Here is a 72,089-nt window from a genome sequence, read left to right on the forward strand (position 1 = left end):
TCCAAAACAAGCAAAACCAAAACCAACAAACATACAAGAGCGCAACATACATTCCCAATTTCACATATGCGTAAAAACCCTCTATTTCATAAATCAACCGCAAAAAAAACAGGAACAAGAAAACACTAGTCACAAATAGCAGAAATTTACAATAAAAAACAAACCCACAAAGGGGGCAACGATTGAAATCAAAACAACAACTAAAACGGAGGCATAAATTACTTTTTGGGAGCGTGATTATGGGGAAAAGTGGTGGTTCGAACGCACGCACCTGATGTGAAGAACACAAATGCAACCGGCCCACTGTGATTGTTTTTAAAAATATGTACTGCATTTTAGGCTGCTGGTTTGAGCCCAACAACAACTATTTATCATAGACAAATGGCCACTTAATTTCCCATTTTCAGCCCATGTAGGCCCAAATTGTATCAGGTATAAGGAGTATATACACGTTGATTAAGTTAACTACATTTTTATAACAATAGACTTTTTCTATATAGGATGTTTAAATAAAATTACAAAAATTAACGATTTAAACACTTTGATATATTTTTTATTTGAACGGCCAACAAACTCAATCCCGAGCACTCTCGGGGCACCCACTGGACAAACGGAGTACTCCGAGAGTAACCCGAGTCCACCACCAATTCCGGGGAAAACCCGGTAACCCACCCGCCCGTAGGCACGACAGTGAAATTACCGGTAAAACCCGTTTGGCTCAAGGATCCAACCCAGGTTTCCATGGGTCTCCTATCATTGCCCACCAATGCCTCACTCTCCACCAAGTGAGAGTCGAACTTGCATCTCTAAAGAGAAATGTAAGCCCTCCACCACTTGATCTAGAGATCATTGGCAGATATATTTGTTAGTGTCATAAATGATTATTAATGGAGATTTTAATACCATCGTTACTCTCATTTATATTGAACTATTGGTTGAGCCTATCTGAAATTTTCATTTAATAGAGCAACGTCAATCACCTTACCTGCCTACCTTTGTATATATCATTGTTAACTTATTGAGTCATCTCATGACGTCCAACCGGTCACCGATTTGAGAATATGATTGTCAAAACATGGAGTCAAGCTTTCAACTATCATATCTCACATTGTTAAAACATTGGTAAATCACACATTGTTCAAGCAGTGCTGCTTTGTTTCCTAGTGGGCATTGGCCTTTCAAATTGGTTACTTTTGTATAACTATACTATTGTGTCCGTTTACATTAAATTAAAGAATGGTCAAGTTTTCTAGTCATACAAACTTCATATTAGTTTATTTCCATTCAAGCTCAATAAACAATTTCTTTCATCGGACCATGGGTGTGACACAGCAATAAACGATTTCTTTCTGTGTTTTGTAGCATCTCCGTATTAGTTTCTTGTTAACTGTGGTTGGCCTCTTTGGTTCGTTTTAATGAAAGTTGCCGTTTAAAAAAAAAAACGATTTCTTTAACCATTGACAACTTGACTTTAATTATAAATATAATCCATGAAATTTAATAAAAAAGTACAAACCAATTGTTGTTATGTAGCTAGCTGACAATATATACCTACACTTTACCTACTCCCAAACAAAAGAATTGTTAAAATATGTTGACCAAAAGGACCAAGAACATCAATAAACAAATATGAAATTTATTATCAACATCCCTATCATTCTTTCAATATTACACAAACTAAATACTGCAATAATTACCTAAATGCGAATGCAACAATCATTCAGAGGCGATAAGTTACTGGTTTACATTAGTTTGGGCAAATTTACAACAAATAAGGGTGTAAATTAAGTTAACTTATAGAAGGAATACAGAACACATATCTCCACAAGAACTAGGAGCGAGAGAGAGGTAACCTAAATTAAGTTGAAGACAAGACCAGGTAGTATTAATGGATTTGCATCCATTGCTTTAACTTTTTTTAACCTAGAAAAAAAATGTGAAAGTGATTATCAGGCGTCAGAAAAAAAAAATTTGTTTGGATGGTTAGTGATGTGGATGATCACTGACTATTGACCACTCACCAATTGGTTGATGATGTGGAATGCCACATTAACGAATAATTTGAATGTCACTAAGGCTATGAGGAGTGGATGAAGCCCCATGGGGCTTTATCAAGTCCACGCAGGATCCACGTCAACAATGGAGCCCCTCTTTAATTTGTAGGGTGTGGATGAAGCCCCTTATTAAACAGAATTAAAAAAAAAATCCGATTGGTTTAAAACTAGTGGGCCCCACCTGAATATGTGCATATGGGCGCTACCACTAGTTGCCATGATGGAGCCCCACATGGAGGGTGTGGTGATGGATGGTAACGTGGCGGGGATGGAGCCCCATAGAGCCCCCACACCTCATAGCCTAATGTGGTTCCAACAATTAACTGTTGGACAAAGAAAATAGATGGCAGAAAAAAATTAGAAAGGATTCTTGAACTCAGTTTTCTGCATATTCATTAATAAACTCAAACTTCCTTTTTAAAAGGATCACAACGTAACAAGAAGCCCCATAAAACTAGGACCATTACTTGAAAATGTAAACAAACATAAACATAATAAGAAAGTAAACTAATTAATAAAAACATCCAGTGCAGAACTCGTTGACTACATGCATGGCACTTCACGGTTCACCAATAAAGGCACACATCATTCATGTACACAAAGTGACTAAATAACGTAAGTTGTATATACATGATCAAGATGAGTTATGATCTAACCCTATAAGATCAACAGGGGTTACTTTAAATTTACTAAAACAAGCTTCTAATCTTACTAATCTTGTAGAATGTTTTTTGGATTGCATCCTCATGTATAAGTCAGAGAACTTAAAACAAAAGCAGAGCGAAATGAAGATACGGGATCAAGAAATATGCCTTGACAATAAGAAGTTTATTTTTTTCAAAGAAAACATAGCAACCACCATATTCAACGGGATCTGCAAATGCTGTTTAACGCGGAACCATGTAACAACCAGTATTGTTAATTGAAAATCGACAAATCTCTGGATGTTAGAACCATATGACAACCACTATTGTTCGACAATTGTCAACTCCATACAGGGATTTAAGTCAAGAATTATATACTAATACAATTACCAACTTGAGTCACACCCCTTAGTTTAAACATTATGTCTTTACATACCAAAATCAATTGATATTTTTACGTATGCAACACTAGCGTTTCAAGAAGGAAAAAAAAGGGACGGTTCAAAAGTCAAATCGTTAATTGGACTTTATCCCACCGTTTCAACATCTACATTACATATAAAAAAACAACGCAACGCTAACAGAATTCCGTCACCGCAATATGTTTACACCTTCACGCCTTCCTACAAGATTCACCACCGCCATCTTCTTCGTATGTTCACCAATATCTCAAATTTCACCATTGCCATCTACGTTTATTCACCGTATCCTTTAATCTCTCAAATCCGATCACTCGATCATTGACATAATCTTCTGGCGATTAATTCCGGTATGTATTTCTACACCAGTGGTTATGGATTGCAACTATGAAATTACTAAATGTTCTTGATAACTAAATTATTCTTCAATCATTTTTACATATCCTTCATCCGTAAGTGGTAATCTGTATATAGTGAAATTAGGTTCCGATTCTGTTAATTTGTTATTATAAGCGTTACATTGTCGGAATGATGGTTGTTTGAAATCATGATTGTGTTGATGAGGGAAAACTTTTGCATAATTTGTTAATTGTCACCATAAGTGTTTCGTTGTAGAAGTGACAGTTATTTGGAATCCTACATGATCTATGAAAATGCATGATACAACAATCAATGAAATTACGCTCCGATTTCATTAACTTATTTGCGGATGTGTTCCATTATAACACTTATGGTTATTTGGAATCATGAATATGCTCATGATCGAAAAAATAGTGAAATTAGATTTCTATTATCATCTGCATTTAATTTTGAATTAACGATTATTTTCATTCATTTTTATAAAAAGTTTATTGAAAATATGCTGAATGCCCCTGACCCTTTATGCTAATTGAAATTTATGTTGCTTCAGTATTCTAATTTATGCACTCTAATTAGTTTATTTTGATACATTAAGTAACCCAATTTTCTTACTGCTGCTGCGAAGAGATACAAAAACCTTACTCTTAAAAGAAATTCAGATTAAAAAAATAGTAAAATGTACATTAAGTGCAACACAAGTGGTAATTAGTAAATTTAATATCTGCAGATTCACAGGTTATATCGTTCCCCGTTGATGCGGTGACAAATACATATGGAACATTTCTACCTGATGGAACAGCTTTACAGTTTCAGCAGATTCTGAGCTTAAGTGTTTTAGCGGTGCCAAAATGGGTTGGTTGGACATTTGAATAACAGGTCAAAGTGAGTAAACTTTGTACTGGTCAAACATGTCGTGTACTGGGTTGACCCAAAAATACTTTATGTCAAAACATTTTAAATATGTTTATAAACCATTAGTTGTTTTCAAGTCTCAAACCTGATTACAAAAACTATATTAGTTGGATAGACAACTTTTGACCCGTTCCAGCCATTTGACCTTTTCGAAAATAAAACATAGCCCCAGTCTACATGTTGTTAAGTAGTGCATTGGAATTGTCATCTCTACCTTAACCCATCAAATTCTAATCTTGGTTTGTTACCACCAATTTTTTGTTAAAAGATTCTCATGTCAATCATACCATTTTGCATGATCCAGGATTCCCGAATCACCTCTTGTGACACAAGCAGTCCAAGTGGTGATAGCTACGGTGCCGCATCCCAAAGCCAGTACACCAAAGAAGATGTTCTTACCATAGCCTAGAAAAGACGCAATATCTTCATGCAGCTTTAAAAGAACAGTTCCAATGGTATGCAATTTCAGATATCAAAATCTCTCATACTTTGTCTTAACCGGACCTTTGATTAATCAACATGGTTACTTAGGCTAAAGGTTGTGGTCATGACCCTCATGACCATCATGACCATCCTGTAAAATGGTATGGATCTAAATCAATCACAGCAGAAATACACCAAACACCAGAAATAGTGACAAAACCAGTGACAAAAACTTTATTGATTATCCAACCCAGAAATAACCCAACCAGAACCCTAGATCTCAAAAGTCTGAGATCTTAAACAATACAAAGTATAAGTTCAACAGATTGAATAAATCTGTTGAACATAAATGGAAATACAAATACAAAATACAAAGGATATAAACGAAGAGATTAACACAGTCTCTAAGACTACAACAATCTCAACACTGAGCCATAAACCACCAACAGATGATCAACAGCAGATGAAGATCTTCAACAACAGATGTTCGTGTACGAACAAATACAGAGAGAAAGTGAAGAAACCCTAGAAAATATCTTGAACAACTGAGCTCTCATTCTCTCTCATCCATTATATAGCTAGAAAGAACAAAACTTCACAAACCACCCTTGAACTTCTCAAATGTTACCGTTTAGTCCTTGGCCCATAACAACTTAAACAACCTAAACCACCACTTGTAACAAGACGTAACAAACAAGCCCAATAGAATAGCCCAAGAGATTAACATGTTTACATAATATGGCCCAATAAGATGTTTGCATAATGAATTATAACCTTTTAACATCCCCCCATAATTCAAACTGCAAACATATCATATAACTCTACCTTTTCACACAACAAACTATGTTGAACAAGGTTTAACCCTTTTGTAAAAATGTGTGCTAACTGTTCATCAGTAGCAATTTTATATGGTTCAATAATGCCACTTGCAATTTTTTCTGGCAAAAAATGCAAGTCTAATTCAAAGTGTTTTGTCCTTTCATGGAAAACAGGATTTAAAGAAATGGATATAGCAGATTTGCTATCACAAAACAATTTTATAGTCAAAGTACAGTTCACTTTCAACTCCTGCAAGACATTCTTTATCCACATTACCTCACACGTGGCTGAGCACATTGCTCTGTACTCAGCCTCTGCAGTGGATCTAGAAACAATTCCTTGTTTCTTGCTTTTCCAAGATACAAGAGTATCTCCAAGAAACACTCCAAATCCTGTAACAGATTTTCTAGTTTTGGTACACTTTGCCCAATCTGAATCAACATAACATGAAAGATCATAACTATCTGTTTTCCTGAACATAACACCCTTACCTGGACATTGTTTTAAGTACCTCAACAGTCTTAAAGCAATATCCAAGTGTGATTGACATGGTTTATGCATGTATTGACTCAAAAACTGAACTGCATAACTTATGTCTGGACGAGTTAATGACAAGTATATCAACTTGCCTATTAACTTTTGAAACCCAGTCACATTTTCAAGAAAATTTTCATCTTTATCAGTTCTAGCTGTAACAACATGTGACTGTTCAATGCGGGTTCCAACAGGTTTACAACCTAAATATCCAAACTCAGCTAGAAGCTCAAGACAGTACTTTCTTTGGGACAAGCAAATAGACTCACCTGAGTATAAAACCTCAATACCAAAAAAAGTATTTTAACAAACCTAAGTCTTTAATTTGAAAATTATCACTTAAACATTTCTTAACAATCATAATTTCAGAAGAACTATTTCCTGTAATTACAATGTCATCAACATACACTAACAGAATTACCACAACATCATTCTTATTCAAAATAAACAAAGAATGATCACACAAACTTTGAACAAACCCCATATTTATTATCACAGAGGTTAATTTTTCATTCCACTTTCTTGGGGCTTGTTTAAGTCCATAAAGGGACTTGACAAGCTTACAAACCTTATTCTTATCATTATCATAATACCCTTGTGGCAAAGTCATATAGACCTCCTCAGACAATGACCCATACAAAAATGCATTATTTATATCGAGTTGATATAATGGCCAACAACTATTCACAGCAAGTTTTAACACAATTCTGACAGTAACCATTTTAACAACCGGCGAGAAGGTTTCACCAAAGTCAATACCTTCTCTTTGGTTAAAACCTTTAGCTACTAACCTAGCTTTATATCTCTCAATTTCACCATTAGCCTTATACTTTATTTTATACACCCATTTACAGCCAATAGGTTTTCTACCCTTTGGTAAATCTACAATTTCCCAGGTTTTATTCCTAAGAAGAGCCTCCATTTCATTATTCATAGCTTCTATCTACCTAGAATCTTTAACAGCCTCACTATATGAACAAGGCTCAACAGACTTATTTAAAGAAGTAAATAAACAATTTCTTTCATCGGACCATGGGTGTGACACAACAATAAAACGATTTCTTTCTGTGTTTTGTAGCATCTCCGTGTTAGTTTCTTGTTAACTGTGGTTGGCCTCTTTGATTCGTTTTTAATGAAAGTTGCCATTCAAAAAGAAAAAAAAAAGATTTCTTTTGACCATTGACAACTTAACATTAATTATAATAGAATTTATGAAATTTTATAAAAAAAAAGTACAAACCAATTCATTGTTATCTAGCTAGCTGACGCCAACCGTGGGGTATGGTGGGGCTTGGGTTGGGGCATTTGTTGACAAGTGGCTTGGGGGGCAGACATGGGGCGACCCACATTTAAACAGGGTATGGTGGGGCGGGGGTTTGGGGCGTGGGTTTGGTGGGCTTCGCTGGGCTGACCCGGTGGGCTGTTTGTTAAACAACAAATTTATTTTTTTTTAATATTTTTAATTAAAGAAAATTACATAAAAAATTTTCTAATGTTTATATTTGTTTTTTTTATCTCTTCTCTCATCTCCAAGACTAGTTGTAATTCGTCACCCTGTAGGTGATCAATCGGCTGGGATGGAATTTTCAAATCATCACGTCTTTGTCTCAGGGCATCTCTAGCGGCATCTCTAGCTTCTTTGCTCCTTCGTTGTTCGACCCTTTGTTGTTGGATGACGTTGAATGTATCTAACTTGGATGAAATGTCATCCAACTGCTCGCTGTATATTCTCCTACGCAAGCCCGAACTCCCAGCTGAAGGCGATGCCGTACCAGATCTTGATTTTTGAGCACGGCTTTTTGTGGGCTAGGATTATTTTCTTGGAATGCATACGGATGGTTCGGGTCAAAAGAACGGTTATGAGGATGCATTTTTTCGTTTTGTAGAAGGAGAATTGAAGATGATTATAGAAGATGTGGTTGAATGTGGTAAAAATGGAAGAAAAATTTGAGTTTTATAGTGGAAAAATAAATTTTTTTTAAGATAGCCGTTGGCCAACGGCTAGCCCAACGGTTACCTTGGTTTGTCCAGTGAGAGCCCGCCATGTCAGCTTGGCCAGACCGCCCCACGCCTGGCTTGAAACCCAAGCCCCAAGGGCCACGCCCCAACCCAAGCCCACCCGGGGTGGTGGCTTGGGCGTTTTCCCCCAACCCACGCCCAAACCCCCGCCCCATACCCCACGGTCTTAGTGGGAGGTCTTGGGTTCAATCCCGAGCAAGGGTGAGTTATTTGTAAATATAGTAGTTTGGGAGAGTAACGTTAGCCATTTAAAAAAAAAAAAAAACCTAGCTGACAGCTATATATACCTACACTTTACCTACTCCGAAACAAAAGAATTGTTAATTTATGTTGACCAAGAGGACAAGAACATCGATAAAATCACTATAAACAAATGTGAATTTAGAACATATATATTTAGACATACATATATGCATAACAACTAGGAACGAGAGAGAGGCAACCTGAATTAATAGGTCTTGGGTTCGATTCCCACAAGGGGGGTTTTCCCATGTTTATTGGGTATCCTCCTGAATTGGTGTGGCATTATGCCTAGTGGAGATGGATATGATCGGGTGGTTCCTCTGGTGACACGATGATACTCCAGCGGTCCGTCAGTGATCCAAATTTGCCGTTCAAAAAAAAAGTATTAGTGGATTTGCATCTATTGCTTTAACTTTTTTAACCTAGAAAAAAATGTTAAAGTGATTATCAGTGCATTTGGCATTAGAAAAAAAAATATGTTCACATGGTTAGTGATGTGGATGATCATTGACGATTGATCACCGACCAAGTGGTTGATGATGTGGAATGCCACATTAATGAATAATTTGAATGTCACATACACAAAATGACTAATTTACGTAAGTCACTAGTACACAAAAGGTTAGAAGGTGCAGTGAAATTAAATTGATCATGCGGTGCTGGAGCTGCACCAATAATGTACGCACCATTAAATCATAATTTTAGAAGATGCTGTTGGAGGAAACAAAAGCAGAGGAATTAAAACAAAAGCAGAGTGAAATGAAGATACAGGATCAAGAAATATGCCTGGACAATAAGAAGTTTATTTTTTTCAAAGAAAACATAGCAACCACCATATTCAACGGGATCTGCAAATGCTGTTTAACGCAAAACCATGTAACAACCAGTATTGTTAATTGAAAATCGACAAATCTCTGGATATTAGAACCTTATGAGTATGACAACCACTATTGTCCGACAATTGTCAACTCGATACAGGGATTTAAGTCAAGAATTTTGACACATTAAGTAACCCAATTTTCTTACTGCTGCTGCGAAGAGATACAAAAACCTTACTCTTAAAAGAAATTCAGTTTAAAAAAATAGTAAAATGTACATTAAGTGCAACACAAGTGGTAATTAGTAAATTTAACGTCTGCAACTTGACGTCATAGAATATCAAATAACTGTGCAATATGCACAAGAATATTTAAAGAATTGTTGAACCATCCCACCACCCAACGTAGCATCCAACCATCGCACCACCGAATTGTTGCACCACCCAAAACCGTCGCATCATCCTGAGGTACCACCACCGTATCGTGGAACCACCACCGACACCGTGTCGTGGAACCACCATCGGCATCGTGCCGTGGAACCATCCAACCATTTTTTGGTGACCACCATGCACATGAGAATTTAGTTCTTGATGGATATAAAGTGATGAATGGATGAGAATAAAGATATGCTAAACTTCGTAGAAATTTAGTTCAAACTAAATTGTGATGAATAGATGATTATATGATGGATGCAAACTTCATATTTGCTTTATTGTTTGATGATGACCTTCAAATTAAACTTCATATTGATTAACCATATGCAGTTTTTTTAATAAAGTTGAATTTAGTTCTTGATGGATATAAATTTTAATATCTAAGATTAATGATACATCTATTATTTAATAGAAGCATTTATTTATGTCTATGTTCCCAAAATAAAGTCGGATCAATCTTTAAGGCTATAGGGTATGGTCATGACCGTCATGATCACCATAACCCTCCACATCAGCGTCACGTCTACTTCTGATCCATCATCTAAAACCACTATCCTAAGGGCGTGGTCATGACTTAAACCACTATTATATTACTTTAATTCATTTTTGTGAAAAGTAAAGAAAATATTGAATAAGGAAAGTAGGCTCATGGTTGCCATGGTTTAGTCCATGGGAATCATGGTGGATGAGACAAGGGGATGGTGTAGCCAGTGGCGGAGCCACACTTTGAACACCGGTGTCGTCCGACACCATTAAATTTTGTGTAGCAAATACAACGTATGATTGGAAAAATTTGAGCGACACCATTGTTTTTTACGAGCGACACCATTGTCTTTTTACAAACGACACTATTGTTTTGTTTTCTTCTGAGAGAATTACATAATAAACAAATTTATATTTCAAAAATTAAGCCCAATTACTTGAATTTAATTAGTATATTTTAAATCACTAAAGGTCTATGCTTAATTTTTATTTTTTCTAATCCAGTAAGCATTATAGCCCCATGTCTAACTGGTTTTGTTTCAATTGCTTAACCTAACATGATGTTTGATAATCATTTGAATGATGCGTGCACTTGTTTGTTATAATGAAAAACAGGTTTTTTTTTTTTTGCAAGTTGCCAATGAAAACGTTATGAATTGTTTTCAAAACATTTAAATGCGTACATAGCAACTATTAAATGCATTTTTTAAATATTTTAAATGACTTTGTAATTTTATTATGTGTTTTTATTCAATGACATTGAACTTTTACTGTGATATTTGCTTTTATTATGTGATTTGACCCGACTAGATCCAAACCGATCCAAAAAGTTTGACTCCGGGTTACTATAAACCAGGGTATCCATAAAAAATGACACCATAAGAAAAAATTTCTGACTCCGCCACTGGGTGTAGCAATTCATTAATGATCCTACGTGGCGATTAATGACCCAACCATGCACCTCACACCCTATAGCCTTAATATGTTTATATATATGTTAGCGCGCACTTGCCTTTGCAGTCAGGACGGGGTTCGAGTCTTACTCATCCCTACTGTAGATAACTTTAGTATTAAGCCGGTAACTGTTTGTAATGTTCGAGTCCTACATATCTTCGCAGATTTTCGTACAATTTTCAAACACCTTTTACATTCACCCGTGGCATCGCACAGGTGAACCTTCTAGTAATAAAATAATAAAAATAAAACTTTTTCAAAATTCCCAGCCTTTACCGCTAATTCCCCCAAATCCCCACTCTCCGCGATTCTAGCTTCCTCCAATCCCCTAATTCACCATGGAATTATCATCTGTTATCAGTGGTGTGTGAACATTGGAACATAACGAGCTCACTCATGCATCGTGTGTCTAATTGACGAAAGTTGAATCTGGAGTTGCGCATAGGGTTCTAATCGGACCAAAGGTTGAAGCTATAGTGAATTCAAAATGTGGAATCATCCTTCTCCGACACCGATTCCCATATGGACAGGTACACAATTCCGATCTGTTGATTTTGTTTCCACAGTAAGGATATTAGGGTTTTTTTTCGTGTGTGTATTTTATACCTAATTTGGATCTGCTTGGAAGTTTCATGATCTGTATGGTTTTTGATTATGTTTTGTAAATGGCTATGTTTCTGTATGAAATGCTTTACAGAAGAATTGCTTTTAAAATCGACATTCATTACATGTGGTGTGACAATTTATGAGTTGTATTGTGGATTTTTAAATTGATTTGGTTAGATACATGTAAGCGGTATCTGTGACATTTATTTTCCCGTAATTTTGCGTGTTTACTAATTAGGAGCTTGAGTAAATGTTGATCTTATTGTTGTTTGTTCTCAATCTGTATGAGGAATTTAAGCCTCTCTTTCGTCTAATTCCGGACTTGGAAATTAACCCATTCCGGGGTAGATCCGTAGCTATAAAATTGTCCCATTTGTTGTGTGATTTGTTGATAGTTATAAGAATGGTCTTTTCAGATTCTGATTTGAATCTTAATTTGTTGTTTCTTATGTTTTGTCAACTCCATTAACCACCACAAGTGGCCTAGTGGTGGAGTGACTTGGGTTCTCCAATGGAGACCCAAGTTCAATTCCCATTAGTGCCACTTTGGTGGCCACCGACACCCGCTTTAAAGCCGGACCGAGGACACTCGAGGTCTCGGGTTCGAAACATGTTTCTTACCCCTCTTTGATGGCTATGGGTATTTGCCGCCAGGGATCCTTGTCGGGTGGTGAACTGGGAAGGGAGATCCCTTCCGCGGTCAGGGGTACTGTGCAATTACCCTTTTTTTTTACTCTGCGATTTTGATGGGTTAGTCACCGTTGATTTGTAAATCAGATTGGTAAGAGAAATCCGGACGCTAATTTACTTTTGTTGATTTTTAGTTTTATTTTAAAGCCAATCTTAAACTCTTATTTTTGTCATTTGGTGTGTGTACGATAACTTCATTTTTTTGCTTGGTTTGATTAGCTATTTTGCTTCAAGATTTGCGTACTAAATGATTTAGATTCTTTGCTAACTTCATAAATTTGTTGTCTTCTATCTGGGAGTCTAAAAGTTTACAATTTGTCCATGGCTTTATAGCCTAGTGGCATCTTGGGGGTGGGATAAGACACTTTGGGACCAAGAGGTCTTGGGTTCGATTCCCACAAGGGGGGTTATCCCATATCTATTGGGTTTCCTGCTGAATTGGTGTATAGGCATTATGCCTAGTGGAGATGGATATGATCGGGTGGTTCCGCTGGTGGCACGATGATACTCCAGTGGTCCGTCAGTGATCCAAATTTGCCATTCGAAAAAAGATTACAATTTGTTTTGTTTATTTTTATGTGTTTGTAGTTTGATTAGCTAGTATACAGCAGCTGCATTTGAATGGCTGCATCTATAGCTACAGTGTAACAACTCTTCTTTCACATAATGTATATCAACATGCACCTTATTGACCAATTGTGAATGTATTTTATACAGGTTCAAAGAGAAATATAATAGCATCTCCATCAGTACAAGAAACAAGGCAACTTTGGGAACATTTCTACAGTATAATCCGGCCGAATATAGTGTAAGTCACTTCTTTTCTCAGCTATTTCTATCGCAATTATGCGCTGATTTATTAAGTTAATTCATACTTAACTGGCAGACTTACTATGAATTGGTGTGTGGGTTAATTATTGCCTTTGATGCATGTATACTAAGTTATATACTCAATTAAAACTTTTAAACCCCATATATAAAAATTGATGCAACAGGTTCGACGTTTTTTCTTTGTTCTTTGGATGACTTGGCGAAATGTTTGAGAAGTTTTGTATTTTGTTATGAATTTGAATAAAATGGTATTGTGTTGTATGTTGTGTATACTATAGGCCTGAAAATATCTATTTATTTACACTTTAGCAACTGGATTTATTGCTATACAACTTTTCAAGCCTATTGGTTGTATATAAAATCTTATTTGTGATTTTTTTGTTTAAGTTTTCATTTTTTTATATTTAAATTTCTGATGAAACATCCCACACATTTTGGTTGGTTTTAAACAACTAATGTTTTTGTTTAGAATACAACATTGTACCATTAATATACCCGTCCACCAGACGGTATAGAACTAGTATGTATATGTTGTCAAATTCCTGTTTACTCATCATTGATTTTGTAACAAACTCTGATTTGGCTTCTAAGGATTCACGAATTCTCTTATAATATTTTATCTTGAACGAATTGTGTTGCTTTGCATGAGAGATGCACCTGTCAGTTTCAAAATAAGTATTTACTGGTTTATAATGAATTAGGAAGGTGAATTGAGTTGATTTAGGGCATGTTTGGGATTGCTTATTGAAACTCCTTATTGACTTATTAACTTTTATACGTTAAAAAGGTATTTGGCAAAATGACTTTTGCCCCTCCTTATGACTTTTTGAAGGTGTTAAAAAGAAGTTTTTAATAAGTTAGGGGAATGTGACTTTTGCAAACTCCTTGTAACTTTTTGCAAAAGTCAATAAGGAGGTTTGAAAATGAATCCCAAACACCCCCTTAGTTATATGTAACTGATAACATCTTAGAGGTTAAGTTTTTTAGCACATGAAATTTGGAAAAGCTTGGGATCGTTAATGGCGGTTGTCAATTTGACCAAGAAAATGAAGTAAAAATCAAAATTTCAATTTTATAACTGTTTGAAGATTTATAATAAAAAAATTCAGGATTTTAAGAAGTCAATTATAAAAGTCAAACTTGTTCTTAATAAAGTCAACTGCAGAATTAAAACGATGATGAACAAGAAATTCAGTTATGTAATTATGTTAGTTAGCTAGAATGGTTAAATAACGGTCGTATTGTAAGGGTATAAATACCCACTGATGTCTTCATTTGTATGTGTGAAATTTAGAAGTTTATATTGCATATTTTCTTTGTCTCTGTTTCACCAAACGAGTCCCTGCACATATTCTGTGCATACTCAAACTCACAATTGTTCGTGAATGTTAATCGATCCCCGATCCAATAATAACCGGTGGGGCCAATTGCCGGGCTGTGATTTTGTTACGGTTTTCTTTGTTGATCTGGACACAGTCTTGGTTTCTCTTTTGCTGGGCTGTTATAGCCATAGTTGTTAAAAGCCATCGCCTCTTGCGCCTGGGTCCATTTTCCAAGCTAGGCGAGACAATTGCGCTTTAAGTCAAGGCAATTGCGCTTTAATTCTCTAAGTGATGGTTCAGGCGCAGATTTCGGCAAGATTCCTAGATTCTAGAAAGTTACCGGCTAAATTCTCTGAATTCCAGCAAGATTCCAGCCAGATTTCTACTTTTATCTAAGGAAAACTACTTTTCTACACTAATATTTTACAAATTTTGGTACTAATAAGATGATATTAAAAGTTATATGATAGCTTTTGTTTATTTTATTTAAAAAATAGTATTAATTTTCTAATACATAAAATATTTTAAATTTTTTTCATTGTGCGCTCTTTTTTTTCTCAGGCCCTCGCTTTTTTGCGCCTTGCACCTAGGCCCCAGGCGAGGCCTATGCGCTTTGAGTGTGCCTAGAGCCTTTAATAACTATGGTTATAGCAAATGAAAATGTACAGAACGGTATTCAGTTGCCATGATGTTCTTTTTAATGAATGCTTGATTTTTGTGACCATATATACACTTTGACTTACTAATGTTATCTCTAGGAGATCACATAGCTTAAAGTAACAAGGGTAAATAGCAGCTTTAAAAGCAGTGGTGACAATTTAAGTTTGAGTTGTCAGTTGTCATACATAGGTTGATTTGTTTGACCCGTTTCATTAATGATAAGTTGACATGTATAACCCGTTTTTTTTAAACAAGCCATGTAGACCGCTTTAGATAAATGACTTACTTGAGGCAAAAAGTTGTTCTATATATAAAGAAACCATAATGCAGATTTACATTGTAATCCTCGATCCTTAGTCTAAATGCACAATATCTCTTGACCTTTACAATATTGCAAGCCTAGTCCTTGAAGTTATCAACAGGTTTGCCTAAAGAAACAAATAACCACCACACATTAAATCAAAGCTGCAACTGAAATTGAATTAATACTTTTTAACAAATCGTAAAACGCTAAGCACGTATATTCTGAAGTTTATAGTCTCGTCCATTTTCTTCTGCTCAGCTATATACTTGGTTAAGTAGAGTAGTCTGAGACATGACATTCAGAATTATGTAGATAGGTGGATGAGTCGGGTAATGGGTCAAACTCGCCAGGCCGGGTTGACTCACTATTGAATTTTCAAATGGAGCTGTGTGATTTTGTGCCTTTTAGAAATCATATAAAAATGTGTGTTATCATATTCCCACGTGTAAGGATCTTAAGGAAAAAAATACGAAAAGGATCCTAACTAAAACACGCTAGGCACGTATATTCTGAAGTTTATGGTCGTGTGCATTTTCTTCTGTTCAGCTATATACTTGGTTAATTAGAGTAGTCTGAGACACGACATTCATAATTAGGTAGATGGGTGGATGAGTCGGGTAATGGGTCAGACTTGCTTGGCTGGGTTGACTCGCATCATTTAAAGCAATTATCTATCCCTTTTAAAAGTTTAATATAATTTTTTTTAAATAGAATAATTTAGGAGGTTGGATGCATTGTGTAGTCTTTGTTAATTTTAATTTTCATGTTCTTCATCATTTAAAGCAATTATGTCAATAAATCTGCCGGTTTAGATATTTATTTTAGACAATTGAACCTTTTTAAATTGTTTTGTTTTAGGAACAAAAAATAATATTTGTGCCAAAAAAATAAAAATAAAATCTCTTATTCACGTAATAGAACTTGAAGTATTATTTTTGCATCTTGCTGACCAAATCCGCCCACTTTATGAATACTTTTGATCCAATTTGATAAATTGGCCTGATGAACTTTTCAATTTTTTCCTAGGTTTTATCATACTATAGAGACTATTTGTATAGTTTACTCGTTTTAATATTCTTTTTATTTACAAAAATAGTAATCTGCTTTCTTACAGCAACACAAGCAATAAAAATGAAGCATCTCAAAATATAATTAATAAATCATAACAAAAATGTTCAGGCTCATTAAATAGTGGGAGCTACTCCTTGCACAATATATTAAAAAGAAAAAACTGTTGACCAAGACAATTGGCTCAAATGTTGATAAACGTATCCTTCTTTCTATCCACTCATTTCTTATCTCCACTCAGACCACTCCTATCTTGTCTCCACTCACTCATGATCTCTCATTTACATTCATCGCACATACAGATTACACTACACACCAACTACTCTCATTCCAATTTTCCAGTAAACCTCTTCACTGTCTGTTAACAATGGCTGAAGCTGCTGCTGCTGCCCTTGTCAAAGTCATTTTTGTGAAGCTAGCCGATGAAGCCTTAAAGAAATATGCGCGCTCTCAGAATATCCACTCAGAGCTCAAGCAATTGGGGAGCACGTTGTCCCAGATCCAAGCTCTGCTTAATGATGCCTCCCACAAGGAAATAACTGATGAATCTGTTAGACTATGGCTCAATAGTCTCCAACATCTGGCTTACGATATCGATGACGTACTTGACGAAGTGGCTACTGAAGCTATGCGTCGTGAGCTGACCCCGGAATCAGAAGCGAGCACCAGCATGGTAAGAAAGCTCATCCCAACTTGCTGCAAACAGTTCTCACTAAGCCATAGGTTGAGTCCCAAGTTAGACAGAATTACCACCAAGTTACAACATCTAGAAAAACAAAATCCTGGTTTGATTGTGAAAGGTGAAAAGCCAAAAATTAATACTAATAGAAGAAACGAAACCTCTTTGCCAGAACGTGATGTTGTTGGAAGAGAAGTTGAGAAAAAGAAATTGCTCAACCAGTTGTTAGTAGGTGAATCATCTAAGGAAAAGTTTAGTATCTTACCCATAGTTGGTTTGGGTGGAGTGGGAAAGACCACTCTGGCTAGAATATTGTATAACGATACGCGGGTGAAAGATCACTTTGAACTCATGGCTTGGGTTTGTGTTTCCGATGAGTGTGATGTATTCAAAATAAGTGAAACCATCTTTGAATGTGTGGCTACAGAAAACAAACAGTTCAAAGATGTAAATCAGCTTCAAATTGCTCTTAGAGAGCAATTTAAGGACAAACGATTTCTACTAGTACTTGATGATGTGTGGAATCAAAACTATGATGATTGGGAAATACTAGTGCGTCCATTTCATTCTGGGGCTGCTGGAAGTAGGGTAATCATGACAACTCGCCAGCAAGATCTGCTTAAAAAGATAGGTTTTAATCATGTAGACAATCTCAAGAGTTTGTCGCATGAAGATGCTTTGTCTTTGTTAGCTCTACATGCATTAGATGTAGATAACTTTGATTCGCATGAAACACTTAAACCACAAGCTAAAGGTATCGTGAAAAAGTGTGGTGGTTTGCCTTTAGCTTTAAAGGCAATTGGAAGATTACTCAGAACAAAAACCGAGGGAGAAGAATGGGATGACGTGTTGAAAAGTAAGATATGGGATTTAGAAAATGCTGATGCAATTGTTCCAGCCCTAAGACTAAGCTACCATGATCTTCCTGCTGATTTGAAGCGCTTGTTTGCATACTGCTCTTTGTTCCCAAAGGACTTTATGTTTGACAAGGAGGAGTTGATATTACTATGGATAGCTGAAGGGTATCTGAACGAGTCAACTGCAAACAAGTCACCGGAATGCTTGGGCCATGAATATTTTGAGAAATTGCTATCAAGGTCCTTTTTTCAACCCGCACCTAGTGGCGAACCCTTTTTTGTGATGCATGATCTCATGAACGACTTGGCCACATTTGTTGCTGGAGAATATTTTTTGAGGTTTGACAATCAGACGGAGATGGCAGAGGAAGCTTTAGGCAAGTACCGACATATGTCATTTATGCGTGAGCGCTATGTAGGTTTCCAGAAGTTTGAGGCATTTCAAAGAGCAAGAAGTTTGAGAACACTGTTAGCTGTATATGTTGGGGTAGAACAAAGCTGGGATGAGTTTTACATATCCAATAAAATTTTGGTTGACTTACTTCCTCAGCTACCACTGTTAAGGGTTCTTTCTTTGAGCCGTTTTGACATAAGTGAGGTACCGGATGTCATTTGTAGTTTGGACCACTTGAGGTATCTTAATTTGTCTCGAACAAATATCTCAAAGTTACCAGAGAATGTTGGTAATCTTTACAATTTACAAACATTGATCGTTTTTGGTTGTGAGAGCTTGAGTACATTGCCTAAAAGCTTCCTAAAGCTCAAAAAATTGAGGCATTTTGACATCAGGGATACTCCGCATTTGAAGAAGCTGCCCTTGGGAATTGGTGAGTTAAAAAACCTACAAACTCTCCCCAAGGTCATCGTTGGAGGAGACGGTGACTTTGCAATAACCAAGCTTAAGGGATTAGAGAATTTACGTGGGGAACTTTCCATTGAAGGATTGCAGAAAGTGCAAATCCCAATGCAAGCAAGGGAGGCGAACCTATCTCAAAAAAGGCTTACTAAGTTAAAGATGAAATGGGGTAATGATTCACAGAGAGGATCACTTGAGAAGGAGGTTCTTGCTGAGCTCAAGCCACACACTGATACGTTGAAACATTTTGAAGTTGAGTATTACGGGGGAGTAGAGTTTCCATGTTGGGTCGGGGATCCCACTTTTCATCAATTGGTTCATGTGTCGCTACGGGGTTGTAGAAAATGTACATCTCTACCGCTGCTTGGGCAGTTACCTGCACTTAAGGAGTTGTTGATTCAAGGAATGGATGATGTTAAAGTCATCAGTTTGGAGTTAAGTAGGACTACTGATGTTACCTTCCCTTCACTTGAAATTCTAAAGTTTGAAGATATGTCGAGTTGGGAGGTATGGTCAACCAATAGCGAGGCAATGTTTCCATGCCTTAGAGAGCTTCAAATAATCAAATGTCCCGATTTGATTGATGTCTCACTTGAAGCATTACCTTCAATAAGAGTTTTGAGGATGGAGGGATGTGGTGAAAGTGTGCTGAGAAGTCTGGTTCAGGCAGCTTCATCAACCACTAAATTGGAAATAGAATCAATTTTAGGGCTTACGGATGAGGTGTGGAGAGGTGTCATAGTGAATTTTGGGGCGGTTGAAGAGTTATTCATACAAAATTGTGATGAGATAAGATACCTATGGGAATCAGATGCAGAGGCAAGTAAAGTTCTTGTAAATTTAAAGGAATTGAAGGTAAGGGATTGTAAAAAATTGGTGAGTTTAGGAGAGAAAGAGGAGGATGAGGATAACACTGGGAGCGACCTCCTATCATCTCTAAGGATTTTGGAAGTACGTTGTTGTGAAAGTATGGAGCGTTTGTGTTGTCCAAATAGCATTGAGAGTTTAGTGATCAAGTGGTGTAGTTCAGTTATAGATGTCTCCTTCCCAAGAGCAACAACAACAACAGGTGGAGGAGGGCAGAATCTCAAGTCACTTACTACAATAAATCAATTGAGTAACTCCACTCACCTCACCTCTTTGTCAATAAGAGGTTGTGAAAACATGGAGTTATTTTCTGATCTTCATCAGCTATCAAATCTCACATCGTTGTACATACGTGACTGTGAAAACATGGAATCATTTTCTGACCTTGAGCTATCAAAGCTCACCAGGTTGAGAATAGAAGGTTGTGAAAGCATAGAGTCATTTCCTAACCTCCATCTGCCAAATCTCACAGAACTGGAGATAGAAGGTTGCAAAAACATGAAGGCATTTGGTGACCTGCAGCTACCAAATCTGATCAGTTGGAGCACAACAGATTGTGAAAATCTGGAGTCATTTCCTGACCTTCAGCTATCCAATCTCACCATGTTAAAAGTTGTGAAAATCCGTGAGTGTCCAATGATTGATGCTTCCTTTCCTCGTGGTCTTTGGCCTCCCAATTTGTGGTTCCTTGTAACAGGGGGGCTGAAAAAGCCCATCTCAGAATGGGGCTATCAGAATTTCCCTGCTTCACTTGTTGACCTAAGATTATTTCATGAACCCAATGTGAGGAATTTTAGTCAATTGTCCCCCCTTCTCCCTTCTTCTCTTACGACTTTGTTAATATTCGGATTTGATAATCTGGAATCACTTTCAACGGGACTCCAACACCTCACATCCCTTCAACATCTCAGAATTAGCAATTGCCCAAAGGTGAACGATCTACCAGAGATGCTGTTACCTTCACTTTTGAGTTTGAGAATATGGAGATGCCCAAAATTGAAAGAAAGGTGTGAAGGAAGAGGCTCCCACTACTGGCCACACATCTCTCATATCCCCTGCATTGAAATATAGACTGGAGGTACTTGTTAATTAAATACCCTCTGATTTCCATATGATAAACTGGTATTCTCAGACATCATGTGCGTGTTTTTTTTTTTTTTGGAATAGGATTTGTTGCTCAAAACCTAAACTTGAATTTTAATGATCACATTAATTTATATGTTGAAATCAGTTTTCGTGAGTTTAAACTATTATGTAGCTGCATCATACGTTGGAACTCATTTCACAATGTGTAGGTACTAATTTTAACTTTCGTGAGTTAAACTTGCCAACGAATTATTATTATTGTTTTGTTTGTGAGTTTTGTTGATCTTGCTTTTGTAGGTTGATAGGGTGCGATTTTAAGTTGTTAGACAGTTGATTTGTGTGATTGTTGAAGTGTTATAGTAATAGATAATGAAATTTGATTGAAGTTACTTCGAGTCTCCATTACAAAGTTGAAGATACAAATCAGAGTTTAGATCTGCATTTTGTTTACTGCGGGGTTATGATAAAAAAAAAACATAGCTAATTTGATTAGTTGTATTAATACTTGATATGAAGTCTGTGATTAGCTAATCAGAGTTTAGATCTGCATTTGGTTTGATTAATTTAGGCATTTTGTTTACTGCGGAGTTATTTTGCAGGAACATATCCTAAAGGATCTTCTGGGTGATGGAACATTCACAGTTGACCAGGTCATATTCAAGAACAGAGAAAAGTCTCAAGGTGTGAATTTTCAGGGGAAGTATCTTGAGTAAAGTGCAGTAAAACTCTCGCATATAATTACCGAATCAGCTAATAACAGACAAGGTGTCGATGACATAAGTGTAAGTTCCTTTTAAGTCAACAACATTTGACTACCCCATAATATAACAAACTGGTTTTGATTATTAGTATTCACGATATAACACAGGATTTATTCATGAAAATCAGTTGGATTCAATATTCAAAGTGAAGGTCTTAAGAAATTGTCAAATATCGGACCAGAGGCTAAGTTAAAGGAAAGGTTCAAAGTGCTTGATGATGGACAAGATCATTTCTGGTAAGCTTATACTTTTTTCCCATAAAAATGATGGGTGGGTTGGATAACGAGTTAAAACAGGTTCGGGTTAATAATATTGTTGACTTTTTAGTAGGGTTGAACTGGGGCGGGTTGAAGTGTTGGACTGTGGTACAAACATTTTAATTCTCTTTTGACCTTATGGCCAATTAATGTTTTAACTATGATTATAGAAAATATACTATTTAGAATAGTCGTCTAAACTTTTTCTAAAGGAGTGTTTAAAAAGTAACATGTGTTTTGGTTATGTTTAATAACTTTAGAACCACTTTTATGGTTGTTCCTATTCTTTTGTGAGTTTTGGGGTAAAATGTAAATAAGGTTCCCCTCCTAATATATATTTTTTGCCTAAAAGAAGTCGCTCAAAATATCACAGAATTATATCACACAAGTATTATTTGGTTGAGCCCATAGCTTATTTGTTATATATAATTGAAAATAAAATAAAAAGAGGCTGGCTTCTATACAAGACAAGAGTCTTGTACGAAGCATACGTGAGTATTTAAGCCATTGATCTTTCAAGATCAATGACTCAAAGTAATCCATTGGCATTTTCGTAAATACTTTGGCAGTTGAATGACAGACTTTGGCAGTGTAAAGGATATTCTGGGTGATGTTGGAACATTCACAGTTGAATGAGAGACTTCGGCAGTGTAATCTTCAGGAAAATGGTGTAAATATGATGACTAAATCAGCAAATAACAATCAAAGCATCAATGACATAAGTGTAAGTTCCTTTTAGTCTACAACATTTGACCATCCCGTTATCATATAACAAGCTGGATTTGATTATTGGTATTCATGATATAACACAGGATTTATTCATGATAGCATGTTGGATTCATTATTCAAAGATGCTTTTGAAGTTGATTTTCACAGCATGTGTGGTTCAAGTGAAAAAGGTCAATCTAAATATAAAAGAATTATGTTACACACATATTATATACATATACACACATATAAGTATACATAACGCATTTTGAGTATACTTTTTCAATAATACTATATGATCCATTTGAGATAACCACATGAACCCTTGTATTATATTTATTACAAAATTGATTACTACTCTTCTCATTGTTATGAACATAGTTTTATAACTGGGATAGAAATGCAACAGGTTCCACATCATCTTTAATGGAAAAAAGTTGTTTTTTAGCATCCTTGTTATATTTACTTTTAAAAGCAATGGATTTTGGACACTAACGTCAAAGAGTGTTGTTTGACCCTTAAATTTTTAAAATTGCAGTTAAAGAAAGAAGAAAATCTATCAAGGTTTCTTCAAATCAACAAAACAGATCCAAGATACATCATAATTGCTGGAAAGGGCACTACGTCTACTGCGTTAACTTGGTTCACTTACATGCTTCAAGATTAGGCTGCAACAGAAATCAAAGAAACAGCAAAAATGAGAAACAATGTCACAAATATTGTAGAATTTGCAAACGGTGTGCGTGAAGAAAGCCTCGAAATGGTGCAGTATCTTCATGCAGATTTCAACGGAACTATCAAGACCATCATCCAGTTCCAGTGGTATAAATTAATAATTATTAATAATTAGCATCTCAACAAAAGAAGTACTATTTCAATGATAGCCTAATTTTTTACTAAATCAATTTCAAGGGTGTTATTTTTTTAAAAATACACTTTGGGTAACTTTACATCCTCTAAAGTTGATTAAAAAAGTGAAGTACTACAAATGTGGCAACTTTTCATATGCTCTTGTTTACTAGACTGAAATGTTTAGGTGGAAACAATACCATCAGATGCCGATTTATATGCTTTGCGGGTGATGATGTTTTCTGTTGGTTATGAGGTGAGGAAAGGGGATACCATACCTTATCAGCCATATGGAATGGAAAGGGTCAAGTTCGATAAGTTCGAACCAGAAAGATGGTTTCATCACATTGTTGCATTCATCAAGAAAGTTCCTTTGTTTCCAGCTTTGCAGGTTAGTAAAATACAACCCATATCGATCATTTCTTTTTCATTCAGATATGTAAAATTTTATGTGGTCTGTTTTAACAGACAACCTTCAAGTTATGTCGTATGACCAAAGCAAAAGTATCTAGATTATCATAAAATGTATATTGTATGTTTACGGTTTTGACATGATTTACCGTTTTGATGCAGAAACACAAGCGAGATAAAGAATTTGTTTGGCTCAAGAATCTGCGTGTGTGCAGATGAAGACTTTGCTTCTATGTAGTTAAGTTCTTTCATTTTCTAGCTGATTGAAAACAAAAGTGCAAAGTACAGAATGATGCTTAATCTTCACATTGATGGTGATACAGAGTTGATCCATGATCTAGCACACGCGTATTTGGTGCGACTAGACACACGGAAGTGGACTGGAAAATGGTTCAAGCTAAAAAGGGCATTACTTTCATTATGTTTGAAGTTATACGGGGATAAGTAATGGACACAAACACCTCAACGAGCCACACGCATGGACAAATGCCATAGGCGGGTTTTCCCAAATCTCGGCACCCAATTTCGTCATCTAGAGCTGCAATTTTGAAGTCAAGGTTTTCCCCAATTTTAGCAGTTTCAATTAATTTCGTCTGCTTGTAAAAAACGGCTGGATTTTTTAACTAGATATTTATTTGTTGTTTTTTAGGCTGTTAATTTCAAGGAACCCTTGGAGTGGTTACAAGTTGCGTCTGATAGCACTTGGCATTCATGGACTAAGTTACGCACCTCTGATTGGAACTTATAACCAGTAAAGAATTAATGGACTTGCCTTTGATGTCAAGTTACCATCTGATGAAGATTAAAAAGAACTTACCACTGAAGCAAGTTACCTCTAGTGAAGATTGATGAAGTCTCGCTAATGAAGAAGAGATGCCACGTATTAGCCTATCATTTGACGAAGACAATCTGTTAAGAGGATGTTATACGTAATTGTCACTTGTCAATTTCGTACATCTCAACAAGATAACAAAAACATTAGTCCGCATTGTTATTATCACTTGATCCCATAGCTTATCGTGTCAAGCAGTTGAGTATGAATTCGGTGCTTGAACTTATGTGTGCAAACTTCAGAGGAAATTTGCAAGCCACCCAACCTAACATATCTAGGAAATCGTGTGTAAAATTTATGACTAGTTTTACATGATGTATTGAAACATTTGATTTTGATTAATACCTTGCGCTCAAAAGAATTGTTCTTCTACTCTTATTTATTGCTAAGTTAAACTGATTGAGGATGAAACAATGATACTTGACATATTGATTAATTAATATTTCGTTACAAACTAACTAATAATCAATCTAGGGAATTAGCTTGATTGTGATCCATACAAAGTCAATCTCCCAACAACATTGTGTCCTAGAAAGATGTAATTCACTTGGTAGTAACTTGAAAGGTATCCATTCAGGTTACAATATCTTATAAAAAATTGATAAATAAAGTAGATAGGACCTGAAAAGTTTACACAAATATTGTCCTAGGTTGTTAATAGATTTATGTAACTAGTGATTGCGATTTAGATGGTAAGAACGCACAACCGCTATTACGACATAATGGTTTGATAACCTTAGGGGGAGTTTGGTTCATGGAATTGGAATTGAAATTGGAATTTGAATTTGAATGGAATCCTTTGAAAATTCATGGAATGTTTGGTTTTTATTAATGGAATTGAATTGTTTAAAAACTTAAAAGACAAAATTAACCCCCTCACCAACTCAACGAAAAATCCGCCATGGATTGTGAGCAGTTGTCATTGATCACTACAATTTTTGTTTGATAAAAGAATTTATTGTTCGATCTTTTTTTATTATTTTAATATTTTAATTTCAATCAATGTCTAGAACTCGTTAATCAATCCTTTTGATTTCATTCTCATAAGTAATCAATGGAACTTTAAGAGCACAAGATATTATTTAATTATAAAAATTCATTCTATTGTGATAAACATGACCATTTGATTGTATACGAAGAATTAATTTTGATATAGAGAAAATGTGGACCAGTTTGTTAATGTGGATCAAATTGTTTTTAAGGGTTATTCTTGTCATTTGCTCAACATTCCATTGGAATGAAAACTTTTCTTGGGTAAGAGGAAGGATTCTTAAATTCCTTCGACTAAAGGAATTTGATGTTTTCATTCCAATGTCCAACCAAACATGATTATGGTTCTGTTTGTTTTTTGGCCAGAGTACTTCTGGCCACTTATGTCTGCGCCGCGCAGACGCGGGCAGATGTTTGGATGGTGCAGATTGTTTGTTTTCTCTTAGACCTTTCATTAAAAAAGGTGTGCGAGACCTCTTCACCACACAGACATGTTCCCATGTCTTCACCACACAGACACAAACCTCTTCTTGACTCTTCTTCCACACCTCCACCCCCACATCCTGCCACCACCTCCACCACCACATCCCTGCCACCACCACCACCTGATACATCACCACCACCTCCACCACATCCCTGCCACCACCTCCACCACCACATCCCTGCCAAAACCCCCCCAAAAAAACTATCAAGTGAAGACGATAAGGTTTCATAAACAGCAGTTGAGATATCATCATCATCATCAAAATCAACCAATCCCAAATCCCCCTCACCCCCAAACTCTCCTTTCCCTTTTTACAATGAATCCTCGTTGAATCCATAAACAAAAAAAAAAGACATGGTGGGAAATGGAAATGGAAATGGAAAGCCAAAAATATCATTAAACAGAACCGATTCACCTTCACACGCATCGGATTATAAACTAATTGAAGCTTCCGTTCGGAAATTGATGACATCAGATGAAGATGATGTTAGAATTAGGGTTTCAGAACGTGATTTGATTAAAAAAACCCTAAATCGAACCCCAAATCGGAGATCGAGGGAGCGGTGGGTGGTTGTGGTTGTGGTGGTAGATGAAGGCAGAGGAGAGAGAGACGGTGGAGGCGGTGGTTGTGGTTGTTCTTGGCAGTAGATGAGGCCGAGGAGAGAGAGGCCGAGGAGAGAGAGACGGTGGTGGCGGTGGTGTAGTGGTGACGGTGGTGGTGGGTTTACGGTGGTGCTTGGTGAGTTGGTGGTGGTGATGAAAGCAGAGAGAGGGATCGAGAGGAGAGAGATCCGTGGAGGGTGTGTGTGGGAAGAGGAGCGTGTTTATGAGAAGTGGTTTATGTATAATAAAAAAACAAACCCTCTTCTTCTTACAGACTGTAGATCTTTGGTCCACCTCTTCTCCTGCAGATGTCTGCAGATGTGGTCCGCAGACCTTTTGGATCTTAAAAAACAAACACCACCTATGAATGTAATAAATTCCAATTCCATGGAATTCCAAGAACCAAACGACCCCTTATACTATTGCAACTTCAGTTTACAAATTACAATAATAAGTTTAAATGCAGATTTAAAAGACCCCATGTATCCAATATCCAGAAAAAGAAAGACAAGTAATGAGGTAACAGAACAAAGGAAATCATAAACTCAAACCTGAATGAAAAAAAAAATTATCAACAGATCACAAAAACCAAACTCATATCAAGAAATTTATAATAAAAAGAAAAGGAAAAAAAACACACGCAAGTCTTCAATCAACAAACATCACAACATTTAAACAAATGTGTTCTGTTTATTTGAATACACTATGAAATGATACAAGTCCAACCATACAAATTTTGCTCTATTAGTCATGAATCCTACAATAATCAATAAATTACATTTGCGCGAGTTAACAAGAACACAAAGTTCTCAAAAGAAGACCCCGATGGACCACAAAAACTTGTTCATCGTGCGAGATCCCTATTTCCTCCTTACTTGATGCAACATCTTATAGCAACAGTTGAAAACAAGATAATTTGTTTTCAAAAACTGCAAAATTAACAAAAGAATCATGCGAGTATATAAAAAACGAATAAGAATTTAGGAACAAGTTTACCGCTTTTTGCATGAACATGTTGCGCCATGCCTCAATGATCACTCTTCTTCCCCGAAACCATAATACTTCTCATACCATCTAAGAAACTTCTTCAACCCCGTTTGAAGATCCGTCATTGGCTTATACCCGAACTCCCTTTGCGCCAAACTAATATTCGCATGAGTAAACGGGACATCACCATTTCTAGGCAACTTCATCACACGTCGCTTCGCTTTCACTTTCAATAACTTCTCCAAAATTTTAACAAGATCCGAAACAGGTAGTCAGGTACAGGCGAAGTATTCCCTAAAATTGAAAATTCTAAACTGTGCAGCCCCTTTTTTTCTTCCCACCACTTCCTGTACTCTTTTCAGTAGTGTCTAAAGCACCTAAACAACCCTTTACAACATCAATATACGTAAAATCACGCGCAATGGTCCAATGATTACCTGACTCAAAAATGGGAATCGGTTTTCGTTTCAAGTTATCTTTAGTGAAGAAATAGTCAGCCATGTCCGGTCTACCCCACAGTCCATAAACCGTAAAGAACCTCAAACCCGTTAAAGACAACCCGTAAATATGATTATACGTATGCGCGATTTCTTCTCCCGCGCTTTCTTCGTTGCGATGTATAGACTCGTGGGTTGATCAGTTCGGTCTTTTTCCGAAAAGGGTACCTTTGGATTTCACCCAGAAACAGAACTAGAAGATGCCCAAACAATTGCAGGCTGTGAATTTGCATTTTTGCATACTTCAAGAACATTAACAAAACCGACAATGTTACTATGAATATAAGATTACGGACTCTGCTTTGCGTATCTAACACCAGCTTGATAGCTAAATGCATCACACGAGTAAAATGTACAGCGTCAAAGAGTTTGTTCAGCAAAATGGTGTCGTTTATGTCCCCTTCCACAATAAAAATCCTACTTTTTTCCAACAAAACTTGACGAGCCCTTAGAGGGTAGGATCCTAATAATTGTTAAAATTGTCTAACCCTAAAACGCAGTCATCATAGCGTTTCAAGATGGCGCTGATGTGGGTTCTGACAAAACCAGCTGCTCCAGTGACCAAAACAGAGTACCCTGTTTTCGATCGGATGTTGGCTGATGAATTGACCGTTTTCCCCCATCCGGATCCCTATACACACAGAGAGTGAGTGGTCATGTAAAAGCTAGCGATACTAGAAAGTGTATTGTACAATTGGGCTTAACGTACATTGCGTACGCTGTGAATATATAACATGCGAAGTTTGTACTTACAACATGCGATTTTTTGGTCAGTATAAGAGTTTTTATGCTCCCTCAGTTCAGCAAGAATGTATTGTCTATCAAAATGATGCATAAATTATAAACTAAAAAAATATTTAACTTATAAAAGCTTAGACAGAGTGAAATGGCAAGCATGCATGTTCTCCAAACCCCACAACTGAATTTATACATATAAAAAATTCATCTTTAGATTACTGAAAATTTTTCTGAATTACACTTGTTAAACAAACGCTATACACCAATGGAGGCCAGAAACGGGTTGGTTAAAACGGGTCAAAGGGATAATGTTTTGATCAAGAAATATTCTAATTTATTCAGATATACATGTAAGCCTATTTGTTATCGAGTAATTGCTAATTTCTTTATATGGGTTCTCAAATAAGAAGCCAGATTATCTAAGGTCTAACTAAAAAACAATAGTTAACAACAAATTATGCCCTTTCTTCTAAAGTTGTAATGCGGTAGTGTCAATCACATGAAAGTGTACTCTTAAAAGAGGGTAAACATATCTACAGATGCAATGTTATTATTGTTATAAGCCCTTACTCTAACACCAGTACCATTCATAAGAGCTTTTTATGATACTTTATTGGAGTAAAAGGTGAAAAAGGACAACTGATTTTTTCCATGAATATCAGTTGGAATGCAAAAGCATTCGACTGGATTGAGCCAGACTGAAACTAAAATCAAATAAATGATCAAATATACTGGTGTACACTCATTTCACAAAACCTTAGGGGGTGTTTGGTTCGCGGAATGATTTGGAATTGGAATTGGAATTTGTATAGGAATTAGAATTTGAAGGAATTGGATTTGGAATTTAAACATTCCAATTCCAATTGGAAATGGAAATTGTTGGAATTGGAATCTCAATTCCATTTTTGTTGTTTTTGGTTGTCAAATGAATTGGAATCCACCCACAACCACTAGTTCGGGCCGAAACTCAAAACTGCTAATTTTAAACAACTTATCTCACCCCAAAATACCCAGATAAGATACGCAATAGGCAGATTAAATCAGCAGTCTTTTGAATCAAAATTCACCCATGGTTGTTTTCTAAAAAACGAACTGTTCATCCTGGATTTCCTCTCTAGCAATGAACACTAGGGTTTACACGCAAAACCCACTAAAATCAGTCACCTAATCTTATTGCTGAAGGGTTTGAAAGTGGGTTTGAAGGAGATTAGGGATTTGGAGGTGAATGGGGATTTGTTTAGGGTATTGGTGAATGAAATGATTTAGGGGTGAGCGGATGAAGGAGAAGATGCAGCCGCCATTGGTGAGGGTGCATAGTGGAGGCATAAAGTGATGTGGGTTGAAATGATTTAGGGTTTGAAGTTGATGTGTTGTTGAAGATGATAATGTGTTCTTGAAGATTTGGGTTTGATGATAATTATTGTTTTATTTTTTTATAAAGTCATTAAAAGTAAAGGGGAGGGGAAATTACCAATTTACCCATCATGTGACTAATAACTAACCAGGGTTTGGGGTTGAGTTAGTCTCAGGGGCCAAAATAGTTAGTTATAGAGACCATGGGGGCAAATATGTCAAAAAATCTTATTTTGGGCTAATATAGTAAAAGTGATATAACCACAGGGGCCAAAAACGTAATTTACTCTATTTATTTTTAAAGTTTTAGGCTCCTAGTTTCTTTCTAGTTTGGACCTGGCCCAGTACTGTTCTAATGTTGGAGCTTGGAAGCCCAACTGGTTTACATTTAAGGAATGATTACGCCTACCTGGTCCCATGTATAGAATATAGTAGAGGTGTACATTTGTTCTTTTTTATTTAGCAAAACCGGCTTAGTTTGGCCAGGTTGTTTGGTTAAAACCGTTTTGAGTCAAAATCGGTTGGGTTGTAAACCACTTATGAAGGAAAATATTTGATTCTATATATACTAATCGTTTTTGAGTCAAAATCGGTTTATTGTTTTGATTTTTCAAACAAGTTCGAGTTGGTTTTTGTAACCACAGTAGGAACAAATATACATATTGGCGGTTTGGGTTGGGTTAGAATTAGTGTGGGTCAAACCGATTCGAGGTGTGGTGTCAGGTCAGGTCGGGTTATCCAAACCAGTTTTTTTTTTTTTGTACATCTATCATTTTTTATTTAATTAAGTAAATACAAATTGCCAATTTCTAAAATTTTACTTAAAAGAGTCTTGATAAACCTAGATAGGATGTATATTGTTCTTAAATGTTAATGTGCATAATTTTACAAATATTATGTTGGTCAACAAAAAATAAAAGATTGCTCTAATATAAAAGGTGTGGAACAAAAAAATGTGAGACTGCTAATAGCCAATAACGTCTAGTAGAGATTATTAGAGGCGAATATCCCTTATTTATATCACCTACACTTTTGGTTTGATTAATTCAATAATCTATTCAAATCAGAGGAGCTAAATGGATATGTGCTTTTTTTCTTGAATTGAGTGTGTTCAATAATTCATGAATTGAGATAGTTCAATGACGCATTTTTAGGAATTCCATTCAAAATACGGCATTTTGTAAAACACGTAAATCAAGCATTTTTCGCATTATCTTAAATGAGAAGTGTCAATTTAGTTGGACAATCGAATCAAATATCATATATTATACAACTATGTTTTGCAGGTTCGTCAAACCATGACATTGTAAAGGATATTCTGGGTGATGTTGGAACATTCGCAGTTGAATGAGACTTTGGCAGTGCAATCTTCAGGAAAATGGTGTAAATCTCGGGCATATGACGACTAAATCAGCAAATAACAATCAAAGCATCAATGACATAAGTGTAAGTTCCTTTTAGTCTACAACATTTGACCATCCCATTATCATATAACAACCTGGTTTTGATTATTGGTATTCAGGATATAACATAGGATTTATTCATGATAGCACGTTGGGTTCATTATTCAAAGATGCTTTTGAAGTTGATTTTCACAGCATGTGTGGTTCAAGTGAAAAAGGTCAATCTAAATATAAAAGAATTATGTTACACGCAAAACTGATGCATTTTCTAACTTTATAAAACATCGTCTATATATTTCAGGTTCAAGGTTCATGTGAGGGTTCAAGATGAAACCGGTAGTGTGTCTAAACTTAATCAGTCGACAAGTTTAATGTATTCTTAAGTATAATGTGAATGTGAATTCATTAAATAATTTCACAACATATTTTACATATAAACGTAGGCTTACATTCAATGTTTACGATGTACCCGCGTCCATCGAACGGGTGTCCACCTAGTAAGTATAAATAACACATTTTCAATGATACTATTTGATCCATTTAAGATAACAAAATATGAACTACAGTTTGACTCTTGATGTCAAATGAACAAAACAGATCCAAGATACATCATAATTGCTGGAAAGGGCACTTCATCTACTGCATTAACTTAGTTCACTTACATGCTTCAAGATAAGGCTGCAACAGAAATCAAAGAAACAACAAAAACGAGAAACAATGTCACAAATGTTGTAGAATTTGCAAACAGTGTGAGTGAAGAAAGCCTCAAAATGATGCAGTATCTTCATGCAGATTTCAACGGAACTATCAAGACCATCATGCAGTTCCAATGGTATAAATTAATAATTATTAATAATTAGCGTCTCAACAAAAGAAGTACTATTTAATGATAGCCTAATTTTTTTTACAAAATCAATTTCAAGGGTGTTATTTTTTCAAAAATACACTTTGGGTAACTTTACATCCTCTAAAGTTGATTAAAAAAAAGTGAAGTACTACAAATGTGGAAACTTTTCATATGCTCTAGTTTACTAGACTGAAATGTTTAGGTGGAAACAATACCATCAGATGCTGATTTATACGCTTTGCGGGGTGATGATGTTGTCTGTTGGTTATGAGGTGAAGAAGGGTGATGACTTTGTCCGTTGGTTATGAGGTGAAGAAAGGGGATAGTGTACCTTATCAGCCATATGGAATGGAAACGGTCATGTAGATAAGTTCGAACCAGAAAGATGGTTTCATCACATTATTGCATTCATCCAGAAAGCTCCTTTGTTTCCAGCTTTGCAGGTTAGTAAAATAAAACCCTTGATATGTAAAATTTTATGTGGTCTGGTTTAACAGTCAAAGTTATGTCGTATGACCAAAGCAAAAGCATCTAGATTATCATAAAATGTATATTGTATGTTTACGGTTTGACATGATTTACCGTTTTGATGCAGAAACACAAGCGAGACAAAGAATTTGTTTGGCTCAAGAATTTGCGTGTGTGCAGAGGAAGATCTTTGCTTCTATTTAGTTAGGTTGTTTCATTTTCAAGGTGATAGAAAACAAAAGTGCAAAGTACAGAATGATGCTTAATCTTCACATTGATGGTGATACAGAGTTGATCCATGATCTAGCATACTCGTATTTGGTGCGACTAGACACACGGAAGTGGACTGGAAAATGGGTCAAGCTAAAAAGGACATAACTTTCATTACGTTTGAAGTTATACGGGGATAAGCAATGGACACAAACGCCTCAACGAGCCACATGAATGGACAAATGCTATAGGCGGGTTTTCTGACTCTCGGCACCCAATTTCGACATCTAGATCTCCAATTTTGAACTCAAGGTTTTCCCCAATTTTAGCAGTTTTAACTAATTTCGACTGTTTGTAAAAAAAGGGATTGATTTTTTAACTAGATACTTATTCGTTGTTTTTTAGGCTGTTAATTTCAAGGAACCCTTGGAGCGGTTACAAGTTGCGTCTGATGTCACTTGTCGTTCATGGTCCAAGTTACATACCTTTTATTGGAACTTATAACCGATGAAGAATTAATGGAATTTTGCCTCTAATGGCGAGTTACCACTAATGAGGATTATGGAACTAGCCTATGATGTCAAGTTACCATCTGATGAAGATTAAAGGAACTTACCACTGAAACAAGTTACCTCTAGTGAAGATCGATGAAGTCTCGCTAATGAAGAAGAGATGCCACGTGTTAGCCTATCATTTGACGAAGACAATCGGTTTAGAGGATGTTATACGTAATTGTCACTTGTCAATTTCGTACATCTCAACAAGATAACAAAAACATGTGTCCGCATTGAATTTATTATCACTTGACCCCATAGCTTATTGTGTCAAGTAGTTGAGAGTGAATTCGGTGCATGAACTTATGTGTGCAAACTTCAGAGGAAATTTGCAAGTCGTAGAATCTTGCATAGCTAGGATACCGTCTTGAATTTTAATTGTGATTTGTGACTAGCTTTACATTATGTATTGAAACATTCGATTTAGTAATGTTATGACCCCGAGATCTATGGATGTAGTTTTTAAAGGACTTGGTTTTTCTATTCAAAAAGGGGTAGTCGTGCAGCTTGTTGCCCGTTTACCTTCTATCTTGATATAATTTTTTATTGACAAGTAAAATTTCAAAATAAATAGAAATTAGAAGCTGAAAACGAAAAACGTTTTTTAATTAATACCTCTTCTTAGAAACCATACAAGTCCAACCACATAAACTTGCTTTGTTAGTCAACAATCCTACAATAATAATGCTACATAAAAATTACATTTGCACGAGTTTGAGATCCCTCTTTCCTCCTAATTTGATGCAACATCATATACCAACAGTTGAAAACAATATAAGTTGTTTTCAAAAAGTACAAAATTAACAAAAGAATCATGCTGAGTATAAATATCAAAACGAATAAGAACACAAGAACAAGTTTACCACTTTTTGCCTCAGTGATCACCTTTATTCCCCGAACCATAATACTTCTCATACCATCTAACGAACTTATTCAACCCCATTTGAAGATCCGTCATAAACCCAAACTCCCTTTGCGCCAAACTAATATTCGCACAAGTAAACGGGACATCACCATTTCGCTTTCACTTTCAACAACTTCTCCAAAATACTTGCAAGATCCGAAACATGCACAGGCATAGTATTCCCTAAATTAAAAATTCTAAACTGTGCAGCCCCTTTTTTCGTCCCACCACTTCCTGTACTCTTTTCAGCAGTGTCTAACGCACCTAAACAACCCTTGCAATATCATCAATATACGTAAAATCATGCACAACCGTTCCATGATTACCCGATTCAAAAACAGGTATCCGTTTTCCTTTCAAGATATCTTTAGTGAAGAAAAAGTAAGCCATGTCTGGTAGACCCCACGGTCCATAAACCGTAAAGAACCTTAAACCCGTTAGCGACAGCCCGTAAATATATACGTATGCGAGATTTCTTCACCCGCTTTTTTTGTTACATATAGGCTTGCGGGTGGGGTTGATCTGTTCGGTCTTTTCCTGACAGAACTGTGTGTTTGCATTTTTACAGACTTAAGAATATTAACAAAACCAGCAATATTACTATGTACTACCTCAAAGAGTTTGTTCAGCAAAACAGCATCATTTATGCCCCCTTCCACAATAAAAATCCCACTTTTTTCAAACAATTGTTGACGATCCCTTTTGAGGGTAGAATTGTAATAATTGTTAAAATTATCTAACCCTAAAACACAGTCTTTTCAAGGCGGCGCTGATGTGGGTTCTGACGAAGCCGGCTGCTCCAATGACCAAAACAGAGTACCCTGTTTTTGATCGGATGTTGACTGATGACTTAACCGTTTTTCCCATCTGGATCCCTATACACACAAACAGCTCCTGGTTTAACCTAATCGAACAGAGAGTGAGTGGTCATGTGAAAAATAGCGATATTAGAAATGTAACTTAGGACCAACAAATTATTAAGGCGTTGTATAATAATACACTAGAAGGAACCCGCACAATGCAAATGGTTCAAAAGGTTTCGACTGGATTGAGTCAGAATGAAACTAAAATCAAATATATGATCAAGTACACTCATTTCACAAAACCTTAGTAATTCCCAAAATGTTAAATGTCAGTTTTGGTCATTTTACCTATTAGTTTCATAAATAAACAGCGCTTGCCTAACATTTAAGTAACTAAATTTTACAGCTTCTAACATAAGCATGTCGAAACGCATCTAAAAAAAGAGGTGTATAGTTTCAATATTTTCAGATCGAGGTGTGAATTCTTCTTATAGTGTAACATTACCACAAGAAAAGTAAGCTTCATAGTTCACCATCAAAAATCAGCATGCAATACAATAACCATCTATAAAACCATATGTGACAACAACTCAGCAATTGAAACTCAGTTATAGCAAATTCGACCCGATTACTTATAAATGAATGATTAGTGGTGTATTTACTCTAAACGTACTTAAAAGATGATAGGGCTGAGAGTAGCCAAATGTCTATTTAAATGCATGCATCATCCTAAATTAACTTATTCGAATATTAAGATTACTAAAGCAACATTTAGTTAAAAAAGAAATGAACTATAAATGTTTGCGGGTCAACCTATATAATCTGTTGAGGACACATTTAATTTAACTGCTATATAATCAAATTTATTTAAGTTCAAATATATGAAAACGAAAAACCAACCTCTACAATCTAAGCCTCTTCTGAAATTGAGTCTTCATGCTCTTTGGTTGCCAATTTCAAGTCAACCTCTACCTGTGGGTTGACTTGATTCGAGTCTTTAATATTTTCTCAAATGTCATTCCTCCCAATCTGTAAGCTGAAAAATAAACAAAACAGCTTTAGAAAGTTAATAACACTAAAAGTAATAATAGCGCATTCAAAAAAATATCTGAAGTTAATTTAATCTCAAACCAGCCTATTCTAAAAGCGGATAACAAAACATTGTGAAACCAAGGGTGTTACTTTGGTCTGTTAAATCATTCTACCAAGTGTTCAAATTCGATCTATGATTTAGATATGAACAGAATAAAATACCCAAAGCAATCAGCTGATATTCTAAACAAATTAACAACCTGAGATGTGCTCCAAAACCCCACATAGTTAAACACCGAAAACAAAGTCGTTTCAAAAATTGAAACAAAAAGAGGCATCTTTCTTTGAGGCATTAAAACAAGCACCTGGTGTGCATGTAAACTCAATAGCTAAAATCCCTTCCAAAACAAGCGAAAGCAAAACTAATAAACGTACAACAGCGCAACATATGTCCCTAATTTCACTTCTGCGGGAAAAATCCACAAAGGGGGCAACAATTGAAATGAAAATAGCAGCTAAAACGGATGTATAAATTACTTTTTGGGGCCGTGATTATGGGGAAAAGTGGTGGTTCGAACGCAAGCACGCACCTGAGGTGAAGAAAAACTGCAACAGATTAGAAAGATCAATCAATCAACTGAATCTCTCCTCCAGCTGTGGTTTTCTCATTCATACTAAACTCATCTGAAACAGGGAAGGTATATAGAAGACCCTATGTTGCACACGATTTAAGAATCGAATGAAGGAAGGGGCGATTTAAATTCGACATACGGTGGATATAACAAGGGTGTTTTGAGTGTTTCATCCCTCAATGGGCCGGGAGGAAGCCCAATAAATCATCGGGCAGCCTAGTCTAGAGATGCACAAAACGAACCGGTTTTGTTAACCAAATCGTCGACTTATCGGTCGTTTTATCTCATTTTTGCTTTAACCAGGATTTATCTTTTTTTTTATCCACTTTGGTCAGATTCCTTCCGGTTAATTAACCGGTTTTTTCTTATTTTTTTTAATTTTTTGATTTTTTATTGGTTAACGGGTAAACAAGTTAAAACTGGTTTCTTCTAAAAATTCCTTAGCCGGTTACGACGGTTAAAAAAATCACTAATTAGTTGTTAACCAATTACAATTTCGGTTAATAAACGGTTTCAGTTATCTAACTGGTTATTTTGTGCATCTCTACTAGTGATTTCTAGCTTACAATACTTTAGCCCTTAATTGGTGAGCCCAGTATAATTTATAAATTATAATCAAGAGATTCAGGATTTTTAGAAGTCAATTATAAAAGTCAAACTTGTTCATAAAAAAAGTCAACTGCAAAATTAAAACGTGATGAAAAAGAAATTCGGTTATGTGGATATGTTAGTTAGAAAACGGTTAAATAACTATCGTATTGTAAGGGTATAAATACCCACCGATGTCTTCATTTGTATGTGTGAAATTAGAAGTTTATATTGCATATTTTTTTTGGCACCAAACGAGTCCCTGTGCATATTTTGTGCATACTCAAACTCACAATTGTTCATCCTATGTTCATGAATGTTAATCGATCCCCAATCCGACAATAACCGGTGGGGCCAATTGCCGGGTTGTGATTTTGTGATGATTCTTTGTTGAGCTGAACACAGTCTTGGGGTCTCTTTTGCTGGGTTGTTATAGCAAATGAAAATGCATGGTACATTATTCAGTTGGCATGATGTTCTTTTTAATGAATGGTTGGTTTTGATGACTGTACACTTTGACTTACTAGTGTTATTTCTAGGAGATCACATGGCGCTTATAGTAACAAGGGAAATTACAGCTTTAAAAGCAGGGGTGACAATTTAAGTTTGAGTTGTAATAGGTAGGTTGACCTGTTTCGTTAACAATCATTTACCCGTTTTTTTAAACAAGCTGCATGCAGACCGATTTGGAGAAATGACTTACTTGAGCCCAAAAGTTGTCCTATTTATAATGAAACCATAATGCAGATTTACATGGTAGTCCTCGATTTGCGGCCGAAATGCACAATATCTCTTGATCTTTACAATATTGCAAACCTAGTCCTTGAAGTAATTATTTAACAGGTTTGCCTAAAGAAACAAAATACCACAACACATTAAATCAAGAGTTTTTTACATATTTCTCCCTCCTAAGGTGGCTTATTACGTATTTCCCCAAACAAAAAAACAATTACATATTTCCACTCCCTAATCCATATATATTACATATTTCCCCTTTTTATTAAAATTACTCTTAGAATGACTATTTTTTCCTTAAGGAACTATTAAATGAATATTTACATATTTCTCCTTTCTAATATCATCAATCAATTACATATTTTACAATTCATGTAGTATTTCCCCAATTCTTCTACTTAGTACTCTTAAAGCATTTATTTTTTTTTTTATAAAATACATACCTTTTTAACTAGTTTTATGCCCGTACAACGGACAAGCATTTTTATGTTAAAATGAACTCAGATGCCAACAACAAAGCCAGGATGAGTCTAAAAAGATCCAAATACTGAATCCCCCACACATCCCAAAACTGCATACAACCACAGGAAAGCTTAGCTACACTCTAAAGACGGCGAACACTTGCATTATTGTTGTATTTCTCTTTTAACTAAGGCACATCACCAATTTAGGCTGATTATAATATCATGTTTTAGTGTATCAGGAAGAAGAGATATAGTATTTTAATGTTTGACAATGCCTACAAAAAAAATTATTCGATAATATATTTTTAAATAACACTTTAAGAATAAAAGTTGTGACACGAGCACGGACCTCTACACTGTTAACAAATAAATAAATAATATTCAATCTTATTGTATTTATTTTTACATATTGTATTTTAGGTTGTCATCTACCACATTAAATAGGTAAATAAGTTTGTTGTAACCGTAGCTTAATCTTCTCCTCAATTGATGCTTGTATTCTGTATATATTCCCTAAAGGGTAAATGAGAAATCAAGTTCTTTTGACCATTCAATTGTAACTCAATATGGTATCAAGAGCCTGACCTCCTACGAGATCTCACAATCCTCTTTTCCTTTTTTTCTCCCCTTTTTTCGATCCACACCCCTGCACCATACTTCTTCTTTCCCTGCTTCTGTTCACACCTGCAACCCTACAGCAAACCAGCCATGGCACCCAAACAAATCGTCCCTCTCACTGCTGCAACCCACTTCCCCATCAAACTCACATCCAGGAATTTCCCCTCTTGGCGCAAACAGATCCTCTCCACCCTGATTGGTCTTGAACTCGACCACCACATTACCGGCACCTCTGAACCTCCGGCCAAAACAATCACCATCGGTGAAGTCTCTACAACCAACCCTGAATTCATGGCCTGGTTTCGACAAGACCAGATGGTGATCAGTGCACTCTTAGGAAGCTGCTCGGACGCCATTCAACCACTCGTCTCCGCTGCAGACACCGATCGACAGGCGTGGAACACCCTAAATGCGAGCTACGCTAGCGGCTCTCGCTCTCGGATCATATCCCTCAAATCCAAACTTTCCAAAAACCCAAAGGGTACTCGTTTTGTTACTGATTTCCTATACGATATGAAATCACATAGAGGGGCGACTCCACTGGAGCTTAGGACCTTAACCGCAGCCGTAAAATGTCCATCCCTAACTTTTCGGAGACATTGCTTAATATTAGGGTCCTTATCTTTGTCTCCCTCCGTCCTGCATTCTCTCCTAAGAGTCCCCACCTCCCCCACGCTATCCAATAGGGACGAGACTAATTCATCAAAACCAGACCCATCTTTCCAAATTGTAAGCGCATGCAGGATGTTATTACACTGCAAAGATTTCCTGTTCCCTGATCTTTGTTCTTGTCGGGAGGACGGTCTGACCACCCGTAAGGTGCAACGCGGCAACAAAAGTAATTGGACCCAATTGTCGACTGATCCTGGTGACACAACCACTTTGCGCAATGCACCTGTTAAACCCTGAGCAAACATCAGCCGACAACTGGGAGGAATGCTTTTAACAGTCTGAATAGGGAGGGAAAAAACTCGCTCGAGGAGGTTAACACCACCCCCGACCGTTGCTGGGTGACATGGGCTTGTGTCAACCACCACTTGACATGGTTTCCGGATCCCAACGATGAAATCTTCCACGTCCCTCGAGACTATGGCAAACGACACGACCTCATCATCATGCTTGCACCCTCTACTGAGAGCATGCATGACCATGCAGCGGCCACACAACCATTTGTCTCCTGCTCTAAGAACTTCCCCAACGTCCAAAAAGAGGTCTACGTCCCTAGAGATAGCCTCCTTTAAAGTTAGCTTTCGGTTTTCAGTCTTGAAGTGTGTGCTTTGCATGTGTTCTAGCAGGCGAAAAAACCCAGATCCCGGCTTCCCATCTTTACATTCGTGAAAAAATTTGAAAGGACAAGTCCTTAGACCACTAGCAGAACCCTGCACAGGGCCAACTGACTTAACATCCCTTCCCCGTCTCGTAGGAGCCATACGCGTATTTAAGCTACCATTTTTGGATGGAAACACACAAGTGATAAGCCAAACTCGAGATGAGTTGTGGGAGTGGAAAACCAAAGGAGGGCAGCAACCGCGAGTTGCCCACCCTCTAAAAAGAACCCCACGCTACCCGCTAGCTCATGGTTGGATAGAGATTTTTGTTTGTGTTTTTGTTATAAAATCTGATCTATATTCTTCCAGATCTGAATCAGTTGCGACAAATTGAGAATGATGAAGACAGAATGCTGATTTTGAAACGGATTAGATGAAAACGTTGAATCCGAATGAAAACGGAGATTTATTAGGTTTTTAGAAACAAAATGTTGATTGCGGATGATTATAAGAAAGATAGATTCTACGGATGAAAACGAAAATGAAATACGGATGAAACCGTTGATTTCGAATGATATCGGATTAGATGAAAACGCTTATTTCGGACTAAAAAGTTGATTTCGGATGAAAACGGATTGGATGAAAAGGCTGATTTCGGACTAAAAGCTGATCCCAGATGAATACGGATTGATTGCGGCTTGGATGAAAAGCTGATTTCCGGCTAAAAGTTGATTCCGGATGAAAACAGATTTAATGCGGCTTGGATAAAAGACAAAGTTTGGAGCGAGTAGAAAACTAAAAGTTGATTCCGGATGAATACGGATTGAATGCGGCTTGGATAAAAGACAAAGCTTGGATGAAAAGTTGATTCCGGATGAATACGGATTCAAAAAATGAGTAAATGAAAAGGAGAAAACTAAAAATGAGTAAATTGATTCCGGATGAAAAGTTAATTCCGGGTGAATACGGATTCAAAAAATGAGTGGATTCAAAAATACGGATTCAAAAAAATGAGTGGATTCCGGATGAAAAGTTTATTCCGGATGAATTACTTACGAATGAATACGGATGAAAAGTTTATTCCGGAACCAAGAAATCAGAATGCAACTAATCTCACGTTTTGTAAGAGTACAAAATATTTACCCTACATTTTAGCTAAAAAAGATTGTTAAGTATCTAATGAATGTGTCTTTGACTTGATCCGCTTCAAGTCAAATTAATAACCTGAGATCCGCTTCAAAACGCCACATAGTTACACACTGAAAACAAAGTCATTTAAAAAATTGTAACAAAAAGAGGCATCTTTCATTGAGGCATTAAAACACCTGGTGTGCATGCAAACTCAATAGCTAAAATCCCTTCCAAAACAAGCAAAAACAAAACCAACAAACATACAAGAGCGCAACATACATTCCCAATTTCACGTCTGCGTAAAAAACCCTACGGACCGAACACAAAAAAACCCTCTAGTTCATAAATCAACCGCAAAAAAACACGAACAAGAAAACACTAGTCACAAATAGCAGAAATTTACAATAAAAAACAAACCCACAAAGGAGGCAACGATTGAAATCAAAACAGCAACTAAAACGGAGACATAAACTACTTTTTGGGAGCGTGATTATGGGGAAAAGTGGTGGTTCGAACGCACGCACCTGCTGTGAAGAACAATTGCAACCGGCCCACTGTAATTGTTTTTTAACTTTGGGCTGCTGGTTTGAGCCCAACAACAACTATATATCATAGGCAAATGGCCACTAAATTTCCCGTTTTCAGCCCATGTAGGCCCAAATTGTATCAGGTATAGGAGGAGTATATACATGTTGATTATTGATTTATTGCTACAAGTTAACTACATTTTTATAACAATGGATTTTTATGTAGGATGTTTAAATGAATTATTATTTAATAGAGCAACGTCAATCACCTTACCTGCCTACCTATATATCATTGTTAACTTATTGAGTCATCTCATGACGTCCAACCGGTCACCGATTTAAGAATATGTTGTTAAAACATGGAGCCAAACTTTCAGCTATCAGATCTCACATTGTTAAAACATCGGTAAATCACACATTGTTCAAGCATTGCTGCTTTGTTTCCTAGTGGGCGTTGGCATTTCATATTGGTTACTTTTGTAATATGTATCAAGGGGGGTGGTATAACTATACTATTGTGTTCGTTTACAAACTTCAATCAAATGAATGGTCAAGTTGTCTAGTCATACAAACTTCATATTAGTTTATTTTCATTCAAGCTCAATAAACAATTTCTTTTATCGGACCATGGGTGTGACACAACAATAAAACAAAACGATTTCTTTCTGCGTTTTGTAGCATCTCCGTGTTAGTTTCTTGTTAACTGTGGTTGGCCTCTTAATTTGGTCCGTGTTTTAATGAAAGTTGCCGTTCAAAAAGAAGAAACAAAAAGCGATTTCTTTAACAATTGACAACTTGACATTAATTATAATATAATTATTTTATAAAAATGTACAAACCGACCAATTCATTGTTATGTAGCTAGCTGACAACTATATATACCTACACTTTACCTACTCCCAAACGAAAGAATTGTTAATTTATGTTGACCAAGAGGACAAGAACATCCATAAAATCACTATAAACAAATGTGAATTTCATTTATGTCTACATACCTATTATTCTATGAGCATTACACATACTAAATACTGCAATAATAATTACCTAAACGCGTATGCAGCAATCAGTATATAAGTTACCAGTTTACATTAGTTTGGGCAATTTTACAAAAAATAAGGGTGTAAATCAGGAAGGAATTTAGAACATATATAGAGACATACATATATGCATAACAACTAGGAACGAGAGAGAGGCAACCTGAATTAAACAAGACCATCTAGTATTAGTGGATTTGCATCTATTGCCAGTTTTTAGAAAATTCAATTGCAAAATCTCATATTTTCCAATGTTCTTTTGCAAATTATTATAATAAAATAATAAATCACTATTATTACCATAACTTCTTAATTATACGCTTATTAAAATCTGGTTTTTTCAATCCAAAAAAAATATTAAAATCAAGATAGAGAACTTGTTGCCCGACTACCTGCCATTGCTTTGTAATTGCCCTTTTTCGTGTGGAATAATATTATGGTTTAATTGATTAAAAAAACAGCATATTATAATCATTACAAAACTTATTATTATGTTTGTTAGTTATTGTGGTCATGTAAATGTCACATTATTCTATCACTTGAAACTAAGTGTTCAGGATTTGGATGAAAAAAAAAATAATTAAAGCAATTCGTTATGAAAATTTTAACTACAATCATAAACAGATTTTCTGACACCTCTTTTTCTCCTTTTATGTCAAATCATAAACACTAGTACGGGTTTTGTTGCTGGAACTCATGTATAAGTCAGAGAAATTAAAACAAAAGCAGAGCAAAATGACGATACGGGATCAAGAAATATGCCTTTACAATAAGAACACCATATTCAACGGGATCTGCAAATGCTGTTTAACGCGGTGCCATGTAACGACCATCGACAAATCTCTGGATGTTAGAACCATATGACAACCACTATTGTCCGACAATTGTCAACTCGATACAGGGATTTAAGTCAAGAGTTTTGACACATTAAGCAACCCAATTTTCTTACTGCTGCTGTGAAGAGATACAAAAACCTTACTCTTAAAAAGAAATTCAGATTAAACAAATAGTAAAATGTACATTAAGTGCAACACAAGTGGTAATTAGTAAATTTAACGTCTGCAACTTGACATCATAGAATATCAATTAATTGTGGAATATGCACAAGAATATTTAAAGAATTTGTTGAAATGTAAGCATCCTTGTTTTGTCCACTGCTTTCTTGTCTCCACTCATAACTTGTACCTAATTAACCACTCCACTCATATATCTTATTTACATACATTCATAGCCTACAGACCAGCTATTCTGATTCCAATTCATAGCAGCCATTTCTTTAACTTTTATAACTTAGAAAAATATATGTTAAGGTGCTTATCACAGGATTTCACATCAGAAAAAAAGGGTATATTTCACAGAATAGTAACCAAGTTTTAAAAGTGTTCTAATTAGGTTACTGGTGTCGTTTTTGTTCCAATTAGATAACTTAACATTCAAATCGAGCCATGTCCTTTTTTCCACGTGTCAAGAAAGAAATGAGGCATAAGATGCTAGGGTCCAATTATTTTAATATATGAAATTATATTTATTAAAAACAAAAACCATTTAATAACATTAAAAAACTAAAAAAAACAAGTTACAATCCACGTCATCACTCGACGTTAGCATCAAATAAAAGAGAAAAAATAAACAAAAATCCACATCACCACGGTTACCTATGAAATTGATGAAAAACCCTTAATTTTAATCAAAAATGAATGTTGAGTGACCTGATTGGAACACTTTTAAAACTTAAGTGACTTAATTGAAACATTTTTAAAACTTGGTTACTATTCTACAAAGTTACAAAAAAAAAAAAATAACATGGTTGGTGATGTGGACCATCATTGACCACTGACCAATTGGTTGATGATGTGGAATTCCACATCAACAAAAGTTAGAATGTCCCGTTAACAAAAATACTAACAGAGGTAAATTGGATGAACAGTTATTTAACCCTTAAAACCGATAACGGTCTTTTTAATTTACTAAAACTAACTATTAAGCTTATTATTGGTGTAATAGGAAGTCTTTGACTAAGAAGTGCTGTTTTTATGTCACTTTCTTTCATATTTGCCATTTGTTTTTGGTGCAGCGTTCCATTTTTAGAAAACACAATTGCAAAATCTCATATTTGCTCATCAAAGGTTGCTGCGATTATTGTAAAATTAAGAGTGATGTTTAGGGGGTTTATGATGATTACTGAGACATCAAAGGTTGAGATACTTGAAGTTATCTATAAATGAGTACAATATAAAAGCATATGCAAGTACAGGATATTGACAAATGAAAGTAACCAAAATTTTAAATTAAATAAAAGAACTCAATTTTGAAAAATAATAAACTGCTTTCTGAGAGAAACACAATTATTAAAAATTGGTGCTGGCACCTTAATATAAAAAAATACACGGTCATTTGATAATAATAAATTCTCCATTATGAATAGGAATTATAAAATAATTCGTTAAAAAGACTTCTTTCTTGTCTCCATTCCTATCTTGTCTCAAATAAACCACTCCCAAATTATCTCCATTCATGTTATCTTATTTACCTACATACATTCATACCATACAATCCAATTACTCTCATACCAATTTCCAGTTTACGTTTTCACTGTTAACAATGGCTGAAGCTGCTGCTGCTGCCCTCGTCAAACTCATTTTTGACAAGCTAGCCGATGAAGCCTTCAAGAAATATGCTCGTTCCCAGAATATTCACTCAGAGCTCAAGCAACTGGGGAGCACGTTGTCCCAGATCCAAGCTCTGCTTAATGATGCTTCTCACAAGGAAATAACTGATGAATCTGTCAGACTATGGCTCAATAGTCTCCAACATCTGGCTTACGATATCGATGACGTGCTCGATGATGTGGCTACTGAAGCTATGCATCGTGAGCTGACCCCGGAATCAGAAGCAAGCACCAGCATGGTAAGAAAACTCATACCAACTTGCTGCACAAAGTTCTCACTAAGTCATAGGCTGAGTCCCAAGTTAGACAGGATTACCACCCGGTTACAACATCTAGAAAAACAAAATCCTGGTTTGATTGTGAAAGGTGAAAAGCCAAAAATTAATACTAATAGAAGAACCGAAACCTCTTTGCCAGAACGTGATGTTGTTGGAAGAGAAGTTGAGACAAAGAAATTGCTCAACCAACTGTTAGTAGGTGAATCATCTAAGGAAAACTTTAGCATCTTACCCATAGTTGGTTTGGGTGGAGTGGGAAAGACCACTCTGGCTAGAATATTGTATAACGATACGCGGGTGAAGGATCACTTTGAACTCATGGCTTGGGTTTGTGTTTCCGATGAGTGTGATGTATTCAAAATAAGTGAAACCATCTTTGAATGTGTGGCTACAGAAAACAAACAGTTTAAAGATGTAAATCAGCTTCAAATTGCTCTTAGAGAGCAATTTAAGGACAAACGATTTCTACTAGTACTTGATGATGTGTGGAATCAAAACTATGATGATTGGGAAATACTAGTGCGTCCATTTCGTTCTGGGGCTGCTGGAAGTAGGGTAATCATGACAACTCGCCAGCAGGATCTGCTTAAAAAGATAGGTTTTAATCATGTCGACAATCTCGAGAGTTTGTCGCATGAAGATGCTTTGTCTTTGTTAGCTCTACATGCATTAGATGTAGATAACTTTGATTCGCATGAAACACTTAAACCACAAGCTAAAGGTATCGTGAAAAAGTGTGGTGGTTTGCCTTTAGCTTTAAAGGCAATTGGAAGGTTACTCAGAACAAAAACCGAGGGAGAAGAATGGGATGACGTGTTGAAAAGTAAGATATGGGATTTAGAAAAGTAAGATATGATCTTCCTGCTGATTTGAAGCGCTTGTTTGCATACTGCTCTTTGTTCCCAAAGGACTTTATGTTTGACAAGGAGGAGTTGATATTATTATGGATAGCTGACGGGTATCTGAACGAGTCAACTGCAGACAAATCACCAGAACGGTTGGGCCATGAATATTTTGAGAAATTGCTATCAAGGTCCTTTTTTCAACCCGCACCTAATGGTGAATCGTTTTTTGTGATGCATGATCTCATGAACGATTTGGCCGCATTTGTTGCTGGAGAATATTTTTTAAGGTTTGAAAATCAGACGGAGATGGCAATGGAAGCTTTAGCCAAGTACCGACATATGTCATTTATGCGTGAGCGCTATGTAGGTTTCCAGAAGTTTGAGGCATTTCAAAGAGCAAGAAGTTTGAGAACCCTGTTAGCTGTATATGTTGGGGTAGAACAAAGCTGGAACACGTTTTACATATCCAATAAAATTTTGGTTGACTTACTTCCTCAACTACCACTGTTACGGGTTCTTTCTTTGAGGCGTTTTAACATAAGTGAGGTACCGGATGCCATCTGTAGTTTGAACCACTTGAGGTATCTTAATTTGTCTGAAACAAGAATCTCAAAGTTACCAGAGAATGTTGGTAATCTTTATAATTTACAAACATTGATCGTTTTTGGTTGTAATTGCTTAACTACATTGCCTAAAAGCTTCTTAAAGCTAAAAAAGTTGAGGCATTTTGACATCGGGGAAACTCCGTGTTTGAAGAAGTTGCCCTTGGGAATTGGTGAGTTAAAAAACCTACAAACTCTCCCCAAGGTCATCGTTGGAGGAGACGGTGACTTTGCAATAACCAAGCTTAAGGGATTAGAGAATTTACGTGGGGAACTTTCCATTGAAGGATTGCACAAAGTGCAAATCCCAATGCATGCAAGGGAGGCGAACCTATCTCAAAAAAGGCTTACTAAGTTAAAGCTGAAATGGGGTTATGGTTATCAGAGAGGAACACTTGAGAAGGAGGTTCTCACTGAGCTCAAGCCACACATTGATACGTTGAAACATTTTGGAGTTGAGTATTACGGGGGAGGAGAGTTTCCAGGTTGGGTCGGGGATCCCTCTTTTCGTGAGTTGGTTTATGTGTCGATAATTGGTTGTAAAAAATGCACTTCTCTACCACCATTTGGGAAGCTACCTTCACTTAAGGAGTTGTTGATTCAAGGAATGGATGATGTTAAAGTCATAAGCTTGGAGTCAACTAGGACTAACGATGTTACCTTCCCTTCACTTGAAATTCTAAGGTTTGAAGATATGTCTAGTTGGGAGGTATGGTCAACCAATAGCGAGGTAATGTTTCCACGCCTTCGAGAGCTTCAAATAATCAAATGTCCCAATTTGAGTGATGTCTCACTTGAAGCATTACCTTCGCTAAGAGTTTTGGAGATAGAGGGATGTGGTGAAAGTGTGCTGAGAAGTCTGGTTCGAGCAGCTTCATCAAACACTAAATTGAAAATAGAATCAATTTTAGGGGTTACGGATGAGGTGTGGAGAGGTGTTATAGAGTATCTTGGGGCGGTTGAAGAACTAAGCATACATCATTGTAATGAAATAAGATACCCCTGTGGAAATCAAATACAGAGGCAAGTAAAGTTCTTGTAAATTTAAAGGAATTGGAGGTATGGGATTGTAAAAATTTGGTGAGTTTAGTAGAGAAAGAGGAGGATGAGGATAACACTGGGAGCGACCTCTTATCATCTCTTAAGAAGTTGGATATAAAGTTCTGTGAAAGTATGGAGCGTTTGTGTTGTCCAAATAGCATTGAGAGTTTAGTTATCAAAGGGTGTAGTTCAGTTAGAGATGTCTCCTTCCCAAGAGCAACAACAACAGGTGGAGGAGGGCAGAATCTCAAGTCACTTGCTATAGATATAAATGGTTGTGAAAATCTAAAATCAATAAATCAATTGAGCAACTCCACTCACCTCACCTCTTTGTCAATAAGTGAATGTAGAAACATGGAGTTATTTTCTGATCTTCGTCAGCTATCAAATCTCACCTCGTTGTATATATATGGTTGTAAAAGCATAGGGTCATTTCCTGACCTTGAGCTATCAAAGCTCACCAGGTTGGAAATAGCAGGTTGTGAAAGCATAGAGTCATTTCCTAACCTCCATCTGCCAAATCTCACAGATCTGGGGATAGAAGGTTGTGAAAACATGAAGGCATTTGGTGACCTGCAGCTACCAAATCTAATCAGTTGGGGGATAAGTAATTGTGAAAATCTGGAGTCATTTCCTGACCTTCAGCTATCCAATCTCACCATGTTAAAACATATGGATATCATGAAGTGTCCAATGATTGATGCTTCCTTTCCTCGTGGGCTTTGGCCTCCCAATTTGTGTTCCCTTGAAACAGGGGGGTTGAAAAAGCCCATCTCAGAATGGGGCAATCAGAATTTCCCAGCTTCCCTTGTTCACCTAAGGTTATTTAATGAACCAGATGTGAGGAATATTAGTCAACTGTCCCACCTTTTCCCTTCTTCTCTTACATCTCTGGATATATACTATTTTGATAATCTGGAATCACTTTCAACGGGACTCCAACACCTCACATCTCTTCAACATCTTGAAATTTGGAGCTGCCCAAAGGTGAACGATCTACCAGAGACGCTGTTACCTTTACTTTTGAGTTTGAGAATCAGAGAATGCCCAAAATTGAAAGAAAGGTGTTCAGGAAGAGGCTCCCACTACTGGCCACTCATCTCTCATATCCCCTGCATTGAAATATAGACTAGAGGTACTTATTTATTAAATACCCTCTGAATCGGATTGTACGGTTAATTTTGTTTTTTGGTTGCTAGTTTATCCGATGGATGTGAGTTGGCTTTAGTTAGGGTTTTGGTGTAGTTTATGGGATTATTGAAGTGTTATAGTAATAGATAATGAAATTTGATTGAAGTTACTTTGAGTCTCCATTACAAAGTTGAATCTGATTCACAAGTTGAAGATACAAATTAGGGTTTAGATCTGCATTTGGTTTGACTAATTTAGGCATTTTGTTTACTGTGGAGTTATGATAAAGAAAACAAACATAGCTAATTTGATTAATTGTATTAATACTTGATATGAAGTCTGTGAATAACTTATATATTACAACTAAACTTTTGCAGGATCATATCCTAAAGGATCTTCTCGGTGATGGAACATTCACAGTTGACCAGGTCAGATTCAAGAACAGAGAAAAGTCTCAAGGTGCGAATTTTCAGGGAAAGTATCTTGAGTAAAGTGCAGTAAAACTCGCGCGTATAATTACTGAATCAGCTAATAACAGACAAAGTGTCGACGACATAAGTGTAAGTTCCTTTTAAGTAGACAACATTTGACTACCCCATAATATAACAAACTGGTTTTGATTATTAGTATTCATGATATAACACAGGATTTATTCATGAAAATCAGTTGGATTCAATATTCAAAGTGAAGGTCTTAAGAAATTGTCAAACATCGGACCAGAGGCTAAGTTAAAGGAAAGGTCAAAGTGCTTGATGATGGACAAGATCATTTCTGGTAAGCTTATACCTTTTTCCCATAAAAATTATGGGTGGGTTGGATAACGAGTCAAAACAGGTTCGGGTTAATAATATTGTTGACCTTTTAGTAGGGTTGAACTGAGGCGGGTTGGAGTGTTGGACTCTGGTACAAACATTTTTGTTTTCTTTTGACCTTATGGCCAATTAATGTTTTAACTATGATTACAGAAAATATACTATTTAGAATAGTCGTCTAAACTTTTTCTAAAGAAATGTTTAAAAAGTAACATGTGTTTTGATTATGTATTAATAACTTTAGAACCACTTGTATGGTTGTTCCTATTCTTTTGTACCTTTTGGGGTAAAATGCTACAGGATTATATTACACACATATTATTTGGTTGAGCCCGTAGCTTAGGTTAAGGGGTATGGGGATCATGGTTGGGTGGATTAAACCACGGCAACCACGACCCTCCCATTTGAAAGTTTTAAGAAAAATAAATTAAAAAAATAAAGCGGATGGTGGTTTGGGTCATGACCACACCCTTAGTGTAGTGGTTTTGGATGATGGATTAGAGATTGATGACATCATACCTATGTGGAGGGTCATGGTGGTCATAAGGGTCATGACCACACCCTATAGCCTTATTTGTTATATATAATTGAATATAAAATAATGAGGCAGGCTTGTACGAAGCATCAGTGGCGGACCCAGAAATTATTTGCAGGGGGTGTGGATAAGTGGTTCAAGCATATTTTCAGAGGGTGCGGTCGGGTTTTTTACCTAAAAAGTACACTAAATTTTTTTTGAAGGGGTGCGCCCGCCCACCCTGGGCATCACCTAGGTCCGCCCATACGAAGCATACGTGAGTATTTGAGCCATTGATCTTTCAAGATCAATGGCTCAAAGAAATCCAGTGGCATTTTCGTAAATATGATATTCAAACAATTGAAGAAACAAATAGCAAAAGGGTATTCTGGTCCTTTCCCACTTGAACTCCTCTCCCCTTGATTTTCAAACGTTTATAACTTTTTCATACGTTGATATTTTTTAAAATTACGCCATATTAACAAGCATTTCATCCTCTTTAATTCGAGCAGTCTATTGCTATAGTTTTCTTAAATTCTTTTTATATGATTTTGAATATTCATTACGTATGAAAGAGTTATAGCCGTTTGAAAATCAATGGGGGAAGTTGTTTAAGTGAGGAATGTCTAAATTACCCTTCAAGGCAAGGACACTTGTCCTCCTCCCTTGGTCGCATACACTTCGTACAAATCTTATGTCTTGTATATGATCCTTTACCTAAATAATATATTTAGTATATTTTTTCCATAATATTGATAGTATTGCTATATAAATTTGCTCCCTAAAAATCATGGGCCCTGGATATGCCCTACCCTCCACGGTGGATCTGCCCATTTGACTCGTTATCCATATAGTTAAATTTTTCAGTCCAACCCACCAGACATAACCATATCAACCATTAAACGAAGTACAGTTTGACTCTTGAGGTCAAACAAATTAAAATTGACTTCAAAATTGATTACTATGATGTTTCTTTAGCTGGTACAGAAATGCAACAGGATCCACATCATCTTCAATGGAAAAGGTTGTTTCTGTAACATTCTTGTTATGTTGAATTTGAAAAGCAATGGGTTTGGCCATTAATATCAAAGTGTATTGTTTGACCATTGAAGTTTTTTAATTGCAGTTGAAGAAAGAAGATATTCTGCAAATCAACAACGTACACATCCAAAATACTTCATAATTGGTGGAAAGGAGGCTGGCTACATCTATTGCCATAATTTGGTTCATTTACATGCTCTGCAAACATCCCGAGATTCAAGATAAGGTTGAATAAGAAATCAAAGAAGCAATAAACATTATTTTGACTTATTGACTTATGACTTTTTAAAAAGTAGTTTTTAAAAAATGTTTGGATTAGCTTATGGGGTGGGAAAAGCCAATAAGTTAATAAGTTGTTTAGAAAAAATGTTTGGATTAGCTTATGAGTGGATTAGCTTAGGGCAGGGGGTAATTCTGTAATTGTGTTTTGAAAAGTTATAAAAAGTTCCAAAAAGTCACAAAATACTAACTTTTCAAAACTGACTTCTGTACAAAAAGTTGTTTCAAAAAGTCATTTTTAATTACCCAAACATTATTTTGACTTGTTGGCTTTTTGAAAAAGCCGATAAGTCAATAAGTTGTTCCAAAAAGCTTCCCTAAATCGCCCGCAGCCTAGTGTCTATAGGTGCACAAAACGGTTTCTTCTCTAGCCAGTTCGGTTAAAATGGTTTTTTCTCTAGTCGGTTCGGTTAATCGAACAAGCAGTTTTATCTCATTTTTTCTTTAACCCGTTTTTTCACATTTCATGATTTCATCATTAGCAGATGTCCAAAGGAGATGCTGTTACCCTCACTTTTGAGTTTGATAATTGACGAATGCCCAAAATTGAAAGAGAGGTGTGAAGGAAGAGGCTCCCACTACTAGCCACTCATCTCTCATATCCCCAAAATCGAAATAGACTGGAGGTACTTTTGTATTGAAGAGCCTCTAATTTCCATATGATAAACAGGCTTGTCTTATGCGTGTTTTTGTTGGACTAGGTTTTTGGTGCTCAAAACCTAAAATTGAATTTTAATAATGACAATAATTTATATGTTGAAATCAGTAATCACTTTTCATGAGTATAAACTAATATATTGCTGATAAGTTGAAGTCGATTTTGACACAACCAATCTTAATAATAATCCGTATTTTCTTCACTTGTAGATTCCTGTTTATTACACATATCAAGTTGACTTTCAATTTCGCCTTTTTTTTATCTTAGCCATTTTCATTATCCTTTTTTGCAGCTTGGTGCATGAGTATGTTCAATGATTACATTTCAATACAGAAACTACGTTAGCTGATTTGATTTTGGTAAACATGTAAATTAAGCATTTCCATTATTCTTTTTTAGATGAGAAGCTTCTGTATAGCGGAACAACAGAATATGTTATATATTACAACAAAATTTTGCAGGGACTTAAGACCATGACATCCTAAAGGATCTTCTAGGTGATGGAACATTCACAGTTGACCAGGAAAAAATTGAGATAAAAGAGATTTTAGCAGTGTAAGTTCCTTTCAGTCAAAAAAAACATATGACTAGTGCATAATATATACAATGACCTGGTTTTGACTATTGGCATTCATGATATAACACAGGGTTTATTCATGTTTGACAGCATGTGTGGTTTAACTGAAGGAGGTCTTAGATATGTAATGCTTTTGATGATGATGTAACTGCATTCACTCTCAAACAAAGAAAGCTTTAAATATTAGACCAGAAGCTAAGTTAAAGGGAAGGGTCAAATTGGTTGACCGAAAGGAACTTAAGCACGAGGTACCAGATGATTTTTGGTAAGAGGATAGTTTTTCCCCATAAAAATTATGGGTTGGGTGGATAACGAGTTCAAAGAGGTCTAGTGGTTAACTTTATAGTAGGGATGATATGGGTCGGGTCTGGTTGAATTTTTTATTTTCTTATAAGCTTATTTCTAGTTAATGTTTCAACTACGATTATAAAAAGAATATATATATACTATTTATAATAGTAGTCTAACTTTCTTTTAATAGTGTCTAGTAAGTGTTATGTGTTTTGATTATATTCTTGTTAAACTAATTTGAAAAGCAATGGGTTTAATTGGCCACTAATGTCAAAGTGGGTTGTTGACCGTTGACTGCAGTTGAAGAAAGAATTTGCAAGGTTTCAACAACACACATCCAAAGTCACAGATGTTGAGGAATTTGCAAACAGTGTGAGTGAAGAAAGCCTAGAAAAGCTGGAGTATCTTAATGCAGATTTTAACGAAACTGTCAAGACTCTTTCATGCAGTTCCAGTGGTATGCAATTTCAAAGTTTGAAATGATGCTTAATCTTCACGTTGACAAAAGGTTACTACTTATAAAGACTTGTCACTAATAAGGTTTTGTTGCTAATGAAGAAGACTCACCAAAGGAACCCTTGAGCTGTTGTTACAAGTTGTGTCTGGTGGCATTTGTCGCTCATGGGCGAAACTTATAAGCGATGAAGAATCAGTGGTTAAGAAACTTGCATACGATGACAACTTACCAACTGATGAAGAGAAAAAGAACTGGCAAATGAAGCAAATCACCTCTACTGAAGATTAATGAAGAAGACTCGCCAATGAAAAAGAGATGTCACATGTCAGCCTTGTTAGAAGAATAATTATAAGCTAGATCATTGTTATTATTTTATTTATTTTATTTATTTTACTAACATAAGTTATATGTGGCGGTTATTGTCACTAATGTCCGTATATATATATATGTAATACACATTTGATATTTATCAATTCACTTTTCGTCCTTTATGTTTCAATGTTTTCGTCCTTTATGTGGCGGTTATAGATGCACTTTTCGTCCTTTATGTTTCAATGTTTCGATAGACGCTGTCCTTTAACTTTAAAAATTACATTGTATGTCCTTTATGTTTGCAATCATTAACGGGCGGTGTCCTTTCAGCTAAACCCATCTGTTCGGGATGGTGTTATTTCACTAGCAATGTGATATTTTAACTACAACTAATTTGAAGGCTTTGTCCTTTAAAAGATATAAATTTGGCCACTTTTGAACCATATGGCGTGTTTATTTATAGCTACGTTGTTATATAATGGTTAAAAATACAATACATTACAAATTGGCCTATCCATAAGTAATGTGAAATTGACCCTTTTTCCAAGTTGGCGTCTTAATTTTTTAGTCACCAACGGATATTATAAAAATTATGTACAGTAAAATACAATTTAAATTTTAACCCTATTATATTAATAGGATATGATAAAATATTGCCATCGTCATTGTAATAATGCAATCCATCAAATATTATGAAAATATACAAGTGGCATTCTTTTAATGACTACCTACTCTTTTTTTCTAATAGCTACCGGCCAGAACATGCAAAATAATACAAAAAAAAAAAAAAAAGAATTTGACATGGCAATTGCAGCAATCACTAAAAACAAGTTGTAGTCGTTATTTAGCTTCATTTTGTATTATGGTAATTATATGGTGGTTTTTGTGAAGTTTAAAGAAAAGTTAATTTTATAAGTGCTTGATCTATATTTATATATGGTGTTTTACCCGTTCGTTTTAAACCCAGACAAAAAGATATTATAGTTTCAGCTTTTACCCAAAATCCATTATGATCATGTCTTATTTTCCTATGGGTCCTACACCATATACACCGGCTGATGTTATCATATGGGCGGTGTGTGAGGGTAAAAATGTCTATACGGGCCCTATGACTTTCGTAGTGGTTAATGTCAATTACTTTTATGTCACAACACCATATCATACAATCTATATGACCCTCTCTCAGTCACTATTGTTTAAGTGAACCACATCACACAGGAAAATGGTTATATTTGTCGTATAATTTTGTCAATGATTACATTAGTCATCTGGTGTCATTTAATACGACCCATACGACCAACTTTCCCTTCTGATACGACCCATACGACCATTTTTACCTTCTCATATGACTCATATGACATGTTAGCGGTGTCGTGTCGGTGTGTTTAGACCGACCTTTTTCTTAATCAACAAAGTCTTAAGTTGTTGTATATAACCAATTTATAACGATAAATCCAAATATTGCCTTAGCCATTGTCATCAATGTGGATTTTTTTTATGACTACCAACTCCTCTTGGCTGCCGCCCTATATTATTTAAATGAAAGGAACATTGACCATAACAATTGCAGAAATTATTGTTTAGTTTTTGGCTGTGTTGGTCATCTTTTGGCAACATGTGAATAAGAAAAGCTTCAAATTTTGAATTCCCTTTTTGCCCTTCTTCCATGGTGGTATATACCGACTGCATTTAAAAACGATTTCCACCCATTTAGTTAAAATAAACTCATTTTGTATTGTCTTTTACCATAAATGGGTCGTTCCTGAAAGTAAAGATAAAAAGGTTAATGGGTAAACTAGCATGAAAGCCGTCCAAAGTTCATTTCCAATGCATACAATCCTCTAAATTTAGTGATATCGAAATATTCACATTACTAGTCTAGACCTTTAGAACCACCACAAGTGGCCTAGTGGTGGAGTGACTTGGGTTCTCCAATGGAGACCCAAGTTCAATTCCCATTAGTGCCACTTTGGTGGCCACCGACGCCCGCTTTAAAGCCGGACCGAGGACACTCGAGGTCTCGGGTTCGAAACATGTTTCTTACCCCTCTTTGATGACTATGGGTATTTGCCGCCAGGGATCCTTGTCGGGTGGTGAACTGGGAAGGGAGATCCCTTCCGCGATCAGGGGTATCGTGCAACTACCCTTTTTTTAGTCTAGACCTTTAGTCTTTTGTATTCCTGATTGACGCATTGTCTAAACCTTAGTCTTTTGTATTCCTGCTTAACGCATTATATTATTAATAAAAGTTTTTTAAAAATGGACAAAACAGTTTTTTTCGAGTCAATGCAACCTGATCTGCTCTGTTCTAACCATACCAGAACTAGTAGTAAACCTGTCCGGTGGACGGATCTTTTAGCGTCATAATGACAAAAGTTTTTTTGTTTACATTTATATGTTTAATATGAACTCATCACATGAGTTCATATTGACATGTATAATATGCCTAACGAAAAAGCAAGGTCGAAGACAATTTCAATAACTCAGCTTGCATTGAGTCTGTAAGTACTATGGACTTATAAACATAAAAACATAGATAATCTGTTGAAGTAAAACACCAAGTAACAGTTATGTATGAGAGGCAACCACGTAATGTTGGCTATGTGTAAACATAATTGAATATTTGATTTGTGTTTATTTGCTTTTTTTTCCAGTAGAAAACTGTTTTCTTTTTAAGTTTCCAATGCTATTCACATGATGTTTCTCTTTTTTTGCATTCGTTTTTGTTAATTGTGAATCGTTCAACCTAGTTGCGTGTAGGTCATGATGACCCATACAAGTTAATGTGCATTTTACTTGCATTCATTTTTATGAATTTAAATTTTGTATTTAATAATGGTGTAGTTTGTGATTAAATCGAAAAGGTTGACCCAACCAAATTAGATATTTTTTAGAACCGACCTGGTTTGGCCTTTACCTATTTTCTCAAAAAAGCAGTTTCGACCTGTTACCCGTCCGACCTGACCGATCCGTTTTACAAGGTATTAAAAAGCATCATCTAAAGTGGAATTGTGGCCTTTTCATTGTTTGGTGGATTTTGGTCGTTTTTGATTGGTTCTTGTTTTTTTATTAAAAAACACCACTAACCACGCCGCTCACACTCCTTTTTGCACCACGCCACTTTTTTCACTTGTACTAACCGACCTGGCAGCCACATGTCGAATAACACAACTGTCCCATGCCTCTTCACTCTCTATATTCTAAACAGTGCCTCAACATGTGACATGTTACACCAATCAACCCCGGTCAATGGTCAAACTAAGGAATTCTTTTAAGACCAATCCACGTCAGTCTTGGGAGTGGCATATGTCGCCCAGGGTAAGAACTCGGCATGGGGAAGTCACCGTGGAGCTAGCTTGGTCGGGTAGCGGCTCCCGGAGTGAGATCACTCCGGCGGTTGGGAGGACCGTGCACTACCCCCCCCCCCCCATCATCCATAGGAAAACCAAATTTGTTTGCTTATTCAATTATGCACCCCTTGGATTCGCTAAAAGCAAGTTATTATTTTAAGCAAACCCTTAAATAGTATGACGTTTATGTCCTGTTTTTTAATCACTAAAGTTCCCAATGGATTTCATAAAAGTATATATTTCTGTACCATGTAAACATTTTATTAGGATCTAACCACTTTTCTATTAAAAACAAGTTTTAAACATAGATACATACTAATATTCATGCATGCATCTATGTGGTAAAACTGTCGGGTCAGTTAAAAGTTAGGGGTCAAATTTGTTTCTGGTTAAAACGGGCTGTTTTATAAAGTGTTAATTTGGTTCGGATTAAAGCTAGATGGATTATGAGCAAAATGGGCTCGCCTTTGTTGTCAAACACTAAAGCGAATCTTATTAGGAAGATTTTAACATTTTTCATAATAAAAAAAAAACAAATGTGGTTGAATCCATAAATATTTGATTGTTTAATCTGGGAACACATGTGATCCATCAAATATTAAGTAATTAAATACACAAGTGGTTTTTTTTTAATGACTACCTACTCCCTCTCTAATGGCTGCCAGCCAGAAGATGCACAATAAGATTAAAAAAATAAAAAGATAAAAGTTTGACCAAAAATTTGCAGAATTCACTATAAACAACAGTTTCAATAGTTGTTTCTGTGCACTCATCAATTCATTCAGATCCCTATCACACACACACACAGCTCCCAGTTTAAGAAATCACTATAAACCATGGCTGAAACTCTTGCAAATGAACTCCTCAAAGTCCTTGTTAAGAAGCTGACCGATGAAGCCTTCAAGCGAGTTGCTCGTGCTCATGGCATTTACAACGAGCTCAAGGAGTTGAAGAAGACACTCTCCAGGATCCAAGATCTACTTCAAGATGCCTCTCAGAAGGAGGTTACCCATAAATCTGTCAAAGAATGGCTGAATGCTCTCCAACATTTGGCTTACGATATCGACGACGTACTCGACGACGTGGCGACTGAAGCTATGCGTCGTGAGCTCACCCTGCAGCAGGAACCTGCAGCATCCACCAGCATGGTAAGAAAGCTCATCCCATCATGCTGCACAAATTTCTCACTAACTCATAGGCTGTCTCCCAAGTTAGATAGTATTAACAGAGACTTAGAAAATCTAGAAAAACGAAAAACGGATCTAGGTTTGCTTAAGATTGATGAAAAGCCAAAGTATACTAGTAGAAGAAACGAAACCTCTTTGCCAGATGGGTCTAGTGTTATTGGAAGAGAAGTTGAGAAAGAGAAATTGTTGAACAAGTTGTTAGGGGATGATGGGTCATCTAAGGAAAATTTTAGCATTGTACCCATAGTTGGTATGGGTGGGGTAGGAAAAACCACTCTGGCTAGAATTTTGTATAACCATACTAAGGTGCAGAGTCACTTTGAACTCCACGTATGGATTTGTGTTTCTGATGATTTTGATGTCTTTAAGATAAGCAAAACCATGTTTCAAGATGTTTCTAATGAAAACAAGAATTTTGAAAATTTAAATCAGCTTCATATGGCTCTTACAAATCAGCTTAAAAACAAACGATTTCTACTAGTACTCGATGATGTGTGGCATGAAAACGAAAACGATTGGGAAAACCTAGTGCGCCCATTTCATTCATGTGCCCCTGGAAGTAGGATAATCATGACAACTCGTAAGGAGGAACTACTCAAAAACCTACATTTTGGTCATCTAGACTCCCTTAAGAGTTTGTCACATGAAGATGCTCTATCTTTATTTGCTCTACATGCTTTAGGCGTAGAGAACTTCAATTCACACACAACACTTAAACCACATGGCGAAGGCATTGTGAAAAAGTGTGCTGGTTTGCCTTTGGCTTTGAAGGCAATTGGAAGGCTATTGGGGACGAGAACAAATGTAGAAGACTGGGAAGACGTGTTGAACAGTGAGATATGGAATTTGGAAAATAGTGATAAGATTGTTCCAGCTCTCAGGCTTAGCTACCACGATCTTTCTGCAGATTTGAAGCAGTTGTTTGCGTACTGCTCCTTGTTCCCAAAGGACTATTTGTTTGACAAGGAAGAGTTGGTATTATTGTGGATGGCGGAAGGGTTTTTAAGCCCATCAAATGCAACCAAGTCACCGGAACGCTTGGGCCAGGAATATTTTGAAATATTGTTATCAAGGTCATTTTTCCAACATGCACCTAATGATGAATCACTGTTTATCATGCATGATCTGATGAATGACTTGGCCATGCTTGTTGCCGAAGAATTTTTTTTAAGGTTTGACAACCATATGAAGATAGGCACTGATGATTTGGCAAAGTATCGCCATATGTCATTTTCTCGCGAGAAGTATGTAGGTTACCATAAGTTTGAGGCTTTCAAAGGTGCCAAAAGCTTGAGAACACTTTTAGCGGTATCTATTGATGTGGATCAAATTTGGGGCAACTTTTTCTTATCTAGTAAGATTCTGGTTGACTTACTTCCTAGCTTAACATTGTTAAGGGTTCTTTCTTTGAGTCGTTTTCGAATAACTGAGGTACCAGAGTTCATCGGTGGTTTGAAGCACTTGCGGTATCTTAATTTATCTAGAACTAGAATCAAAGCGTTACCGGAGAACATTGGCAATCTTTATAATTTACAGACATTGATTGTTTTTGGTTGCAAAAGTTTGACTAAGTTGCCTGAAAGCTTCTCGAAGCTTAAAAAGTTGCTACATTTTGATACAAGGGATACTCCGCTTTTGGAGAAGCTGCCATTGGGGATTGGTGAGTTGGGAAGCCTTCAGACTCTCACCAGGATCATCATTGAAGGAGATGATGGCTTTGCAATAAATGAGCTCAAGGGATTAACAAATCTCCATGGGAAAGTTTCCCTTGAGGGATTGCACAAAGTGCAAAGCGCTAAGCATGCACGGGAGGCGAATTTATCTCTAAAAAAAATTACTGGATTAAAGCTGCAATGGGTTGATGTGTTTGATGGCTCACGAATGGATACACATGAAGAGGAAGTTCTCAATGAGCTGAAACCTAATAGTCATACGTTGAAAACGCTTTCAGTCGTGTCATACGGGGGAACACAAATTTCAAATTGGGTTGGTGATTGCTCTTTTCATGAGTTGGTTAATGTGTCAATACGTGGTTGTAAAAGATGCACATCTCTACCCCCATTTGGGTTGCTCCCTTCACTTAAGAGGTTGCAGATTCAAGGCATGGATGAGGTTAAAATCATAGGTTTGGAGTTAACCGGAAATGATGTTAATGCCTTCCGCTCACTTGAAGTTCTAATATTTCAAGATATGTCTGTTTGGGAGGGGTGGTCAACTATAAATGAGGGTTCAGCAGCAGTGTTTACATGCCTTAAAGAGCTTTCTATAATCAGTTGTCCAAAATTGATTAATGTCTCACTTCAAGCACTGCCTTCACTCAAGGTTCTTAAAATTGACAGATGTGGTGATGGTGTGTTGAGAAGTCTGGTTCAGGTAGCTTCTTCAGTCACTAAGTTGAGAATAAGTTCTATCTTAGGGCTTACATATAAGGTGTGGAGAGGAGTTATAAGGTATCTTAAGGAAGTTGAAGAATTAAGTATCAGGGGATGTAATGAAATAAAATACTTGTGGGAATCAGAAACAGAGGCAAGTAAGCTTCTTGTGAGATTAAAGGAATTGAGTTTATGGGGATGTTCAGGTTTGGTAAGTTTAGAAGAGAAAGAGGAGGATGGCAATTTTGGGAGCAGCACCCTGTTATCTCTTAGAAGTTTGGATGTAAGTTATTGTAGTAGCATAAAGCGTTTATGCTGTCCAAATAGCATTGAGAGTTTGTATATTGGAGATTGTTCAGTTATTACAGATGTCTACCTCCCAAAAGAAGGAGGGAATAAGCTCAAATCACTTCGTATAAGAAATTGTGATAAACTTGAGGGAAAAATCAACAACACAAGCATGCCAATGCTTGAAACCCTACATATTTGGGCTTGGGAAAATCTAAGATCAATCAGTGAATTGAGTAACTCCACTCACCTCACCAGCCTGTATATAGAAAGTTGTCCACATATCGTGTCACTTCCAGAGCTTCAGCTATCAAACCTCACCCGTTTGGAAATTGGTAAATGTGACAATCTTGAGTCATTACCCGAGCTTTCAAACCTCACCAGTTTGTCAATTTGGACATGTGAAAGTCTGGAGTCATTATCTGAACTATCGAATCTCACCTTTTTGTCAATTAGTGATTGTAAACGTCTGGTGTCATTACCTGAGCTGAAGAATCTCGCCTTGTTAAAAGATCTGGTAATCAAAGAGTGTCCATGCATTGATGTTTCCATTCATTGTGTGCATTGGCCTCCCAAATTGTGTTCCCTTGAACTAGAAGGGTTGAAGAAGCCCATATCAGAGTGGGGGGATCTGAATTTTCCAACTTCCCTTGTTGACCTAACGTTATATGGTGAACCCCATGTGAGGAATTTTAGTCAGTTGTCCCACCTTTTCCCTTCTTCTCTTACATCTCTGGACATAACTGGATTTGATAATCTGGAATCACTTTCAACCGGACTCCAACACCTCACATCCCTTCAACATCTGGCCATTTTCAGCTGCCCAAAGGTGAACGATCTACCAGAGACGCTGTTACCTTCACTTTTGAGTTTGATAATTGGCAAATGCCCAAAATTGAAAGAAAGGTGTGAAGGAAGAGGCTCCCACTACTGGCCACTCATTTCTCATATCCCCTGCATCGACAATTGAAGACTAATTGAAATAAAGGTACATACATGTTTATTAAATATCAGTTAATAATTATTGCTAGACGTTGTTATAAATAAATAACCCTTACCTTCTTCTTCTTTCTCTGTAGTCACTGGAAACAGATTTCCTGTCGTCAATACCAAATCACCGGATTTATAAAGCCATCACAGCTTTTCCGGCGACCTGTCAGGTAACAATTAACATCGCCAAACCTCTAATTATTTATTGTCAATGTTTTGGCTACTGGCTTCTTTCTAGTTTGGGCCTGTTTTAATGTTGGGAGCCCAACTTGTTTACAATTAAGGAATGTTATTTAGCCCAACATAATTCATAGTGTTCATTTGGGTGTTTAGCAAAACCAGCTCGGTTTGGTTAAAACCGTTTTGAGTCAAAATCGGTTCAGTCGTAAGCCGGTTATGAAGTAAAATATTTGATACAAGTCGGTTTGGGTCGCATTGAAAGAGTTTCACCTTTTTAAACCCCTAGTTTTCTAACATCAAAGAGTGTTGTTTGACCCTTGAATTTTTAAAATTGCAGTTAAAGAAAGAAGAAAATCATTCAAGGTTTCTTCAAATCAACAAAACAGATCCAAGACACATCGTAATTGTTGGAAAGGGCACTACGTCTACTGCGTTAACTTGGTTCACTTACATGCTTCAAACATCCTGAGATTCAAGATAAGGTTGCAACAGAAATCAAAGAAACAACAAAAATGAGAAACCATGCCACAAATGTTGTAGAATTTGCAAACGCTGTGAAAAAATGCAAAATCTTCATGCAGATTTCAACGGAACTATCAAGACTATCATGCAGTTCCAGTGGTATGCTATTTCAGATATTTAGCAATTTCTAATACTTCGACTTACAGGAGAGTCTCGTACATGTTAGGCCGACCCAAAGCTCTTTTTGTCTAAAAATTATAAATTATAATTATTTTTAATAATTAGGGTCTCAACAAAAGAAGTAATATTTCAAAGATAGTCTAATATTTTTATTAAAATAATTTCAAGGATCTTATTTTTAAAAAAATACACTTTGGGTATCTTTATATCCTATAAAGATAAAAGTGAGGTAATTAAAATGTTGCAATTTTCATATGCTCTTGTTTACTAAGATGAAATGTTGGTTATGAGGTGAAGACAGGAGATACCGTACCATATCAGCCATACACAAGGATTAAGTTTGGTGTTTGTACCAGAAGATGGTTTCATCACATTGTTGCTTTCATCCAGAAAGCTCCTTTAAGTTTACAGCTTTGCAGGTTAGTACAACACAACCCATATCGATCATTTCTTTTTCATTCAGTTCATGTAACTAAACCCTTGATATGTAAAATTTTATGTGGTCCGGTTTAACAGTCAACCTTCAAGTTCTGTCATTTGACTAAAGCAAAAGTATCTAGATTATCATCAAATATATATTGTTTGTTTACGATTTTGACATGATTTACTGTTTTGATGCAGAAACACAAGCGGGACAGAATTTATTTGGCTCAAGAATCTGCGTATGTGCAGATGATCTTTGCTTCTATTTAGTTAAGTTGCTTCATTTTCAAGGTGAATGAAAACAAAAGTGCAAAGTACAGATTGATGCTTAATCTTCACATTGATGGTGATACAGAGTTGATCCATGATTTAGCACACTCGTATTTGGTGCGACTAGACACACGGAAGTGGACTGGAACATGGTTCAAGCTAAAAAGGGCATAACTTTCATTATGTTTGAAGTTATACGGGGGATAAGTAATGGACATCAACGTCTCAACGAGCCACACGCTTGGACAAATGCTATAGGCAGGTTTTACCGACTCTCGGCACCCAATTTCGACATCTAGAGCTCCAATTTTGAACTCAAGGTTTTCCCCAATTTTAGCAGTTTTAATTAATTTCGTCTGTTCGTAAAAAAACAGCTGGGTTTTTTTAACTAGATATTTATATGTTGTTTTTAGGCTGTTAATTTCAAGGAACCCTTGGAGCGGTTACAAGTTGCGTCTGATGGCACTTAGCGTTCATGGGCTAAGTTACGCACCTCTGATTGGAACTTATAACCAATGAAGAATTAATGGAAATTGCCTCTAATGGCAAGTTACCACTAATAAAGATAATGGAACTAGCCTATGATGTCAAGTTACCATCTGATGAAGATTAAGGAAACTTACCACTGAAGCAAGTTACCTCTAGTGAAGATTGATGAAGTCTCGCTAATGAAGAAGATGCCACATGTTGGTCACTTGTCAATTTCGTACATCTCAACAAGATAGCAAAACTAGCCTATGATGTCAAGTTAACATCTCTTGAGAGGATGTTATACGTAACTATCACTTGTCAATGTTATACATAATTGTCACTTGTCAAGTAGTTGAGTGTGAATTTGGTGCATGAACTTATGTGTGCAAACTTCAGAGAAAATTTGCAAGTCACCCAACCTTGCATAGCTAGGAAATCGTCTTGAATTTCAGTTGTAATTTGTGACTAGTTTTACATTATGTTTTGAAACATTCGATTTTAATTAATACCTCGTGCTTAGAACAATTGTTCTTCACTTCTTCTACTTCATTTATTGTTTTGTTCAATCGATTGAAATGGTGATACTTGACATAACGATTAACTAATATTTCATAGCAAACTAGGTAATAATCAATCTAGGGTATTCGCTAAGTCTTCGTTTGATTGTGATCCACAAAGTCAATCTCCCTACAACATTGAATTTCTTGGAAAGATGTAATTTTCTTGGTAGCAACTCGAAAAGCATCCATTCATGTTCAATGTCTTATAGTGAATCAATATATAAGGTAGACATGACCTGTAAAGTTTACAAAAATATTGTCCTAGGTTATTAATAGATTTATGTTACAACTAGTGAATGCAATTTAGATACTAAGAAGGCACAACTACTATAATGACATGATTGTTTGATACCCTATACTATTGCAACTTTAGTTTACAATTTTACAAAAATATTGTCCTAGGTTATTAATAGATTTATGTTACAACTAGTGAATGCGATTTAGATAGTAAGAATGCACAACTACTATAATGACATGATTGTTTGATACCCAATACTATTGCAACTTTAGTTTACAATAATTGTTAGATATAATACACTTATATTATACTAAGCTAGATAGTATTATTATTATTAATATTAGGTTTAACATAAGTTAATTAGGGAAGACGGTTATTACCGAATGAAACCCTTGTGTATATGTATTTATGTATCTCAACAATATTCATTCTTATCAAGTCATATTCATATGAACTATTCTTCTTCATTCGGATAATCCTATATTCGAAAATCTCAAAATCTAACAAAGTGGTATCAGAGCCACATCGATTGAACTCGGAAACTGCACGCTTAAACAATCAACATGAATCAAGCACAAGGAATCCAAACACAGATCCCCAAATTCACCGGGCAAAATTATTACCACTGGCACATTCAAATCAAAGTATTATTTGAATCACAGGATCTGTGGAATATCATAGACGAGGGATTCAAAGAACTGGGTGCAAATCCAACCGAGGAGGCAACGGCAACGTACAAAGATGCAGTCAAGAAAGATAAACGAGCGCTGTATATTATCTTTCAATCGGTAAACGAAACAATATTCGAGCGTATTGCACTTGCAAAGACATCAAAAGAAGCGTGGAACATCCTGCACAAATCTTACAAAGGAGAAAATCGGGTAAAAAACATTAAACTTCAATCTCTTCGTAGTGAATTTGATGCACTTAGGATGAAAGAAGGAGAATCTATTGAAGATTATTTCAATAGAACAGTATTAATAGTAAATCAATTGCGTATGAATGAAGATAATATTAGTGAACAAAAGATAGTAGAAAAGATCCTGCGTAGTTTGACTCGTAATTATGAGTCGGTTGTGATTACAATAGAGGAAACGAAAGATTTACATGATGTTTCGACGGAAGAATTAATGGGAATTCTTCAATCTCACGAACTGAGATTAAAACGATACGATGATGTTCCGATTGAACATGCATTTCAAGTACAAAACTCTATCCAAGATAGATACAAGCCGACACGAAATGATGGTTCGATGAAACAGCGGAACAAAGGAAAGGGTCGAAATTGGAATAACATTCGATGTTATAATTGTCAAAGGCTCGGACATACAGCAAAATTCTGTCAAAAGAAGGATGAGGGTGAGAAACCGGATAATGTGTTAATACATAAAGATGATGAAAGTGATGAACATGAAGATACGATGTTCATGATATTTAATATGGAAGAGGCAGTCAAGGATGACTGTTGGTTTCTCGACAGTGGCTGTAGTAATCACATGACGGGGTGCAGGAGTTTATTCATCAATCTGGATGAATCCATAAAGAAAGAAGTAAGAACAGGAGATGACAAGAGATTAGAAGTTGTCGGTAGTGGAGAAGTGTCCGTCTCTTTTAAAGGAAAGGACCGGACGATACCAAATGTTTTCTTTGTAGAAGGTTTAAAACACAATCTTTTAAGCGTGGGACAATTACTAAATAAAGGATATACAATTTTGTTTCAAAAGGGTCGATGTTTTATAAAGGATGCAAATAGTGAAGTTATAGGAGATATTCGGATGACGAGTAATAAGATGTTTCCTCTACATCTGAGTAGTGACAAAAGTTTTGCTATGACAATGACAACAAAGTGTTCATCAACTCTATGGCACGAAAGATATGGACACGTGAATATGGATACACTTATAAACATGAGAAACAAGGGTCTTGTTTCCGGGTTGCCCAAAATCATGAAACAAGAAGACATATGTGAAGGGTGCATCTCAGGAAAACAAACAAGAAAGGTATTTCCAAAGAAATCGACATGGCAGGCTAGTAAACCATTACAGCTCGTGCATTCCGACATATGCGGACCAATGAAGACAGAATCAATAGGAGGTTGCAGGTATTTTATTACGTTTATCGATGATTACACAAGGAAAACCTGGGTGTATTTTCTAAAATACAAGTCGGAAGCCTTAACTTATTTCAAGTCTTTCAAAGTCTTAAATGAAAAACAATCTGATCATCTGGTCAAAACATTAAGATCAGATCGAGGGGGAGAATATTGTAGCAACGCGTTTCAAGAATATTTGAAGTCAAATGGGATAAGGCATCAACTCACAAATAGCTATTCCCCTCAACAAAACGGTGTGGCCGAGAGAAAAAACAGAACTTTGATGGAACTAAGTAGAAGTATGATGAACGCCAAACAATTAACAGATTGTTATTGGGCTGAAGCTGTAGCATGTGCTACCTACGTGTTAAATCGAACGGTGACCAAAACTAGACCAGATATGACACCCTATGAAGCATGGAATGGAAGCAAACCGAACGTCGAGCACCTTAGAGTATTCGGTTGTTTAGCTTATGTGCACATACCCAAACAACGTCGTAATAAGTTAAATATGAAAACAGAAAAGACTGTTTTTGTGGGATATAGTGATCGTAGCAAAGGATATAGATTATATAATCCACTTACGAAAAAGATTATAATCAGCCGAGATGTAGTGTTTGAAGAACAAAAGAGATGGGTTTCAATCTCTGAAACAAATAATGTGCCACTGGATATAACCGATGATGAAATAAGTCCGATTCAAAGAAACGAGAGTTCTGAAGGTGTTTCTGCAATACAAGAACAGTCGGAACAAAGTATGCCATCACCGTATGTAAGCGAAGAATCAAGTCCGAATGTGAGCAGTCACTCTCAAAACGAAGTATTATCAGCGACTAATCACTCACTAGAGCAAGAAGGCACATCATCATCGTCGGATTCAGAAAATGAAGTTATTCGCACTAAAAGTCTTAAAAGTGTATATCAAAATTCACGAGAATTGACTGAGGAGGAAGTGAAGCAGAAGTATAGTGAAGATCAAACGGTAAACTTTGTTCTCTATACAAGTTCTGACCCAACATCATATGAGGAAGCAAGCAAGGACCCAAGATGGACAGATGCAATGGACAAGGAAATCGAGTCAATACACAAAAATCAAACATGGGAACTTGTAGATCCTCCGTTACATCAAAAACCCATAGGTGTAAAGTGGATATATAAGACAAAGTATGATGAGAAAGGAAACATAGATAAATACAAGGCCAGATTAGTTGTTAAGGGATACAAGCAGAAATATGGGATCGATTATCAAGAGGTATTTGCTCCAGTAATCAGATTTGAGACAGTTAGACTAGTACTAGCCCTCGCAGCTCATCATGGATGGTACCTTCACCAAATGGACGTAAAAACAGCGTTCTTGAATGGAAAGTTAGAAGAACAAGTTTATATTGAACAACCTCAAGGGTATATCAAGAAAGGAGAAGAGAAAAAGGTATGTCACCTAAAACGTGCCCTATATGGGTTGAAACAAGCTCCGAGAGCATGGTACAGTCGAATAGATGCATATTTTATTCAGAATAAGTTCAAAAAGTGTATTTACGAACATACATTTTATATAAAGGACACAGAAGAAGGAAAACTAGTAGTATGCTTGTATGTAGATGACCTAATTCTAGCAAGCAGTTCAATGAGATTAATTACGGATTTCAAAGAGTCAATGAAAAAGGAATTCGAAATGACAGATATGGGACGCCTACATTACTTTCTTGGGGTAGAAGTAACTTATGAGAATGGAAATGTCAATCTTTCACAAAAGAAGTACATGAGAAATCTACTTGAAAAGTTCCGAATGACTGGGTGTAATACCGTATCCACACCAATGGAGTATGGTTTAAAACTATCAAAAGATGACCCAGAAGAATTTGTTGATGAAGGAGTATTTCGCAGTCTAGTCGGGAGTTTAATGTATCTAACCAACACGAGACCAGATATTATGTTTGCAGTATGCAAAGTAAGTAGGTTTATGGAGAATCCAAAGAAAAGTCATTGGGATGCTGCAAAACGTATACTGAAATACATCAAAGGGACTCAGGAGCAAGGAATTACATATTCGAAAGGAGGGAAGAAACAATTAGTGGGATTCAGTGACAGCGATTATGCTGGAAATATAGATGATAGTAAGAGCACCTCTGGATATATATTTCATTTAGGATCAGGCCCCATATCATGGCAATCCAAGAAACAAAAGGTGGTCGCATTGTCCTCAACAGAAGCAGAATACATGGCACTATCTCTCACAGGGTGTCAAGCGTTATGGATTAAAGGAATCTTAGATGATCTAGAAGGAAAACTAGATTATTCCATTCCAATATTTTGTGACAACAAGTCAACCATTTGCTTGGCAAGAGATCCAGTCTATCATGGGAAGAGCAAGCATATAAGAGTCAAATATCATTTCATTAGAGACTTGATCAAGAAAAGGGAAGTAGCAGTTATATTCTGTGCAACTAAAGATCAAATGGCGGATATTATGACAAAAGCATTGCAACCAAAGGACTTCTTGCGGTTGAAGAATCTGCTACACTTAAATCTGAAGTAATCTAGCTTACGGGAGGGTGTTAGATATAATACACTTATATTATACTAAGCTAGATAGTATTATTATTATTAATATTAGGTTTAACATAAGTTAATTAGGGAAGACGGTTATTACCGAATGAAACCCTTGTGTATATGTATTTATGTATCTCAACAATATTCATTCTTATCAAGTCATATTCATATGAACTATTCTTCTTCATTCGGATAATCCTATATTCGAAAATCTCAAAATCTAACAATAATAACATTAGATGCAGGTAATGAGGTAACAGAACAAAAGTAATCATAAAAGTCAAACCTGAATGAAAAGAATTATCATCAAGAGATCACAAAAACCAAACACATATCAAGAAATTTATATAAAAAAAACAGCAGGTCAAACTCCAATCAAGAAATTAAACAAGAAAGCATCATAAATGTTGGTGCACTTGTGTCTGTACTTTGTCTGTATTCGGTCTGTATGTAAACGATGTCCAAAGTCAGTCTGTAAGTTGACCAAGTCAACTATCCTCCTAGTTTGACTTGGACAACATGATGTTGTCTGGATCGAAGGATAGCCTCGAAGGATACAACTGATCCTTCGAGGTGCTCGAAAGATATGGTTCGATCATGGTTCAACCATTAGACATCGAAGGATGATCCTTCGATGTCCATGTTGATCGTTCGAGCTCCCTGTCATCGATAGATGATCCTTCGGACCATCTATCGAGTCCTTCGACCAGATCTGCTATGTATGGGTATAAATACCCATGCAATGTGTGAGTGTTAGATAGATGCACACTTAGAGAGATAGAGAGCATTCTGCTGAAAACACACACACACACTTGAGAGTTTACATCTTTGGTTTTGTAAACATTGTGCTTGTAACCGTAAACCTTCATACGTATTAATACAGTGGTGTTAATCGGTGAACTTAGTGTGTTCTTGTGTTTGTTCTTGCTTCATCCCGGTTTGCCTACTAGCTTGGATTCCGCACTCGCTAGTGGGTTAGTATAACAAGGTTTAGGTTTGTTCTCGATCCTCCGAGAAAAAGGGACCTACAAGTGGTATCAGAGCCTCGCTCTTTACCTTGTTTAAAACCGGTTTGTTCAAGTTCTTGGTGTGTTTGAACACTTGGTTTAGCACCCGTTTTTGGTGGTTCTCTTGCTTGTTTAAACTGAAAAACGGTTACTAAACCTTCGGGAGTGTTCAGGGTCGGTTTGGGTAATCATAAAATTTGTTTTGTGAAACTTTGATTTTTCCGGTCATTTTTCCGGTGGTATCTCCGGTGACTGTTCTAGATAGGGTTGTGTCCATTTTTGGTAATATTTTTGAAAGTCAAAAGGTTGGTGAAAAGGTGTGTCTGAACATAC

The 72,089-nt window shown here is 36.3% G+C and overlaps 4 protein-coding genes, 6 long non-coding RNA genes and 2 pseudogenes across 15 annotated transcripts; 9 read left to right on the forward strand and 3 right to left on the reverse strand.

Moving 5' to 3' along the window:
• The first annotated feature begins 11,363 nt into the window (after nt 1-11,363).
• LOC110903523 lies at nt 11,364-13,575 on the forward strand. The gene is made up of 3 exons (XR_002572019.1): nt 11,364-11,646; nt 13,130-13,220; nt 13,408-13,575. It is a non-coding gene; the product is annotated as an uncharacterized LOC110903523 (long non-coding RNA).
• A 3,389-nt stretch (nt 13,576-16,964) lies between these two features.
• On the forward strand, nt 16,965-23,908 carry LOC110900165 (putative disease resistance protein At3g14460). 3 transcript variants are annotated; one of them, XM_035981754.1, is made up of 6 exons: nt 16,965-20,934; nt 21,542-21,724; nt 21,811-21,939; nt 22,541-22,684; nt 23,207-23,490; nt 23,705-23,908. In XM_035981754.1, exon 1 carries the CDS (start codon nt 16,965-16,967, stop codon nt 20,925-20,927), a length of 3,963 nt encoding a protein of 1,320 aa, XP_035837647.1. In that variant the 3' UTR covers nt 20,928-20,934; nt 21,542-21,724; nt 21,811-21,939; nt 22,541-22,684; nt 23,207-23,490; nt 23,705-23,908. The 3 variants fall into 3 exon arrangements, with proteins under 3 accessions (XP_035837647.1, XP_035837645.1, XP_035837646.1); XM_035981752.1 differs by lacking the exons at nt 23,207-23,490; nt 23,705-23,908 and adding an exon at nt 22,773-22,859; XM_035981753.1 differs by lacking the exons at nt 23,207-23,490; nt 23,705-23,908 and adding an exon at nt 22,773-22,859 and having other exon boundaries at nt 21,831-21,939.
• A 3,623-nt stretch (nt 23,909-27,531) lies between these two features.
• LOC110902231 lies at nt 27,532-29,650 on the reverse strand (annotated as a pseudogene).
• A 3,288-nt stretch (nt 29,651-32,938) lies between these two features.
• LOC110900164 lies at nt 32,939-34,273 on the forward strand. The gene is made up of 3 exons (XR_002570814.2): nt 32,939-33,105; nt 33,258-33,652; nt 33,746-34,273. It is a non-coding gene; the product is annotated as an uncharacterized LOC110900164 (long non-coding RNA).
• A 495-nt stretch (nt 34,274-34,768) lies between these two features.
• On the reverse strand, nt 34,769-35,322 carry LOC118485939 (annotated as a pseudogene).
• A 28-nt stretch (nt 35,323-35,350) lies between these two features.
• LOC110900163 lies at nt 35,351-37,336 on the reverse strand. Of its 3 annotated transcripts, none has more exons than XR_004876626.1 (3): nt 37,224-37,336; nt 36,502-36,637; nt 35,351-35,702 (listed from the first exon to the last, which is right to left on the reverse strand). It is a non-coding gene; the product is annotated as an uncharacterized LOC110900163 (long non-coding RNA). The 3 variants fall into 3 exon arrangements; XR_004876627.1 differs by having other exon boundaries at nt 37,171-37,240; XR_004876628.1 differs by lacking the exon at nt 37,224-37,336 and adding an exon at nt 36,999-37,118.
• Nucleotides 37,337-46,231: 8,895 nt separating this feature from the next.
• Nucleotides 46,232-47,425, forward strand: LOC110900162 (putative disease resistance RPP13-like protein 1). Its single transcript, XM_022147066.2, has one exon. It carries the CDS (start codon nt 46,232-46,234, stop codon nt 47,423-47,425), a length of 1,194 nt encoding a protein of 397 aa, XP_022002758.1.
• Nucleotides 47,426-47,490: 65 nt separating this feature from the next.
• Nucleotides 47,491-50,192, forward strand: LOC110902230 (putative disease resistance protein At3g14460). Its single transcript, XM_035982479.1, is given in 2 exon segments — nt 47,491-49,023; nt 49,026-50,192. Coding segments are annotated over 2 exon segments (2,700 nt in total).
• Nucleotides 50,193-50,575: 383 nt separating this feature from the next.
• Nucleotides 50,576-52,846, forward strand: LOC110900160. Its single transcript, XR_002570812.2, has 3 exons — nt 50,576-50,755; nt 50,842-50,969; nt 52,648-52,846. It is a non-coding gene; the product is annotated as an uncharacterized LOC110900160 (long non-coding RNA).
• Nucleotides 52,847-53,791: 945 nt separating this feature from the next.
• LOC110900161 lies at nt 53,792-55,302 on the forward strand. Of its 2 annotated transcripts, none has more exons than XR_004876629.1 (5): nt 53,792-53,858; nt 53,961-54,054; nt 54,167-54,341; nt 54,668-54,824; nt 54,926-55,302. It is a non-coding gene; the product is annotated as an uncharacterized LOC110900161 (long non-coding RNA). The 2 variants fall into 2 exon arrangements; XR_002570813.2 differs by having other exon boundaries at nt 54,929-55,302.
• A 4,020-nt stretch (nt 55,303-59,322) lies between these two features.
• On the forward strand, nt 59,323-63,303 carry LOC110900159 (putative disease resistance protein RGA4). Its single transcript, XM_022147065.2, has one exon. The coding sequence runs from the start codon at nt 59,323-59,325 to the stop codon at nt 63,301-63,303; it is 3,981 nt and encodes a 1,326-aa protein (XP_022002757.1).
• A 1,124-nt stretch (nt 63,304-64,427) lies between these two features.
• LOC110903522 lies at nt 64,428-65,844 on the forward strand. Its single transcript, XR_002572018.2, has 3 exons — nt 64,428-64,564; nt 64,767-65,158; nt 65,252-65,844. It is a non-coding gene; the product is annotated as an uncharacterized LOC110903522 (long non-coding RNA).
• Nucleotides 65,845-72,089: the final 6,245 nt, after the last annotated feature.

This window comes from Helianthus annuus, chromosome 13 (assembly GCF_002127325.2).
Source record: "Helianthus annuus cultivar XRQ/B chromosome 13, HanXRQr2.0-SUNRISE, whole genome shotgun sequence".
NCBI lineage: Eukaryota > Viridiplantae > Streptophyta > Magnoliopsida > Asterales > Asteraceae > Helianthus > Helianthus annuus.

Coding starts and splice junctions, on each gene's coding strand:
- LOC110900165 (XM_035981754.1), top strand. CDS start 16,965: ATGGCTGAAGCTGCTGCTGCTGCCCTTGTCAAAGTCATTTTTGTGAAG.
- LOC110900162 (XM_022147066.2), top strand. CDS start 46,232: ATGGCTGAAGCTGCTGCTGCTGCCCTCGTCAAACTCATTTTTGACAAG.
- LOC110900159 (XM_022147065.2), top strand. CDS start 59,323: ATGGCTGAAACTCTTGCAAATGAACTCCTCAAAGTCCTTGTTAAGAAG.